Consider the following 72,089-nt stretch of genomic DNA (forward strand, 5'->3'; position numbering starts at 1 on the left):
TTAGGACAGTTTAATTGGTCAGGAGAGAGTCATTCAGCTATATGGCAATTAATTAACTAGTCAATCTCTGTCTGAATCCCACAGGTGTCCCTATCAACAGATTTCTAACATGTGCATACCAAACATCTTCAACACTTATGAAATAAGTAGTTATAATGAAAACGTATGGTTTTAGGGATTCAAATAAATGTCAATTTTCCATAAATCACATTACATTACCCACCAATTAGTCAAGCACAAACATGTTTACCTGATTAAATGACTCCCTTCACATGTCAGGTTTCTGCCAAGAGTCAAGACAAAAACAAGCTCAGGTAAGAATTAAACAGCACTGCCACATAACATTTTTTATTTTTTAAATTTTTTTAAAGGAAAAGTATAATTGTGACTACGCCAACAAAAATGCAAATAAATAAATAATTATAAATATAATAAACTGCAATGCAACGTGTTTTGTATTGATAAAAAAATTGATATATAAAATATTTTCCATGCATTTAAAATAAAATCCGCAGTAAAAATGCATTAAATAAATAAATAATTCTATTATGCGCGGTGTTTTTGTGGATTAGACAGGGCTCTCATGTGACTGATTATGGGAGGGTTTAAAGATGACTGGAAGCCATCTTACACACTCGCTTTACACCCCTAAAATATATGTCAGAGCTCTACACCTATAATTCACAAACACGCAGAAAGATATACTCAGCCACGTTTGGTAAGTTTACAGAAAGTCCAATTTATGTGGTGTATATAGTTAGATTTTAAGTCCGGTTTGGGGGTTTCTTTTTTAGCTGCGTGTTTACATATTTGTCTGTGGTGTCATGAATATTCTCTTGTCTCAGTCAGGGCATTCAGCTTATTGCTTTAGTAAGCAGTAAATGTTTTCTAACCGATGTTTTATGGCTTACAAAAATGGGTGTTTAGTGATTTAGACCGTTAATTGTGAATCAGTTAGTGGTTAATTCGCGTGCGGCCTGTGTGTGGACGCAAAAGCTAATGAACTCTAGCACAGTGCTAATATTTTTTCTTTCACACAGTTCAAATATTTAATTTAACTTCTATCCGAAACAGCATGTCAAAATTGTGTTATTAATAGCTGTGTTCCCTAACTGTTTAAACGTTATCCGACTGTTAACTGAAATGAAGCCGCAAGGGGTAAGTTAGCCGCTTAGCTAAACATTAGCATTAACTGCGTGACAGCGATTTACACGTTGTGTTGAAGCAAGACGGTTGAAATTTAAGAGTGTTATCTAAATAACGACAGAGTAACATTGGTTACATTGAGATACATTGGTTTACCGTGTTCCGTTAGTGAGTTTCGTGACTAGGAGGGACTTTCAGTCAACTTCAGCTAACTAGCATTTACATTGTTTCAAATTTTAACCAGATTACACACATATGTTGTCAAATTGCTACTGCATCTGTTTAACAAACCCACAACATCAGCGAAATCGCCATATTAATGTCTATGTAATCTGTAAATGATTTAAGTAGTGGCTGTTTTAATATGAGGCCTATAATGTTGACTTTGTGCCAGGTTCACATCATGCCATCAGTACTGAGGTCAGATTTGACATCTAAGGTTTACGTTCCTTGTTCATATGTTCAAACCATGCATGTTTTTCTCCTTATCAAGTCTATTCCAGTTTGATTACAAATGATCTTTGAGTTGACAGACTTTTCCTGTGCCTCTTCTGCCAGAGCTTTTTTCTCTGTATATAATTCCTTCTACAGAGAGTTAACTCTTTTGCTGCTGTAACATTACAATTTAGTGTAAATGTGCTGTATTAATACCACATATGCTAAATTACTACTCAAATTAGTCTTTATCAATGTTTGGCAGATTGATCTGCACATGTTTTGCCATTTTGAGATGGCACCAGAAGTGAAACTTCACTTGTTAGTTTCAAAATTTAGTAACTGTTAATTGTTTTACCAAAGAATTGTGAACATTTGTGAATTAAATATCTTAATGGCTGAATTTAGGGCTGCAACTTTATTTTGCAACATTATTTTGCTAATCGATTAATCTCTCGATTATTTTTTGATTAATCGGATGAAAAAAAGCAATTTTTTATACATTTAAAGATTTATATTCAAAATAAATTCATTATTTTAAACTATTATTCCACATCCTATCCAATGCTGTCCTCCAAACAATGTGTAAAATAAAACTTGTGAAAACAAATATAGTGAATGTATCCATGTAGGCTATGCTGTACATTATACGCAAAACAAGTGTTAATACTTTAAACCTAAAAACAACTGATTGCTTACTATTTTAAAGCAGAAATTAAAACAACTGAATTAAAATGATAATAGACAAACAAAAGCACAATGTTGATTTGTACGAGGTCTGAAAACACACAATTACATTACATTAATGGGCTATTCCAACAATAGTGCCTTTACTGTTACAGCTCATGTATATTGCTCGTGTTACATGTATCATTTTTAAACTTACACTTAATTTCTAACTTAAGCTTGTTCATTGAAGACTGAAGTTTAAGACCCTTGTTGTCAGGATATGCAAAATGGAAATACTCGTGGGACTTTCAAACATTTACAGACAAGGATATAACCATAAAATGTAAGTTATGCGCTGTCATGTGCCAGAAACATTAAATGTCACACGCGTCTGTCAAAGCACGGCAGGGCAAGACGCAGTAAATGCTTATGCCTGTGTTTGAAGCACTTATAAATATAAAGCATTCTCATGTTTCAGACAACTTGGATCATATACCTTTCCCGCAGCAGCACACTCTGTGTCCTCTGCTGTTTTCATTATGCTTTTTGTGCAAAGAAACTTATTCATTACTGTAAAGTGACGTGACTGGCTGATGCAGCACGCAGATGAGACTAATTGATAATTGTCAAAATGGTCCTATACCCTGATTTCACGCAGCCGTTATTTTGAAATCGAAAGCGAGGCTCCGGTGGGAAGAAAACCGGAAGTGTTGCCTTTAATCACAGGAGAGTCGTGAATGCGATGGCGTATTGTTGTGTTTAATGATGTTGTGTCAATTCTAAAACTGTACATACATTTCTTTCATACTTTAGACTATGAAACTTTAGTCTAAACTATTTAGACTAAATGAAATTACAGTGAAATTCATTTATAAATAAAATATTTTTTTTATATAATTCATAAAGTAAAAAAAGCAGGAATGAACTATATACATATCCTATATTGGATATTAACATCCAATAGTGTAAATCGCGGCTGCAGCTTCAGGTTGGTAGCCCAAAGGCATTGTTGTTTATCTTTACTTCCGGGTTTTTTCCCACCGGAGCCTCACTTTTGATTTCAAAATGGCGGCTGCGTGAAATCAGCGTATTACACCGATCCGTGAAAACGACTAAATGTATAGTGCTGTATTATACATGCCAGTAGGTGGCGATGTCACTTTGTAAAGAAGCACTACGCGCCTGTGCACATGTGCATTCTTCTACAGAGTGGTGAATACAAACATTCATGATGGTGAAAGTAGGACTGGGCGATAAAGCGGTATCGTTATTTATTGATGGTACACCATTGTCGTTAACAGCTTATCAGTTTGGACCAATGTCAGTGCATCGTGAGCCGATCTTGATCACGTGACACTGTTATTACACAGCGCTAAGAGATCCAGTAAAGGAAGCGTTTGAATTCGCCACAGAAAATAACATATCGCGATGTTATTACTTAAATCAAATATAGATATTTTTTTTCTAAATGTGGGAAAAGAATGATCTGTTAAGGTAATGTTTTTGAAAAGTTATGCAAATGAGAATCTATTTTAACCTCTGTAAAGGTTGGAAAACCCCTGTCCTACATAATTTGTGTAGGCGCTGACTAAAATCTTGATTGGTGGTTTTGTTTGACACTTCATATTATGTGCTTTGAGATGTTCTTTCTCTCTCACACAGGTGGAAAATATTTAAAATAGTTGAAATTGGAGAGAAAGGAATGGACAGAATCATCGAAAAGACTAACACTGGCTTCCTGGCCCCTGCTCTGTGAAACTTTCCTTTTGCAGAGGAAAGATTCACTCATTGATGGAAGGATAATTGAAGCTAATCCTCCCCGCTTATAATATCTGTGACCTGTTGCTTGAGTGACATTCATATTGAGATGTTCCACAAGAGACTTGCATATTGAGGAACAAGGAACTGGTGAAAAATATTGCTTTAACTTTTTTTTTTTTGTGTGTGTGCTTTGGACACTGCGAAAGCTGTGGGAAGGACAACTTGTGAATTGTTTTGCAAGCCCATCCAGATAAACTTATCTCCACTGTTTTTGTCACGTTTGGAGGATAGAATATTTAAGACATGAGTACAGCCAGAATGGAGAATCCAGTGATTCTGGGACTGTCGAATCAGAATGGCCAAATGCGAGGCTCTGTTAAGCCAGCAGGGGGCCCTGGAGGAGGTGGAGGGGGGTCCCAAACAATGCAGCCTACCCAGGTCAAAGCCTCCAGCACAGTCAACAATGGCAACTCCCAGCCTGCACCCACAGCCAACACTATCATCAAGTAAGTCCTTGAGGGAGTGCAGATTATGCCGTGAGTGCTGCTTTATTATGGTGGTGATTGGGATTTTTTTTTTTTTTTTTCTTATCAGGCCTGGGGATGACTGGAAGAAGAATCTAAAACTTCCTCCAAAGGATATGCGCATGAGAACTTCAGTAAGTCCATCTTCTAACAGGTTTACTTGTCTGCCTGTTAGAGCTGCACGATTAATTGTTAAAAGATCGTAGCCTCGATTCAAACACTCACGCAATCTTATTACTAAATGTACAGTAGTGATCAAAATAGAGTAAGTGACCTTTTGAAACTTGACGCTTTAAATAAAGATTATATCAATTACGTCGTTACACCAGTAGGTGGCAACAAGTGACCGTTAAATCTATGTCATCGATTCTATTGAATGAATGATTCATTCAAAAACACCGATTAATCCAGTAATGAAACAAGTTAAGTCTTTATTAGCGAGTCATCGAATATTCTTTCAAACAAAATTTTTTTTTAAATAGATTTTTTTTGTAGGACTGTCACGATTCCTTGATTTAATTTTTTTTATATATATTTCAAGTAACTGGAAAAATACCGGAATTGGAGCATTCCATGGACGAAAATCACTGAACTGCATTATTAGACCGTTTTCCCGGGCTGCACAACATTTTAAAACCAATTCAAAACCAGCGGTGCCCAATCCTGCTCCTGCCGTTCGAATGTCCTGCACAGTTCATCTCCGACCCTTATCAAACACACCTGCCTTTCATTTTCAAGATATCAACGATATGATACGATACTGATAATATCACAATACAGCAATTCTGCGATAGACAGATATTGTGATGCATCATTAGGATTGTCTACCAATATATTGATTATCGCAGAATTCCTGTATCGTGATACTATCGGTATCGTGAGCCATGTACCGTATCATATCGTGAGGTACCCAGTGATTCCCAACCATATATGCTATGGCAGGGGTGCCCAATCCTGCTCCTGCCGATCGACTCTCCTGCACAGTTCATCTCCAACCCTAATCAAACACACCTGAAGCTAGGGGTGTAAATATTAATCGATTCGTATCGATGCATCGATTATACAGCCGACGATTCGATGCGTCTGCAAGAGTATCGATTCATGTGTTTATTTTGCCGCCTGTCTATTTTCAGCGATCTGCTCCGAAAAATGCGTACAACCTACTAAGCTGCGGGTGGCGCTAACCTCATTATTGTCTTCTACTTCACACCACTTCACACGCGTTCCTTACGTTTCACAGTCTATGTTCACACACATTGTTGAGTCTGACTTTCAAGAGCGATGGATCCCTCAGAGCGAGCTGGCAATGACAGTGAAATGTTACACACTCCAGTCGGCGTCAAGTCATGGGTGTGGATGTATTTTGGCTTCAGGAAAACAGATGGAGCAGTGGTAAGAGATGTTGCCGTTTGTCTGATTGCGCCCGTTTCACACATACTCCGTTTGAAGTGCGTATGCGGTGCGTATTTTTTTCAGTACCCATGTTAACAGGTCAGAGCTTTCACACTGCACGCGGTTGCGGTCCGTTTATCCGTTCCAGTTGCGGTGCGTATACAGCAGTGCAGAGATCGTTTCCACACCGAGTCTATTTCTGCTGTGCTGCACGCGCTGAATTAAAGTGACAGCGCATGTTTCATGGTCAAAATGAACACAGATTGACATGAAAATGTAGTAATTTCACCATAAATGCATTTAATTAAATAAATTGTAGTAATCTCACCTTAAATGTATTTAATTTAATTCTACTATTTTTCACAGTCATCTTTTTTACTTTAAGACCGGGTAAAGCAAGGAAAACTACAATTTACCTCAAGGCGACATAATGAACAACATTCATTCGTGGAGGTGGAAAAACTATTTCTTTGTGACATGCAATTGTATTCTGTATACTCAATAAAAGGCAAATTATATATTATTTTTGTTGATTTATTTGAAACTTAATAGATATCATGTAAAAATCTAGTATCGAATCGAATCGTGGGGAATTCTGAAGTATCGAAAATAATCGAATCGTTGGCTTAAGTAATCGGTATTGAATCGTCATGTAGGCTCCGATTTACACCCCTACCTGAAGCAACCAATTAAGGTCTTCAGAATCACTTGAAAATTAAAGGCAGGTTCGTAAGTAGCGCCAAGACATTGCTGGTCTCGAAGTAAGAACCGCTTGCATCAGGGGCTGGGGGCAGGGTTACCGTGACCAACAAGACGAACAGAAACTTGTGTCCGGCATTTTTTTTAAAATGGCAGCTAATGAAGCTAATAGCAGCTCGATTGTAATCTCAGTCTATGCAAATTACAATGAGCTGCACAATTGCGTTGGATTCGCCGTGTTTGGATGCTGATGTAGGTTCACAAAGCCATGAGCATCAATAGTAACGCAACAACCTCCATTGTTGATGGAAGGCTTGTTCGAGATGCATCGGAGCTGCGGGAGTGTTTGGAGAACATACGACGACTCGTGCTTTTGGTTCGCTCTATATATATATATATATATATATATATGCATCTATATTACATGCATGTAGGTTAATTGTGTCTCAGAGTGGCTCTGTTCACAGGAAATGCTGCTCCACACAAACTGTCTCAAACTCCAAACTTGGGTTGCTTATAAGGTTCATCTGGTAATGCAATGTGCACCATTTCATCAGATTTGTAATGTAAAGCACTTATAAACTTACGCCAACACAGGAGAATACGTCTATCTTTCTAAATATGCAAACTGTTCATCACGATTTCAAAATAAGTTTAAACCCTCGCACTTTGTTTGCATGTTTTGATGTCCACATATTCTTGTTCAAGAAATTATAGTGGCTGTAGCATTTCTATCGTAAAAGTTACCAAAGATTAAGTGAACATTTGAATCATGTCTTTTGATTCACACAAGGATTTGATCTGCTGTAACGTGTAATATTTACATTTAATCATTTAGCAGACGCTTTTATCCAAAGCAACTTCCAAATGAGGAGAGCAATAGAAGCAGTTAAACTAAATATAGGACAACAATATACAAGTGCTGTGACCCTTCCCTGTTTGGTCTAACGCAGTATGTGTCATAAAAAAAAAAAAATAGAGTTGGAGAGAAGAGAAAAGAAAGTGTTAAGGCCAAAAAAAAAAAAAGTTTGGTTCCGGTTGGTTGTCAGTTGAGGTCATGGGTCGGTAGTGTATATATATATATAACCCAATGTTATGTATATATATATATATATATAATATACTTTTTTTTTTTTTTTTTCTTTCAGTGAAAAACTACGCTGCGTAGGTAGGAAATTATTATTTTTATTTATTTTACTTTACAGTAGCTATGGATACTCTATTTTTTCATAACATAGCCTACCTGTACTACATGTACTCAACCACCTTGTGTGTCCCAGCATGTTAAACACACACATTGTTCAGCTCGTCTTTTTTGGTCTGTACAACTTTCGGCGGGGGCAAATGAGTAACGCCTGCACATACACCGTTTGCAGTGTATTTTTATCCTTATACATGTTAACAGGTTCGAGCTTTCACGCCCGTTTCACACATACTCCATGTGTGCAGTGCGTGTGCGGTAGGGATGGGTATCGTTAAGGTTTTAACGGTATTACTACTCTTACCGATACTCCTTATAGATCCGGTACTTTAACGGTATTCTTATCGGTTCTTTTCGTTATTTAAAAAAGACATCTAATAAAGTCAGATGTAAAATAACACTGCATAGTTTATCATAGATAGATTAAAGCTTATAAAAGCCCAAATTATTCATTCAAGAGCTGCGCTGATTTTCTCTTTGCCTTTTGTTTGATTCACATTAATGGAGCAATCGTCAGCAGGTTTATTAGACTGCTGCCTCTTTAAGACCAAATGCAGATCTAATCATTATTACGCATCATATTTTCTCAAAACTATTTACACCCATTTAAGACATAAACTGTAGTTAAGTGAATAAACTGTTTACGTGAATCTCCAAGAAGGCCATTTTGACATATTTGTGTGTAAATTTGATCGGTTAGATGCGCACACGAAGACCAATATATACGTTGCTGCTTGTCTCGTTGCGGTGTGTTTCGGAGCGCGCGCCGCCTTTGGAACAGCGTCTATTGCGTCAATTTTGGTACTTTTAATAGCCTTTTATCAAACGTGTCCCGCAGTTTAGCATCAGTATAGACTATATTTTACAACAATCACGATCGTGCAGATTCTGACGTTACGTTTGGGTTTTAGGGAGAAATGACAGCGTACCGCTGTGAAGGCAAGGAAGTTGCGCTGGAGAGAATGTGGCTTTAGTTTTTAATGGTTATACCTCAAATATCATCTTTTTTTATAATCATTGGAAGCCTAAATCTAAAATAAAATTAGTTTAATATCAAACATCTAAAGTGTAACCGTTTGAATGTTTAGTTCTGTCCTCATCATCACTCATTAAGCAGGGCTGTTGTGTTGCGCGCGCTGTGGCTCCGTGTGAAAGATCGCTCTCTCTCTCACACACTCTCTCTCTTTAGCAAAAATGCATCACAGACAATAATGGTTCAATATTATTATATATAGAAGTGGCTGGCGAGATTAAATTAGCAAGATAATAATTTCTTAATAGGAATAATAAATGGCACGTGTACTTTCTTAATTTCTCCAGTACCGACAGCAGAACCGATAACGTCCGAGCTTATCGATCCAGCGGTCTTTCACAATTCAGCACCGGGGCCCGTTTAATACCGGGTTTCGGTACCCATCCCTAGTGTGCGGTGCATGTTGCAGTGCGGATGCGGTGCAGGAGCAGCACGCGCTAAAGTGCTTTTACATATGATGCGTTCGCACTGCGTAACTGATCCACGGCTGTACCACAAATACATACTCACTATTTGTATTTCAAATCCATAAGTTATCAGCAAATTTTATTTAAAAAAAAGTTTTGTCTGCAATGCGATTCTCTTTGTACACATATAGGCCTACACTCTTTAATAGACGTATTCACGTTCAAACATAATCTAAACAAACTATTATTCAATGCATTACTTCTATATAACTATATATTAAGTTGCTCAAGCAAGTGGTAAAAATCGCATGCATAAATAAATCTTGCATGTCACAAAGAACTTGTTTTTCCACCTCCACGAATGAGACGAGTGTTGTTCATTATGTCGCCTTGTTGAAGTAAATTGTAGTTTTCCTTGATTTACCCCGTCCTTAAAGTAAAAAGAAGACTGTGAAAAATAGTAGTAGCCTATTTAGTTAAATGCATTTATGGTGAGATTACTACTTTTTATTTTATTAAATGCATGCGCTGTCACTTTAATTCAGCGCGTGCAGCACATCAAAAATAGACCCGGCGCGGAAACGATCGCACTCGCACCGCAGCTGGAACGGATTGCCGGACCGCATCTGCGTGGAGTGTGAAAGCTCGAACCTGTTAACATGGATAAGGAAAAAAAATACGCACTGCAAACGGAGTATGTGTGAAACGGTCACACTCCACGCAGATGCGGAAAGTGTCACCTTTGTAAGTGACGACAACGATGTGTGAACGACCGTGTAGCTGCCTTGTTTGTTAGCATTGCTGGAGGACAACAGGCATCTGGCATCGCAAGAGTGCTATACAAAAACGGTGCTGTACAAAAACGTAATTATAGTTTGCCTCAAAGTTTTTTTTTAATTTGTGTATTTATTTAATTTGTATTATTTCTTCCCCAAGCTCATAAAATAAATTTGGGTCGCACATAAATTGACTGGGTCGGTCGGAAACCGGAACCAAACAAAATTTGTTTTTAGGCCTAAGCTAGGTTTATACTCGACGTGCAAAAATGACGTCATTGCGGTGTGGGCGGTCGTGCGTGTTGAGTGCACAAGACCCCATTTCGCTTGGCGGTGTGCACGGCTTTTTTTGTAACAATGCGTACGGCTCCGCATCCGAAGATGAACGACTTCGAGCTGAATCTGGCCGATCTCAAACTTCTCACCACACCGGCACCCAGTTTGCACATCTAAATTAATTGCTTACATTTAAAAAAAATTTGCATACAATTGCTTAAGTATTTTTAATGAACATAAAGGTCCATGTTTAATAAAAATTTTCACGAAACTTAATTAAATGTTTAGTGAAACTAGAAAATATGTAAGAGATCGTTAATTTAGTTATATTGTATACACATCCTAATATCCATTTTTATTTGTATTTTTTATTAATTTTTTTATTTAGCTGACACTTTTATCCAAAGCGACTTACAATTGCTATATATGTCAGAGGTCGCACGCCTCTGGAGCAACTAGGGGTTAAGTGTCTTGCTCAGGGACACATTGGTGTCTCACAGTGGATTCGAACCCAGGTCTCTCACACCAAAGGCATGTGTCTTATCCATTGCGCCACTACCACCCCTTTTTATTGTCACGAGTAATAATCTCAGGGTTTACTGGGTTTTACACGATTCTTTTTGTAGTGTGGTATTGGTGGTGGTGTACTAAAATAAACATTGTCACGTGTGTAGCTTTCTTCTCACCGTTGATTCCTGATGGTTGAGGACAACTACTCGAGTCGCCCCCTATCGTTTCACAGAATAGTACAACGGCGAGCGCGTCAAGTATAAACGCCTCGTCCGTTTGGGGAGGTGCGTGCGCAGTCAGTGGAGACTCGCGCTGCGGAACCAGGCGAAAGTATAAACAAGGCCGTTGGCGCCACTGCAGGCATTCTTTATTTTTTGTAATAAGCTATGACGTGGTTCGGCGGCAACCAATCAGAATGTAGACGTCCTCCGCCTGCGAGGATACCAGAGAACGCAATTTGATCTACGTCAGAGCATCAGAGCGTCCCCGGTTTTTTCTCCGGCGTCGTTGGCAGGGTGGTGAGAGCGAATTTTGCCGCTCTCGCCGGCGGCAGTGTGAACGTACAGTTACTGTTTTGTGTAGTTGTCTCATTAGGATTGTGGGAGAATCGTGGTCTTTTATAAAAAAAAAAATTGATTCTCATTTTTTTCGGAATCATGCAGCTCTAATGTCTGTTAAGTAAAGGTATCCTCTGAACCAGAGTCTTTCTCTGATGTGCTTGTTGTGGTCTATAAAACTCTGTAAAGTGCAATCATTATCAAAATTTACAGGATGTGACGGCGACCAAGGGAAACGAGTTTGAGGATTACTGCCTGAAACGGGAGTTGCTTATGGGCATCTTTGAAATGGGCTGGGAGAAACCGTCACCTATACAGGTAAGAGGCAAAAAAAGACACATGATGGCAAATTTCAGATTTGTATCACTCCTAGCTAAAGAGATCTGATATATCTGGAGAAGGCTTTTTGAAAGCTAATTGGCTGAGACACAAATATCATGTGTATGGCCCTATGAAATTAGTTTTATTTATTCCCAAATTAAGAATAAGACATACACACTACCGGTCAAAAGTTCTAGATCGGTCAGATTTTTGTTTTTAAAAGAAGTCTCTTCTGCTCACCAAGGCTGCATTTATTTGGTTAAAAATACCACAAAAAAACAGTAATATTGTGAAATATTATTCCAATTTAAAACAGCTGTTTTCTATGTGAATATATATATAGTAAAGTTTAATTTATTCCTGTGATCAAAGCTGAATTTTCAGCATCATTACTCTAGTCTTCAGTGTCAAATGATCCTTCAGAAATCATTCTAAAGATGATTTGATGCTCAAGAAACATTTATGATTATCAATGTTGAAAACAGTTTTTTACATTTTTATTTCAGGATTCTTTGAAAAATAGAAAGTTCAAAAGAACAGCATTTATCTGAAATGGAACGCTTTTGTAACATTAAACACTACCCTTCAAAAGTTTGGGGTCGGTAAGAATTATTTTATTTTGGGGGGAAATAAATAAAAGAAATTTAATATCATTATTATTATTACTATTATTACTATTATTACTTGAAGTGCATTCTTCTGTGCAATAGGAATATTTTTGTCACAGTTTCCTCAAGTTAAACCAAATTTTTATTTTGATGGGTTGTCACATAGACCGTTGAGTTTGTGTATATTTGATATGATGATGGTTTTATCAAAAGAAATGGTGAAATGCTCAAATGACTCAGTGCACTTCTGGAGATGAAGTTCATGTCCTCATAGACAGTAAGACCACAGATGCTGACAACCACAGATGCTGACAACACCAGAGTGTCATGCACGCTTGAGAATTAGACGAAACCGCAGCTCTCATTCCACACAGACATGCAGAATTCATATTTAAATTGTAGTCTTATTAGTTGTGCCAATCAAAGTGTATGACTTATTTAGAAGTTTGTATTTGAATTCAAAAAAAAAAAAAAAAAACTCTTGAAACTTAAGTAAATGATAATGTCTCTTACAGAATTTAGACTGTTTATGCTTTTTAACCTTTTTGTCTGTTAGTGACCATACAGTTTCCATCTAGTGTAAGGCAAGAGAAGTCTGCATTTAATCTGACCAATCTGCTCATTAGGCATGTGACTGTATACAATTTTCATGTTGCGATAATTGCTGAAGTTTTATCACGGTAAACGGTATTATTACGATATTGAAATAAGTTACAAAAGTGTTATCATACTATAACAGGTTTAATAACTTTGTCTTATAACAAAAAGAACTCTGAACATAGAAATACAATAAAACAATACACAAATGTATAAAGTAAACATGTTTAAAAATTATAAAGAAAAATAGGTAACCCTCTACAATAAGGTCTTGTTAATGCATTAACTAACTAACATTTAACAAATGTAACTATTTCTCATTGTTAATTATTCTTCGTTAATGTTAGTTAAAAAAACACAATTGATAATTGTTAGTTCATGTTAGCTCCGATCCATTAAACCAGTTACAACTTTTGATTTTAATAATTTATTATATCGTATTATGTATAACGGCTCATGTCTACTGCTCATTACCGTGTTCTCGCTAATTCCCGCAGGAGGAGAGCATTCCCATTGCGTTGTCTGGGAGGGACATTCTAGCCAGAGCCAAGAACGGCACAGGAAAAAGTGGCGCCTACCTCATTCCCTTACTTGAACGCATTGACCTGAAGAAAGACAGCATACAAGGTCAGTGACTATCTTGGATTTGACATGTTTACAAGTTGTTAGGGATCATTGTTTCACCTTTATAGGTTTTATACACAATCTCTCTATTGCTTTTAAGTGACTTCATGCTTTAAATGCTTTTTGCAGCATTGGTCATTGTGCCCACTAGAGAACTGGCTCTACAAGTCAGCCAGATCTGCATCCAGGTCAGCAAACACATGGGCGGGGTCAAGGTTATGGCAACTACAGGTGGAACCAACCTCCGTGATGACATCATGAGACTCGACGAAACAGGCAAGTGTTCATAAATGAGCAGGGACAGTTTTAAAATTGAACTGCTGTAAATATACCTTTCATAAACCCTGGGTCTTATTGGATTAAACTCTTGCCTTTGTAGTGCATGTTGTCATCGCCACTCCAGGAAGAATTTTAGACCTCATCAAAAAGGGAGTGGCCAAAGTCAATCAAGTACAGATGGTTGTGTTGGATGAGGTATGTGAATAAGAGCTTAATCTTGTAGTTATGCTAATGACTTGCTTAAATGCCATATGGTAATACACATCTCTTTGATGTTTAACCCATGTTACCGAGTAGGCAGATAAGCTCCTGTCGCAGGACTTTGTACAGATGATGGAGGAGATGCTGAGTTCTTTGCCCAAACAAAGGCAAATTTTGCTGTACTCTGCCACTTTCCCACTGAGTGTGCAAAAGTTCATGGTAAGGTCACTGATTCAGATATAAAAACAAAAAACTTGAATGCTTGGGGAAAAAAGCATTGCTTTTAAGTATGTATTGTTTTGTTTTATTTTGAATAGAGTAATTGTGAACCTATAACTTTCTCGGTGCCAACTTTGTAACAGTTATGACTTTAATGTTCGTCTTTTTGGCTGCGTTTACACTGGCACATAAAATTGATTGCAACACGTTTGGCCACAAAGATAGCTTTTGTTATACGAGGAAGACGTGCCTGTTTGCACTTGCACTAAATCTCACAGCTTATTTTACTGGGGTGGAAACTGTGAAGAAATTGCACGTGCACAGAAACATTCAGGAGCATAGAATCTGGTTTTCAACCTCTGCCCTGTGAATTTTAAAAATAAAGCAAGCTTTGCTACTGAAAGCTACATTATAGGCTATTTCTCAACAATGAGATGATAGCTTCACTGTTTTTGTAAATAAACTAACAAGCTTCACTAGATGCATGCAGTTAATTCACACTTGCAATCTCTCTCTCACCCTCTTTAATTCCTTCAAATTCCTTTAAATAAATTCAATCTTACCACGCTACTAAAATAACAAACGATAATTACCATTATTTTCCGCTTCCTATATCAGTTCAGTCAGATTTTGTGCTGGAAACATCCATGACAGCTTTTAACTTATCCATGCAGCAAAATTGGCCAACAGACGTGAATTATACAATCATTTTAGTACGGCCATTCAGAACCTAAGGCTCAACCATGTCGCATAGTAAAACAACAACGGGACAAAAAAATCGGATATGATAAAAAGATCAGATCTGTGCATTAAGACTTGCAGTGTAAACAGCCTTTGACAAGGAGCCAATTGTACCAGCTGTACATAAGTTACAACTTGGCCTAGTTTTGACGTAAATGGGCACTAAGTTATAACTTGCGCACTACTAAATATTTTTGCGTTGCACCATTAAACTTGGTTGAAGCCTAACTGTGGATAATTACTTTGTTAGTGGCCCTTAAATTTGATCCTGTCCTAAATGGCGTGTCCGTGTTGTGCATGTCAAATAAAAATGACATTTCTTATAGTATTGTATTTGTGTCAGTATTTATTGATCGTTATTAATTTCAAATACAGTTTCTGAATGTTATTTACAGAAGTACCTATTATGTTACTCATGATTTAGTATTGAATTTAATTGAGACGTGTTTTTGCCATTAGATATGTGGCAAAATAAGTTAGAATGAAGGATAAACTGAAATTCAAACCACATAAACTGAAGCAGCATTTCAACCGCTTCTGCTCACGTATTTGAAGGCTGCTGTTGGATCATTGAAGGTAAACGGCCGCGCATTACTTTAGAGGGTTTACAACCTAGTAGCTACGTTCTGCTTTAAGAACAAATGGTGCAACCGAATGAAGTACAGTTAGTTACAAACTAGGTAGTAGTTACGAAGCCTCAAGTGTGGATTTTACATTCCAATCCAAGTAAGAACTCATGAATGGCTGGTCCAACGCTACCCAGTTAATTGACTCAAAGTTTGTTCATAAATTGGCCAGTGGTCGCTAGGGGTGCTCAATTATGCCAATATTAATCATAATTATGGTTATTTAGTCATTCACAATTATTAAACAATGACTTGACTGTGGAAACATTGTGCATTTAAACTTATTAAAAAAAAACTTGTCATATTAAGAGTGGATTTTCTTGAACGTTCAATTATATTTAAAATGTAAATAATACAAATCATATCAAAATAAATAAATTGAATCAATAAATAACTGTTGCAGCAGTGCACTACAAATGTAGGGACAGTCAGAAGCACACCGTTCTAAATTAAGGGTGCGTGTTGGGTTTGTAAAACAAAAAAAAACATCGTATTGTGGTTTTATTTTCTTATTCGTAGGAAGCCAAAAATGTAAATGAGAATAAGATTTCATTAATCGTCAGGTCACTGTTTTGTGTGCATCCGGAGTGAGCAAATAGAATGGCTTGCGTTTTTTTTTAAATTCATTGTTGCCTAGTTGCAGAAACACTGATTTGTACTTTATTGTATGTTTGCTACATTTTTAAGCCTAGTACAATAAAGTTTTCCAAGGTTGTCATCAGTTTTCAGAAAGTATTAATTTACACTGCTTTTGTGAACAGAACGCCCATCTGCAGAAGCCCTATGAGATAAACCTGATGGAGGAGCTGACCCTGAAAGGGGTTACTCAGTATTACGCCTATGTGACTGAAAGGCAGAAAGTCCATTGCCTTAATACTCTGTTCTCCAGGGTAAAAGCCTTTTGAGTCTTGTGCATGCCACACTTTATCTGACTACAGATAAACTGACTGTTGCAGAACATGCAGACATCCCTTTTTTTAATGTTTGTTTGTTTGTTTTTCAGCTCCAGATCAATCAGTCTATAATCTTCTGCAATTCATCCCAGCGAGTGGAGCTCCTGGCCAAGAAGATTTCGCAGCTTGGATACTCCTGTTTCTACATTCATGCCAAGATGAGACAGGTGGGAGTAAAGGGGGCCTGTGGTGGTGTTGCACTGCTATTGGCATATTTTTGAAATGGAGCAAGTGTTTATGTAATGAATTTACAGGATTAAAAATGTCCTTTATTTTGGGCTTATAAATCTAGCCAAAATGTTGACGTTCCCAATTTGCTAATGCATGTTTTAATTTGTGTTTAGGAACACCGAAACCGTGTGTTCCATGATTTCAGAAATGGCTTATGTCGAAATCTCGTCTGCACTGGTAAGAACAGTTTACCTCTTTTATAATAGACATATTTAATCAAAGTTGGTGTTTTTGACCCCTACTTTTTTGTTTAGATCTCTTCACAAGAGGAATTGATATACAAGCTGTGAATGTGGTGATCAACTTTGATTTCCCCAAACTCGGGGAGACGTACCTCCATCGCATTGGCAGATCTGGTGAGTAAGGTTTTGTTTTGGTCTCCGCTCTGAGATCAAGTAATGTTGCATTTGGCACTTGCCAAACAGTGACTTTGAAAGGGTAGCTGCATTAATGACACTCTCCTTCTCTCCCCACAGGCCGATTTGGACACTTGGGTCTGGCCATTAACTTGATCACTTATGATGACCGCTTTAACCTGAAAGGTATTGAAGAACAGCTGGGTACTGAAATCAAGCCCATTCCCAGCAGTATTGACAAGAGTCTATATGTGGCCGAGTACCATAGTGAGAGTGGGGAGGAGGTTAAACTGTGAGCAGGAGAGGTGAGTTCAAAGGTCACTAACTCAACAGCTTTCAGTTTCTCTGAATGTTTGATTTAACAATCTTTTTCTTTTTCTACCCCTTGCAGATCACCAATCCTTTGTCCCCTATCCCCACCTTTTTTTTTTCTTTCCCTACTGTGTACAGGGAATAGGGGATAATCTTGTTTAAACTTCCGTCTGTCTTCCTCTTCCCCATTTTTTTTTTTTTCTGTCTTGTTTGGTGCCACCACAAGGAATGTGATGTTGCAAAGGCACAATAATCGGGAAGGACTCATGGCCTAATAAAGGACTGCTGCACTGAAATTTTCATCCTGAAGACTTCAAATCACTCGAGGAGGGAAAGAGGGGACATGAGGATTTATCTCCTAAGAAAAGAAATGACTACTTATTGCCTGCAAGCACATTCTCACCCCACTCCCTCTGTCCCTCTGCACATCTTCATGTTTCTAGTCATTTGAAACAAGTGCCTTAACAAGCAGTCTAACTTGTTCAAAAAGTAATAACCTGATATGATTTTTTATTTTTTTTTCCTTTCATAACTCTTCATTTTAAGACATGATCTTGATTTTTCTGTGGCTTTTGGTATTGCTTGTCTTGCCCCTTCCTGTTTGACATCAGAAGAATAATTTTGCATTTGCCACCTATAGATTTTTGGGGCAATGAAGAACAGGATTTCACAGTGGGAGAGAGGATGGGGGTGGCATGTGTGGTTTGTGCAGTCTCTGGCATACTTGACTATGGTGTGAAGAGAAGCCCCCTGGAGAACTGAGATGATATCAGTGAGCATGATGACAATGATAGGAGCTAATGTTCTTGTGTCAAGCTTTCAAAAGTCCCACAAGGCTCTCAATGGATTCCCCCCCTTCATCCACTCATGGAACATGCCATGCCTCTAGAGACCCGTAACTCTTTCCCCCTCTGTCTTCAGTGGGCCAACACTAAGAGACTTGACCGGACTCAGACCAGCCTTTCTCCTTGGCCATGAGGACTCCTGCTTTGAGACGAATGTGGATATTTTTCTTTCTTTTTTCCCCCCCTCTTGTTTCTTTTTCTTCCCCCTCCCCTTTTTCTCCTGATTTCAGTACAGTTTTGCATTCTTATTGGGTAGGCACTCTGTCCTAAATGTGCCATTTATACAGATTTGGCACATTGTAAACATTTTGTAAATACTTCATTTATTTTTTTAAATGGATTGTTTTAAAACGAGCTAAAAAGGCTGGATGACCATTTGAAAACAGTGTTTGAAAGATCTTTTAAAATCAGGACTTTGTCAGCACTGGACAGCGGTATTTTGTTTTGCTTATTCCATAGTTTTCGCCCATGGGAAATGTTTAAACCTTTCCAGGTAATGCACCACCTTTGTTTTGTTATAACAAAAAAAAAAATTGGGCTCCCACATTTTCTTTTTAAATCCCAAAACACTGTTCAAATGTTTTGTGTAAGCTTCTAAGCGTTTCAGCAGGTGGTGCAGTTGTTCAGATTTGCACTTCTTCACTCTAAATTGGCTCTCATCCATTAGCCAGTGTTGACAAGTTCCTGACATGGGTTGCTCAAATAAATGGCCTCATTTTAGGGTTGAGAAAACATGAGGCTTATTTGCTTTCCAGCCTTTTGCTTGTAACACTGACTTACGAGGCACTCTGCAGGGTCCCCTAACTCGGGTGACTCTAATCAGAGGTAATTTAATATTTTCATCATGTAATAGTGCTTCTCGCTGCAGTGCAGCTCAAATTGGCAACGTGCAAAAATGTTGAATTTATAAGCGAGATGTGTAGCTGTTACATGGGTTTGTTTTCACTGGCACTAGGTCATGATGACTTTAAACAGACCGTTTGGGGTGGGAGGATTGAAGGGAACTTTGTTCCCATTGGTAAAAGGAAAAATGGACAAAAAAACAACTGGATGCCAAGACTTCTAAACGATGGACTGACACAATGTAGCGGCAGAGACATGCAGTGCATCGCGAGTCAACAGGCTTTTTCTTTTTTTTGTAACAAGACCGTCTTCTTAAGATGCTGCACAGATTTAACAGAAGATTCTAAACCTTTGCAGTGTGGGCTGCACTTAAGTTTGAACTTTAGTTCAAGGGTTGGGCAATAATACGGACTGCACACGTGCTGGGAGCACTTCCTCGGTTAGGGCAGATGCGTTTAGACTGAAGGTGAGTTATTTTTTGTTTTGAGGAAGTATTGTGGCAGGGACAAGGGTATTTAAGATGGGGGTATGGGTATTTCATGGGTGCTGAAACCAAATGTTTTTTTTTTTGTTTGTTTTTTTTTGCAGCAGAATATTTATCCCCCTCCCCCAAACACTAATAGCCTTTATAGTTTTTTGAGTGAATTCTATTTTTTTTCCCTGGGGATTGACAGGGGCTTGCTTGAGACACTTTAGCCCTTCTGCTGCTTTTTGAATAAGTTATGCGATTTGACTTGTGACGTTTTGAGGGTTGTAACTTTATGGGGTGGGTTGGAGGTTGGGAGGGATACAATTTGGCACTTTTTTTGTCGTGATTATTGGCACAGAATTTACTTTGGATTTAACGTTGGAGTGTAACATCACCAATGTCCCCATTAGAAAGTCAACTGCTTTCAAAAAAAAAGAAAGTCAAAAACAGGTGAGATGTTTTATTTTATTAAACGGATTGGCTTTGTCTACTGCGGAGTGTTGCTATTAGTTTTTCCTGAGACAATTAAGCGAGTTTGTTCTAACTGTGGTTAGTAACCAAATTATTAGCAAAAAGATTATTTGCCCCATATTCCAGCACTTGCAACATTTTCCCAGTGACATTGCTCGAATCCAAGCTTGTGTTCTCTTCTCTATAGCACATACCCCCGGTGTGCACATAGATGGTCCACCAGGCTAATCAGCTTTGGTTTCTTTTGGGGGCTTTTTAAACCGATCAGCTCTAGAGAGGAGTATACAAGTTACTGGGTTCTTTGGCAGCAGCCCGGTGTTTTTCAGTAACCACTTGCCGTGAAAATCACTGTTCGTTCCTGAGATGCTGTAAAGCAGCATGGGATTGAATGTGCTGTGGTCTTTGCCATGGTGGTTGGGGTTTTGATTTCATTTTAGGTTTTGTTTTCCTTTTATTTCGAAGAATAGGGTGGAGAACATCTCACCTGTTTAATAGTTTATCTGAAGCATACAAAAATTGCCATCTCGAAATCCACTCTTTCTTCAATATTTATTTTTTGTTTGTTTGTTTGTTTTATTTATTTTTTTGGGGTGGGCTGAGTGGGAAGGTTTTTTTTTTTTTTTTTTTTTTGCTGCCCTGATGCATCTCTTGCTATGCCAATACTTTATTTGGGCTGTGTTTCCCAAAAACATCATAAGCCTAAGTAGATTGTAGAACCATTGACTCTAATGGTCTCTACGATCCACTTAGGCTTACAATGTTTTTGAGAATCGCAGCCCTGTTCAGTGTTGAGGGTGCTTAGATGCATCGGTCTGGGTTAGTGGGTGGGAGGGAAATGGAGAGAATTGGTTTCAAAACATCAAATGAACAATTTGGGAGTTTAGGGTAAGGAAAATTTGATCTCTTAACTTTGCCCTTAAATTTGATGATTTTTTTTTGTTGGATTTTGTTGTTGTTGGATATTACAGATCAAAACGACAAACCAAATTTAAGAAATCCAAAGTATTTTTATTTTTTTCAATTTGGGTAATTTCAATTGGCATTTTTCTCAGTGATGCTACGTTTTTAAAGATTTGAGATGTATGAAAGTGCAATGGTTAACATCTGTGATGGTTTTTGTTTGAAAATAAAGCTCACTGAAGTTCCATGTGTGTTTAAGGTGTCTTTTTTTTTTACAGAGTTTCTCATAGCATATATTAATTGTTTTGGTGTGTGAATTTAATGTGAAGAATTCCTCTTGTAATACTTATTACAGTATGTGCTTTAGTCTCTATAAATGTCAGTTTCCAATACTGCTTTGTCTCACTAGATGTCAGTATTTAGTTTTGATATAATTTCTTCCCTCTTATGTAACATTTTACTGCTTCCCCTAGTAACAATCTGCACACTAATATCTGATATATGATACAGACTAGGCGTATTATGCTCTGTAAATGATTAATCACAATAGTATGATTGTAAACTGACCTATAATGCCCTAATCATTGATAAACCGAGCCCAGAGCATTAAAACTCAGGCTTCATCTTACTGACTGTTCATTACTACTGACTCTAATTTAGCTTTCTAAGATGCACTGCTTAATTGTGGCGATCTTTTCATCCATACTTTTCTCTTCCGGCGACATGCTTCTGGCACCTTGTGACAGGTTAGTTCCCATAACCATCTTCTTGATCAAGGTTTCATTGCTGGAATCTGAACAGCTTTTGTGAATTATCCAATGAGATGACTTGCATTAAATATTAAGCCGAATATATTAGTGATTGATGTGTGCACGTAAACGCTTACGTTTGTCTTTTTGTTCCATGGGTTATGTGAAATGATTTGTGGTTTTCCTTATGAAGACTTCCAGCCACCAAATGGTATTCTCATTATGGCTGAACTTCGAGTCCATGACAAAGCATGTGGAGTGTTGAATGCCGAGAAGCTGAGCTTTGAACCTTTATTAAAGAAGAGCAGTAAATAATGTTATTGATCTTGGTTTTTATGAGCTTAACCTGTGAGTGCCAGACAAACTACTCTTTACTCTTGTGCATCAGTTGCCTGACATGTTTGTTGCCACCAGTCAGATCTTTTGCACAGGAGAAGTCCTGCGACAGGTCCAGATGGCTAAACTGTTTGATGATGACAAGTACTTTGTAGATATGAAGTTGACTACAACTCCTGGTGAGTCAAACACGTTGGATTTGTTCTGATGCTCATCAGAAAAGCTCTAGGCCTGATTTCTTGTGCCCTCTGCTATTCCCCTGCTTACCCACAGAGGTCGTTGTGGAGGCTTTTGCAAATCTGACCTCAGGGTTCCCAAACCAGACCGTCCCATCCACAGAGCTACAGAAGTTCCTGCAAACATACTTTGAAGAGCCGGGTAAGGAGTTTGAGCAGTGGACTCCTCCAGACTGGCATTCAAAGTAAGAACATTTTTTGTGTGGACAATGAGTGGTCTTGATGCAACAGAATAGTATTTCACCTGAAAATCATAATTCTGTCATTAACTCACCCTCATGTCATTCCAGTCTATGATTTTCTTGGAACACAAAAGGAGGAATTTTGCACGGTTTGAAAGCTCAAGTCAACATTCACTTAAAGTATATGGAAAGAGCTACCAGGACATTCTGCAAAATTGCTCTTTTGTGTTCCACTGGAGAAAGGCATGTGAGGAAAAAGGCATCCATTTAAATTTGAATGTTGTTCCACAGACCAAAATTCTTATCCAGGGTGTCTGACTCAAAATATCGCAGTTGGGCTGAAGAACTGCACGGTTTGTGGAAGTCCCTTGGTCGAAAGGTAAATGTTGGTTTTCAACTGTACAGCTGAAAAAATAAAATAAAAATAATGGTGTAAAACCAATTTACACAGAAATTGCTAGTAAATTTTACAAATTAATTACAAAGAAATGTCAGATAACACTGAATTAAGCATGAAATTTGAGTAGAAAGGCCAATAATATTGATCATCTTTATTGATAAACGTCCCCAAAAATTTTTTTTTTACAGTGTATGTACTTTTATACAGTGACTTTGTACTGCTAATATTTGTCTTATTACTGTATACGTGGCTGTGCAGATCTGTGATGATGTCAGAGACCATCCAGAGCTGTACTCGCAGATTTACACCCCACACCCAGTCGTCGTGCCCGGTGGCCGCTTTAGGGAACTCTATTACTGGTTAGTCTCTCTCTTTACCAAATACATACACACATGTATTTGCAGAATAATTAGTGGTACTTGCTAATGCCAGTATCACTGTTATTGCTCATACATTGCTCTTCAGGGACTCATATTGGGTATTAAACGGCCTCCTTATGTCTGAGATGACCGAGACCGCTCGAGGAATGATTCTGAACTTCGCGTTCCTTGTGGAAAGGTGCACTCTCACACACATAGATGTACTGCAGCTCTAAATTGCATTTTAACAGTTTTTAAGTCTATTAAATGCTGTGAAAAACACTTCACACACCAGTTTTATTGTTTCAAAACAGTACCACTAAATATTTCACTTCAAATTTTCACTCATTATTCATCCTCACATCGTAATCATTATGCTGTTTTTTTCCACCCCCTAAATGTTTTTGGTTGAACTAAATATTGCCTCAGTTTGTGAAATTTAATTGAGCAATTAAATTAAAATTGTAGTAATATAATGAATTTGATTAAATATTACCCCTTCACTCCCATTTAGATACGGCATTGTCCCAAACGGTGGTCGAGTTTATTACGAGCGGCGCAGTCAGCCTCCCTTCCTTCCCATAATGGTGGAGAGCTTCTATGAGGTCACCAAAGACAAAGACTTCCTCGGGTAATCTTTCCTACTAAATTGCCTTCCTGCAGGGTTGTTGAATATTGAGGTGTTGCGCTCAAGCGCTCTGAACAACACCTCTGCACTGCATGAGCTCTGTGTGTGTGTGTGTGCAGAGCCGATCCTGACCTCCCTGGGGCCCTAAGCAAAATTCTGTTTAGGGGCCCTCATACCTGACCCGTGAGCCATGAACCATTTGCCATTGCCACACAGTCACACCTGACACCCCAGTGTTCCCACTACAATCCCTCCTTTAACTATAGTGAAAATGTAATTCCTGATATCAGAAGACATTGTTACAAGTAAAAAGTTCATTCTTAATATCAAGAATTCACATTTTAAATAGTACAAATTTAATTATTGATATCAAAAATGCATAATTATCCTGTGAATGAATAAAAGCTAAAATGGCGCCATAGCATGTCACTGTGTTTTAAATGATAAAAGTAATTCTTGATACTCTTGATTCTTGATGGTTATTATTTACTGAGGGATGTGCATCCATATTGACCAGAATCTCCAGCCAATCAACATTTTAAATTCAATGGAGCCTATCAATAGTCAATGTCAATACATTGCTTTCCATATTGCATTTGGGCAGAGTTGTAACTAAACCTTGACTGAGCGACTAGATAATCATCGTCTTGTTTTAAAACTATAATGAGGAGTGCCATCACGCCCATATTGTACTGGTCCCAACTCACAACAGATGTTTCTGCTGGAAAGTGTGCGTTTCATTTCATGCACGTGCATATGATATGATCGCATGTTAACGCGCGGTTATCTTTTCCGAGCTGCAGTTTATAAACAAACACCGTTGTCCTTTGTCGTTTATTAAACATAATAATTCAACTCACATCAACTTAACTTTAGCCTACTGTTCTTTGCTGACATCGAAATTTGAGAGGAGAGCACACAAGTCTACCTGATAACTGTTCCTGCAATGAACTCTTATGGTGTTTTTTTCTCTCTCTTTTCGTGACCAGAAGGATAGTTCCGCTTCATTTTCTCATCGATATAGTAAACATTGATTGACGCGCTTTGACACGAGGGGGAGGCGGGGCCTTGAGTAATTTGCGGGGCCCTACGCACTTTGCGTAGTGTGCGTATAGGGCTGATCGGCTCTGTGTGTGTGTGTTTGTTTAGGCAGGTTTTGCCAGCACTGGAAAGAGAGTACAGCTTTTGGATGCAGAATCGCTCTCATGTTGTGGCTATAAATGGACTGACCCACATCCTGAATCAATATAATGTACCGGTGGACAGACCCAGGTGAGACCATGCATTAAAACTCAAGGTCACCCCTAAAGCTAAATGAAAAATAAGAACATATTTTGCATAAAGAAATAATGGACCAATTTGGTTATTTAGCCATTATTATATAAAATTATCATTACAGCAATGCATTTTTTTGTATTTATGATTATATGGGTGATTTGTAATCTGTCAGTCCCACTACTTTGTTGTGATAGATAGATAGATAGATAGATAGATAGATAGATAGATAGATAGATAGATAGATCAAGTTTTTACTTTTATGTTTTCTGTTTTAATTTTTTAAAGGTTTAGTAATTTCATTGTATGTTTTTCTAAACCTTTTTATTAGTTTTTATTTATTTTTGTTTTAAAAAAAATAAAAAGCATACATATGCTTAAAAACAGTTAAAAAAAATAAAAACACAATGAAAAGCTTTAACTTTTATTTTATTCTATTTTTTAGTGGTATTGAGATACCATTATAGTTTAATAATACTTTAATTGTAATTTTTTCTGTTTTAATTTTATTTTTAAAGTAAAAAAAAAAGTTTTTTATTAGTTTTTTTTTTTTTAAATGTCTATATATTTTTTATTTTATTTTTAGGTTTATTTTAGAGCATCATGTTAAACTAAAAGAACGAAAAATTTGAAGTTATGAAAATGATTTTATGGTTTTAGTTAACCATAACCCTGCATAAAACATTAACACAATATTTTGTACGGTTGTTTACTAAATCAGCTAAATCATAACAACATACCCCACTTCTCATTGCAGTAATGAAAAAAATCTAATAATCTTTATTACAATATTGAGAATCACAGTAATAAAGTAAAACATCTGGATGCATTACAGTGCTTACATATAAATCTGTGACTATTTGCAGGCCTGAGTCCTACAGTGATGATGTTGAACTGGCTGAGGGGCTGTCCACAGGTAGGAATCCAGGGGCTTGATTCAGGAATCATCATTCAAGTTCATTCTCCACCATTTTCACCCACTAATAATTAGATGCCTACATGCACCACAAGATAAACATTAAAAGGGGTCATATTAAAGGAATGGTTCACCCCCAAATGAAAATGTCATTTACTCATCTTCATGTTGTCCTCATGAGTTTCTTTCTTCTGTTGAACACAAAAGTAGATATTTTAAAGAATGTTGGGAACCAGGTAGTCAATGGCTGCCATCAACTGTCTGGTTACCAACATTCTTTAAAATATCTACTTTTGTGTTCAACAGAAGATAGAAACTTGGTTACACTGTAACTACGTCACCTAAAAATAAATATTACTTAAAGGACAAGTTCGGTATTTTACACTTAAAGCCCTGTTTTCAGATCGTTTCTGATGAAATACAATGGTTAAGATTGAAATTTGGACACATGCTGCTGGCCCGAGAATTTTCAGTTTCTGTGGTAGCACCCCCCCACCTCCACAATGGTTGCATAGGTGCACTGGAACAATCCTTCCTAAAACGCATTAAACTTTCGTTTACAAAGACGTGAAACTCACCGAGTGGTCAGGGGTGTTCACTGATATGCTCACACAAAAATCGCTGCAAAAGATGCTTTCCAACAGGTTTTATCGTAGTTTTTCATCCAATACAAGTCAATGGAGTTGGACAAAAACTAGGATAAAACCTGTTGGAAAGCATCTTTTGCAGTGATTTTTGTGTTAGTACTGGTAGTAAAATGTAGAAACGTGTAACTACGTCACCTTAAAATAGTGTTACCGGAGACTCGTACAGATTTGAAACAAAATGAGGGAGAGTAGATGAGACACAATTATAATTTTTTTGGTGTGTGTGTACTATCCACTATCAAAGGGCCCCTATTATGCTTTTTCAGATATGATCTTTCATGTAGTGTGTAATATAGCTGTTTGTGAATGTAAAGGTCTGCAATTTCGAGTTGTCTCGCAAAAAAAAAAAAATCAATTTAGAATAATTGCCTGAAATGTCGTCAGCACTGTAGCCTGCTCAAAAAGTTGATAAATGTCACTAAATGACGTCGTGCTCCAGTTGTCGGCATCTGTTTTCTCTCCTAATCCAAGCTCACATACTGTAATTTAATATAATATTGCTGAATATCCAATAAAGCTGTTCTCATTTACATATTTTGGCATACAACGGAATGTTATTGATTTAGTGACTGACTACATGTTAACCAGCAGTCCAAAAAGTTGCTAGATTTGTCGCTAGGCACTTTCTTTTCCAAGTCGCAGAAGGGGTCTGAAAAATCGCTAAATCTAGCAATGAAGTGCTAAGTTGGCAACACTGGTAATTCCAGTCATCCTACACAAACCTATGTAGGTTTGTAACAAATCTGCATAATGCCAGCCTATGGTCTTCATTGGCTGACCGCAAACAGCATCTTCCTTGACCCGCTCTCAAACACTCTAGTTGTAGTTGAGGCCTGGAAGAGTCTGTTCTTGTTGCTGACTTGTCGAGAAGACGCTGTTTTCTGTGCTGCAAAAGTAAATCCATTTTGCATGCACTTCCAAAGGATAAGGACTCTGGCTAGAATTGATAAGCTCCTGAGGAAGATCAGGAGCTGAAATTCATATATAGTAATGGGAGTTTAATTTGCGCCATGCGGTATAAGCGGTAGTCCAGTCACAACACACTGGCCCACCTGACCAATCAGAGCAGAGTAGGCTCACAGAAAGGAGGGGTTTGTAGAGACTGAATCTTTGATTGAACCATTTCAGAATCTGTGAGAAAATAGGTGATGCTGCCATGTATATTATGAGAAAATGAAAGGAACCTTTAAAATAGCATAATAGGGGCACTTTAAAAGGGATCTCCCTTCTTGTGTGTGTTTGTGCATGAATATGAATATGCTTGTGTATTACAGAGGCTCAGAAGAGACTTTGGATGGAACTGACATCTGGAGCAGAGTCAGGCTGGGATTTCTCCTCTCGCTGGTATATAGACAGCACAGGCAGAAACAATGGCACCCTGAGAGACACACAGACCAGCTCAATCCTTCCTGCTGACCTCAATGCCATTATGTGCCGCAATGAGCGTCTGCTGGCCTCCTTCCACAGGATTCTGGGTAAAAGAGTAAAAACACACTTATTTCTATGTATACACACTCCTGATTTGAATAAATATACATATTCATAAATATTCTTTAGTAAAATGTAAGCGTCCAGCCGAACCAGTGGCCTAAAAATTAGCACACAGTCTCTATGGTTTTCAAATGGATGATGCTAGTTGGATGAAACTAATTTCCTTATTTCATTTCTTCTCTCTATCATTTAATGACCTATCTTTACTGTATCATAAATAACAAATGAATATAATAATAATACATTTCCAAAATTTTAAGCTGAAATTCGATAATCTTTGTCAGAAAATCATATCCAAAATGACACATTTTTTTTCCCCTTTGTGAAGCTCTATATCAGTCTGAATTTTGAATAAACAATTTAATTACCTGAAGCATTCACTCTTTTAAACCCATAATGAACTCTTCTTATTACATCTTCCTTTTATTCCTGCAAATTGTCATCTTGGTATTCTTTTTATTTTAATTTATAAAACTTTTAATAAATCAATTATAATTAGTAATAACACAAATTCATAGAATGGTAATGAATAATTGATCATTGTAATTAATAATTAACAACTTAAATGGAAAGCGTTTTATCTTTTTAATAAGGTCATATTATTAATTAAGAACATGGAGGAAATTATACTTTGATTGATGGTTCAAATATTCATTTATCACCTGTAGTTAACGAATCCATCTAATAACTTCATATAATTTAATTTAGTAACTTCATTGGGCAACTGCTTTAAGGATGGACGATGGTCTTCTCTAAGCACTGAAATTAGATATGTATTTATTTAATAATACATATATATATTTTTTTATCTACATTAAAGAGCTCACACATTAAGTGTATAAATGAGGTCCACTGTATATGCAAATAACAATGTGTATATGCATTTGTGTTAACAGGTGTGGTAAAACTACTGTTTAAAAGTTTTAGGTTAAGATTGTTTAATGTTTTTAAAATAAGTTGTTCATGCCCTGATCATATTTGATAAAAAATACAGTGATACAAAAATATTGTGAAATATTACAATTTGCTATAACCGTTTTCAATTATAATGTATCAAAATACAAAGCTGAATTTTCAGCATTATTACTCCAGGCTTCTGGGTCACATGATTCTTCAGGGTCACATGATCCTTCAGAAATTATTCTGGTATGCTAGTTTACTGCAAGATTTTTTTATTATTGATAATGAAACAGTTGTGCTGCATGCATATATTTCTTGAAACCTTTGACATTGAAATTTCAAAAGAACTACATTTATTTGAAATGGAAATATTTTGTAACAATTTATACTGTCATAGTATAAATGTCTTTCATGAAAAGAAAATGTACTGACCCCAAACGTTGAACGGTAGTGTATATTTTATAAAATTGTTTAGTTTAGGTAACACGGTAAGGCAGCAGTGTATGAACACTGTGCTTTGTGTGTTTCATTAAAAGCCCTCTGGGATTTTTTTCTGACGTCTTGTTTCCTGCAGGTAATGAAGAGAAGGCAGCGGAATATGATAAGGCACGTTCTGCTAGAATCAAAGCGGTTGAAAGTCTACTGTGGGATGCAGAGAGAGGAGCCTGGTTTGATTTCAGCCTGCTGAACGAGACCCGGCACCTGTCCTTCTACCCATCCAACCTGGCACCTCTCTGGGCACAATGTTACTCGAAGCCGGAGATGGCCGAACAGGCCGTGCAGTATCTGAGAGTGAGCCTATCACATTACAAACCTTTCTGTCAGTTATTGACCCTTCAGAGTGGGTGATACATAGACACATAGACTGTATCCAACACATGCAATGTTTCCTTCCTGCAGACAAGCTCCAGATTTCTCACTGTCTGACCTAATGCTGCTTTCATTAGCACCTTCCATGCACACTCACAGTCACTTAAAATGGTACTGTCTTTATATATTATGTATTCCCTCTTGAGAAACACCTCTGTTCGCTTCCCAGTTTGTTCCCTATTGATTTATAAAATATCTCAAATAAGAAAAAAGTATTTTTAAATTTCACAGGAAGAAGTGAGACCTCAAACAGTGAGGTTGCAATTCCCATCTTGTTACTGAAGCAAACTCCATGCTCAACAGCAGATGGCACTCTTTGCACAATATTTCACAAACCTTCTCTTAAACCGTTCTCTCTCTTTTTCTCTTTCTTTGTTTAGGCTAGTGGAGGACTGGACTATCCTAACGGGGTTCCCGCCTCTCTTAGTGATAGTGGGCAGCAGTGGGACATGCCCAACGCCTGGCCTCCGCTTCAACACATGATTATAGAAGGTATAGACCTTATGCGCCAGAGAAACAAGGGCACAGCCATCTTTAGAATATTGTCTTAGAAATAATATACAGAGCAACCACAAAAACGGAAGTTCAATGGCATTGCTGTCCAGGAGTATTTAGCTTTTGAAGTGGATTTACTTAATGTAAAGTTTACGAAAGTTATCATGAGGATTGTAATGTTTAAAGCAGATTTCTTTACAAATGTCAGTAGACCGGGAAGATTTAAAACGAGCCGTTCATTCATAAATACGCAAGATCGCTGTGAAAATACAGACCGGAAGACAAGACAACGAGCGCAGCGCTGAAAAGGGGCGGAGCTACATAAGGTTTATATGGTCGCTTAATCTTGTTTTTTGTGACTTTAAAGTCAACATGAAATCAAAGTCAGTCAAGTCATATGTATTTGAATAGTGTTTTTCTTAATACACATTGTTTCAGAGCAGCTTTACAGAAAATCACAATGTTAATGTATATAATATCTACAGTCACATGTTAAAACTGGGCGATAATATAGTTTTCATTTTGAAACAATTGCAACAATTAAAGCAATCAAGAGGTTAATATATAATGTATAGAAAATATCTGCCTAAACAAGTATACTGTATGAATGCGTATAAAGTTGTACATATTTATACATCCAATTTTACATAAAGAGCTCGGCTATATAATGGTTACGTTTTGACAAAAAAAGTTAGTGCTTCAACTTAAACTTGTTTGTTTATTGCCAAGGCAACATTTTCATTCAGTGTAAGTTTTTCTAAATATATTTTATTTCAGCTTTATTTCAATTAACAAATGTTTTTGGTAGCACTTTATTGTATAGCCCTGTTCCCCATGTATATACTATGTTCTTTTTATAGTTATTACAATAACTGGGTAATAACCAGGAACTAACCCTGAACCTTCCCCTAATCCTATCCTTAACCCACCTTATATTACCCAGTACTTTCTTGGGGTTATTATTGTTTACTAAAACTATTACAAATATGGTTGCACTTTATTTTAGACTATGGACACTTACATGTACTTACCTAATTTACACTCACATAAAGCAATTTATACTATTTGGCACTGTATGTAACTTAAATGGACCCTATTTACTTTCTAAATACATGTTCTTGGTTTTATTGCACATGATTCACCCTTCTAAGAAAGTGCAGGATATTCGTTAATGTTGACCGGTAGCCAATACTTCTATAGGTCATTGTTTATTATATTTTACTTTGGACATAAAGTGGTAAATCAACACTGTATGCCATTACAATTGCAGTTTTCCTCTTATTTTTATGGGGGTTTTTTTGGGGTGCACTTTATTTCGAAGGTCCACTTTATTCCCGGGACATATTGTATGATTTTGAGCTGTCCCAGATGAAAGATGACCAATTGTGGCGATTTCTGTGGTCGTGGCTCCTAAACTGTGGTCCTACGTCATACAGCCAATAAAAATGCAATATGAAATGGCGTATTGATCAACGTGACATGGATAAAGACACAATAAGGAAGTTATTGCCAGGAACAGGATTGGGCACCAGAACAGTTTTTACAGTTTTTATGTAGTTTGTTCATAGTTTTTGAGGACGACGCCATGTAATGCAAATTTTTGGCATCTACCGAATTTGGCTTGCTTCTATCAAGTGGCAGATGAAGATCTGCGTTTTTCTCACTGAAAATCCTGGGAACCAAATGGTTGGGAGAGAACATCCTTGAAAAATGTGTGATCCTGTAGAAAATAACAGTTTGGTTCTCTTCCAACTCCTGACAGCAGTGTACTGTTTATCCAAATGCACGGCGCAGGCTGTAATGCATCAGCATCAAACACACATTTTGCACATCAGCCACTTCAGCTATAACTTGAAGCAGTGTGTTTGAAGAATCTTCAGTCTGTTCAATATGTGAACTAAATCACATTTTTCCCTTCAAAATTCAATTTGCCTGCTGTCATATCTTGTCTGTGAGTTTTGGAAGTGACTATTAAGATGTGATTAATGATTCTCAGTAGTTGGTGAATTTGCCATTTAAATGACCCACCCACTTGTCACCCCATCCATCATGTCTTTGCAGGTCTCTCTGGGCTCGATTCAGCCCACGCTAAAGAGCTCGCCTTCAGTTTGGCCCAACGGTGGATCCAGACCAACTGGCGGGCGTACATCAAATATGAGGCCATGTTTGAGAAGGTTAAGTCCACTAAAATTCACTCTGGGCTGTCTCCAAAATCACCCCCTATATTCTTATATAGTGCAGTATTTGAGGGAACAAACAACCATTTGTAGTGGTGTTTAAAACCAGCTATTGAGAGCATTCATTCGATCCCAGAATGCACCACAGTAATGATTGTCCATCTGATGAACGCTCAACTGCTAGCTCCTAGAGAATACACATGCACTGATGAATTGTTAATTCCTGCATCTCACCAGAAAATACAGTCCGCAGGGCATTCAGTGCCCAAATTTGCTTCATTTTCATTCACTCATTCAGTGGACTATATTAGTGGAGTAATGTAGGTAATAATGAAATTACATATTTTGGAATAGGTGCCGATTTCAGATAGTCGTGACAGGTCACTTCACATTATCTTTTTCAAGATGGCGCCTGTGTGTTTGGCTTGCCATCTGTTGCTCTCGTGGTTTCTTCTCTGCTTGTTTGCTGTGTCTGTAACCTGCTGTACGCGTCTAGTCTATGCCAATCAAGCTCTCCTAGACATCCTCTCCTCTGTTGTGGATCATTCACGAACTCTCACACCACTATCGTGGACTGCCCCTTCTACAAATCGCACGAGCCACTCCGAACGGTCATCTTGCATGATATCCGCCGGTGGCCGCTCAACACCTCACGGAGAAAACGAGGAACCTGCGGAGGATACGTGGCGAAACTCAAGGCTTATTTACGAGCTGGCATTTCGTTTCGGTACAGCTCTGCTGCCTGGCGCCCACTAGATGCGGTTTACCGGCGGCTCCGTCCTGTTTTTCCCCTACACCATAAGTCCTGTCGCTCGGGCTGACTTCACAGTGTTGGCCTCTGCTCCCGGCGGCAAGGAGTTAATCACGGAAATCTGCGCTCATTGAGAAAAGCGTCTTCATCTCGCGTTACTATTCCTCCACCTAAGATGGCATTAATAAATGCCCGCTCTGTGGTGAATAAGACCTTTTTATTAAATGACTTCTACTCTTCACATAACTTGGATTTTATGTTCATCACAGAATCCTGGATAAAGGTTGGTGATTTAACTCCCCTCTCAGAACTGGTTCCAGCGAACTGTACGTTTTTTAACTCTCCTTGTCCGAATGGACACGGGGGTGGGATTATAACAATTTTAAATAACTCTCTCCTCACGCTGCTGGCTTGTCCCTGTAACGGTTTCCCCCAGTTTTGAAGCTCAGCTTCTCCACCTAGACTGGAATGGTCCTGTCTGTCTAGGGGTGATATACCACCCTCCACATTCTACTAAGGATTTTATACAGCAATTTACTGACCTTATCGGCAATATTGCCACAAACTATGATCGCTTCCTACTGGTGGGCGATTTTAATATTCATGTTTGCTGTTTTAATTCCTTGTCTGACAGAAAGTTTAGAGTAAAGATTGGGTAATTTCTCCATTTACCATTTACCATCTTGACCTGTGGTCTTCCACAGGGCTCTATTTTGGCTCCTTCTCTATTTTCTCTATACATGCTACCTCTGGGCACTATTTTAATGCTATTTGAGTCATGGCGTATCCTTTCATTTTTACGCAGACGACACTCAAATTTATATTCCAATCAAGAGAAACAACCCTACAACGATGAATTCTCTTCTGCGATTCTTAGAGGAGGTTAAAGCATGGCTAGCCCAAAATGTCCTCTTCCTAAATGAAGACAAGACTGAGGTCATTATTTTCAGCCCAAATGAAAACTCTGTGTGTAAGTCCAGAGTTAGTCTATCTGCTCTTAAATCCCCAGGGGTGTGGAACTTCCGTTAAGATCTCATCCGTTATCAGTTCCAGTTTTTACCAACTTTGTCTGTTGGCTAAAATCAAAGGCTTTCTCACCCCGAAAACTCTGGAAATGGCTGTTCATGCATTTATAACATCTCTGCTAGATTACTGCAATTCCTTATATTGCGGTATATCAAGTCTTCAGTTTGTCCAAAATGCAGCGGCCAGACTTCTACATAAGGGTCGCAAATATGACCACATCTCTCATATTCTCAAATCTCTACACTGGCTGCCAGTTCGACAGAGATCTCTTAAATCTCTTCATAACTTAGTTCCTGCCTATCTCTCATCCTTACACTCCTTCCAGAAGCCTAAGATCCAACGACCAGGCTCTGCTGGTAGTCCCTCGCGTTAGACTCGGGAGAGGAGAGCGTGCATTTGCGGTGGCAGGGCCACGACTCTGGAACACCCTGCCTCTTGAGATTAGAAGGGCCCCTACTCTGTCTGTTTTCAAGTCTGTTAAAAACCTACCTGTTTTCTTTTGTATATTGATCTCTTCTTATGGTTGCTTCTGTTGGTTGGTTCTAATGGAGTTTGATACTGTTTTTAATGTATTTGAGTCTGACACTGCTTTGTCACTCCGGTTTTAAGGTAAAGCTTTGCTGCTCTTATTTGTGTGTTGTGTTGTTATGCAGCAAGATCACGCAAAAGTTGTCAGTTGCCAAAGCCATTATAGAAATTCGCTATTCACCATCAGCCCCGATTCATTTATTTCACAAGTGAAAGTGTGGAATAACAAGTGAGCAATATTCAGCTGATCAGCATGACGCTCAATGTAAAATTCCATTCTGAACAGCCATTATTTCCTGCTAATGATGCACACAAATGACACATCTTTAAATGGATCTAAAAATGTTAAATATTAATGGAAATGCTGCTTTCTTAAATGTTGATTGTAAATTAATACGTTATGACTTGGTGTTCACTTAACTTCCTCGCTCTCACTCTCTCTCTTTTTCTCTGCAATTCTCTTCACCCCATGTTCTTGTTACAGTACAATGTCAACGGTGATGGAAAGCCCGGAGGAGGTGGCGAGTATGAAGTTCAGGTATTAATGGCCTGTTCATATTTACATATTCAAATTCATAAATCTGCTACCGAGCTGGGCACAGCGCTTCGGAGACATTTTAATCTCTGGAGGAATTAGGGGTAAATTAGAGTTCTTCAGACGAGCAGAACCATTCTTGAAATGTAGAATCTCATTTTTTTTTTTCAAGACCCTGAGGACCAATAGAGTGTCTAGAGAAAAAATGGCAAATTAATAGAAGCTCAGATCATCAAATTCCAAGTTCATAGAATACATTTCATAAGATGTATCATGGAAAGTCTTTATATCAGACTTTATACTTTATATCAGTATTTCAATTGCTGAAACCCTAACCTTATTAAAATTTGACGAATATCTGGTCCCACACGATTTGTGCAAAGAAATGTGACTGATAATCCAAACTCTCACTCTTGTTCCTTTGGCATAGTTGGGATTTGGATGGACCAATGGGATTGCTCTGCAGCTGCTGGACCAGTATGGTGATAGGCTGAGCTCTGGAGGCTGTGTCTTGAATGCCAGCATTCTGATTGGACTCATCTATCCCATCTTAAAATCTCTGTTCTGATTCTGATCAATGATATCTGGAGGCTGGAGCAGAGGAAACATGAGAAAATCCCATATCTCTATTCAACAGTTGAAGCTGAAATGATTCAATCGATGTCATTCTGTCTGACTTGCTTGCTTTTTTGGGCTCCTGCTGTGTCTTTTGTCTTTAATTTACAGAATCAATTCATCATACTGTACCTGTTGTTGTTAGAAAGAGAAAACTACATGGGTCAATCTCACATATTTCTTTCTTTCAGCGAAATAAGGCATTATATTGTACTTAAACGTGCACTGAGTCATTTTTCTCTTTCACAAAGAAAATAATAGTATGGTAACATTTTATAATAATGTTCCATTTGTTAACATTAGACTAATAAATGTTTTGGAATTAACTTTCACTGACATTATTAAAAGCAAAAGTTGTATGTTAATATTATTTAATGTACCTGAGCTGACATTAACTAACAATGACCAGTTGTATTTTTATTAACTAACATTTTCAAAAAATAAATAAAAACTATATCAAATAGATTTTTGTTAGTTAATTTTATTTAATGCATTAATGGTAACTGAGATCTTACTATAGTGTTACTAACAGTTTTCTAATTTGTTTTTAATTGTTCACTCACATGAAGAATTCATGTTTTCATGAGATTTACCCTGAAGTAAATGCAATGAACCAGTCTGGAAGGATTTGATATGAACATGCAGATGATAATCTAGATCTGGAAAATAGTAGATACAATGTTATATTTCAGGTTCATTGTCTTAGGCAGTAATTAATGTCTATGCAGTGGCAGGATCAGAAGATTATCGTCATGACTAAAACTAAGCTGACAGTACAAATGGTAATTTGCTCTAATCCAATTAAAAGGCTTATTGCGGAACTTTGCACATGCTGTGTACGAGTAATATGATCATTAAAAGTGCTACTGTCTGAAGGTGGGTGTACTAGTTTGATCTACATTATGAGGACACAAAGTCCTCCTTATATTGTAGTGTGTATTCAGGTTTCAGGCCATGTCCCCTACATTATGAGGATGTCCTTGTAATTCAAAATGCTAAATAAAAATGCTACACGATTTTTTTTTAAATTAAGAATGTAAAAAAGCAGAAAGTTAACTGTGATGGGTAAGTTTAGAGGTAGGGTTAGGGGCTAGAAAATATAATTAGCGCAGTATAAAAACCATTACACTCATGGAATGTCCTCATAATAATGATAGGTTTACCAACTTGTGTGTTTGTGTTCACATTTGCTTTCACTTTTATTCTCTGAGCTTTATAGTTACCACCTTCTTCTAAGTAGTTTGTGAAGGTCACACAGAACAAATCTGAAGAATGGCCGATAAGCATTTCCCAGAAGGCCAGAAGAAAGAGCGAGCTAAGATGAAGTGATTGTGATTCTGCAGGTATAGCTCATCGTCATACCAGCGGGAACACAATGATGGCTGAAGTGTTTTCATTTATCTCATTACATATTTATTCTTGCTGAATTGAAATTGCACAAAAAGTTCGATAACCATTTTCAAATGAGCTGCCTGCTAGGTTGGCGGTCTGCGTAATTGTATGCCAGTCACAATTTAAAAAGACAATACCACAATCTCAATATGTCTAAATGTACTGAATAAAAAAGATAGATGGATAGATAGATTGAGTGAGTTCAGTAAAGAGGGAGATTAAGGAAGTGGTTGTGAAACGTATGATGGAAAATCTGATCTTGCCAGAGGAGGGCGAGCTAGAAGGTGTTTCAAACCCAAAACCCAGTTCGGTGGGTGAGGGAGCGGCGCAGACAAAAACCAGAGGAACCATTCAGCATAGATTCCGATGAGCTGCCATCTCCACGAGACCCATTGTTGAAGGAACTTGAGTTGGAACTAAGCCGGCAGCAGTACCAAAGTCAGCGGATGCACATAAAAACAGTCAAGCTTGAAACTCAGCGTGCAATCCGTCTGAAAAGGCTGGAGCTCCAACTTAAAACTAAAGTTCCTAACAAGCCTTCAACTACTTGTCCATCTGGCGCGAGTACACCGTCTTCTCCGATCAGCATGTTCACTCCTACTTTAATGACGTCTTTACTACCTTTCTGGGGCTGGAAAGTGGTAGTTGCGTAGGCTGTCAATGGAGGGACAGAAAGCTTGATTTCATTGAAAATATCTTCATTTGTGTTCTAAAGATGAACGGACAGTGTTGGGGAGTAGTTATCTACAGGTAGAGACGCTACTAACTTTAACAACTAAATTTTTCAGTAGCTTGACAGTAGAACAGTTGCTTATAAAACAGTGTAGATTTTTCAGTAGCTATAACTATTTTCCAACAAGTAGCATGCATGCTAGACTAGTAGTTGGCGATGTCACTTTGTAAAGAAAGACTAAGCGCTTGCGCACATACACATTATTTTACCACAGCACACTCAAGCCCAACGCATATGACTGTGTAGACACAAATTACATAGGCCTAATTTGTCTTCTGGGTAAATTTCATCTTCACAAAACCAGAAACATTCACTGTAATCCCAATTTTAGAATATTCTCCTCTCATATAAAGCCCATTTTTACTTCCTTTAAGAAGGTTTTTTTTTTTTCCTTAACTTTCCATCATGAAAAATGACCTTAATTTTTCATGATGACAAAATATCTTGTGTTGATTTGTGTAATTATAACCACTTGTGATGATGTCTATATGCCATCTATATTGCACTTTTTTTAAAAGTGTGCGTTTTCAGGCCAGCAATTAGCCTGGGAAAACCCAGACAACTTCCGGCAAATTCAGATTTGCTCGAGAAGTAGCCTGGCAAAGAACTCATTCAAGCCCATTTCTTATCCGTCGAAATCGCGGCACCAATCAGAAACGCTGAGGCGGGCTTTACACAATGACGATCGCTCTGATTGGTTTTAGGTCTATCCAATTGCGCCCCAAAAGGCATTTGAGCGACGTCCGTTCAACTTTTAAATGCATTATTATATTCAAATTGCAAACACATGAGGACAGTCTCCATGAAAGACCCACTGACAGATGAACGTGCTACATTTCTCTCTGAAACGGTAGGAAATTAAATTAGATTTAATAGAGGATTTTAACTGTGACACGATGATTGACAGGGCAGTTTAAGTGACAGGATGCACGCGACAGATCCGTCCGATAAAGATGACGAAGTTGTATGTCCCAAAGCTTGCCTACTTTTTTGCTAACTTACACATTCAAAAGTAAATACCTTTTCTTCACAAAAAGAGTACATACTTTTATGGCATAGTGTAACTTAGGCGAATTAGGACGCAGCATATGGCTTTACACGATGAAGATCGCTCTGATTGGTTTTAGGTCTATCCAACTGCGCCCAAAGGCATTTGAGTGACGTCCATTGGTGACGCCCCTTTGGAAATGATTTGTCTATGGAGCTTTGCCAGACCATAACTCAGTTACTACTGAGAATGGTCTGGTTTTAACCAGGCTAGCCAGCAATGCCACTGTTGTGTAAATGAACAGCCAACACGCATAAAAAGTAGGTTTTGTGTAAACGGCCCCTATATCTTAACTAGCTTCCCCAACACTGTGAATGAAAGTCTTACAGGTTTGGAATGATATGAGGGTGAGTAATTAATGACAGAATTATCATTTTGGGGTGAACTAACCCTTTAAGGTGTGATCACTACTGTCAATAGTGCAGTAATTTATGAAGCACAGCTCACACAAGTCACTTTCAAACCAAGCTGCTTTCTGTTGGTCAACGCAGAGAAATCTGTGTCCTCACACAAAATTGCATGGATTCCTATATAAATGACTGGATTTCACCCGTAAATATTTGAAGAACAATGGTAAATGCTGCTTTAAAAAAATGATTTGATCAACAATTCACGGCAACATATGTTTTAACATTACTTTAGTTTATCAATTTTTTTTTTAGCAATTTCAAAGTTCTTTTATAAGGTCAAATCAATTTAACTTCAATTTTTTTATATATATATAATATAATTTGACATGACTTGTACAGACAATTTGATTCTACTTAACTTGAGTTCAGTTGCTGCCTTACATTTTTAAGTTGAAATACTGTAGGTGAAAATTTACAGTGTGTGACTGTGACCACAACTTTACACACTTCACATAAAGGGCACTTAAATGGGCAAAACAATAACCATGGACTTACATTGTAGACAGTAAGGCTCCTTTGATTTGGACCAGACAGCAACCACATAGCAACCACATAGAAACACACCTACAATCACACAGAACACCTTAGCAAACACATAGCAACACGTTGCCACACGTGCTACTATAGCATCATGGCAGCCGATTTACCTTGACAAGCACCACCAAGTTTTAAAATAAAGTTATATTCGCAATTCCTTTTGATACCACTATCGAAACAGAAATGATTCGCTTTGACTACACACCTAATACTAATACTAACCATTTGAAAATGAATTTTATGTTGTTGCAGAGGTCAGAAGGCCAAGGAGTGCAGTGGTCCATCTGAGATTATAATGGTGTATCCATATCCATGTTATTAAATAATTTATAATGAGGGTCTTGAACCCTGACAGTCGGAGTTATATTTCCATTCACCAGTTGTCTGTGGTGGCTTGTGTTTAGAGCAAGCTCATTGTGATAAGTCACGCATTATGAGCGTCTTCAGCACAAGGAAATCCTAATCAGAGTGCTGAGAGGAGGTGGATCCGTCTGTGAGGGAGGAAAGGGAACTGAGGAGGGGGGCAATTTTTCTTTGTGGGAACATCATTAGAGTAACCGATCCCTGATACATGGGGTGAATGAGAATAGATCTGCCTGTGAGGCACCATAACGCTTTAATGTGGAGAGTTCAAGCCATGTCTGATCATATCTGTGTGTATTTGACTGCCAAATGGATCCTTCAATCAAAGATGGCCGCATGCTGTTCTCACACCCTCACACTCTAAATCCCTTGAAGTCAGATATTTTAGGGTGTTCAGTGTAGAAAATGATGGATTACAGATGCATAATGGCCGAACTAACATTTCTCCACCATGTCTAGTATGTGTTACAACATAAGATACACATAACAGTTGTTCCCTATCAGTCAGTCACGTCAGAACTGAACTGACGAATTGGGATCTCATCTGAGAGCCCAATCACCTTAGAGTGGTAACAGAACAAGCCAATGGTGAGTGAGATTTGCATCGCAAGCAGCTCCCTGCTTCCAGTTATACAGTGAGGAAAATAAGTATTTGAACACCCTGCTATTTTGCAAGTTCTCCCACTTGGAAATCATGGAGGGGTCTGAAATTGTCATCGTAGGTGCATGTCCACTGTGAGAGACATAATAAAAAATAAAAAAAAATCCAGAAATCACAATATATGATTTTTTAACTATTTATTTGTATGATACAGCTGCAAATTTAAGTATTTGAACACCTGTCTATCAGCTAGAATTCTGACCCTCAAAGACCTGTTAGTCTGCCTTTAAAATGTCCACCTCCACTCCATTTATTATCCTAAATTAAATGCACCTGTTTGAGGTCATTAGCTGCATAAAGACACCGGTCCACCCCATACAATCAATAAGAATCCAACTACTAACATGGCCAAGACCAAAGAGCTGTCCAAAGACACTAGAGACAAAATTGTACACCTCCACAAGGCTGGAAAGGGCTACAGGGAAATTGCCAAGCAGCTTGGTGAAAAAAGGTCCACTGTTGGAGCAATCATTAGAAAATGGAAGAAGCTAAACATGACTGTCAATCTCCCTCGGACTGGGGCTCCATGCAAGATCTCACCTCGTGGGGTCTCAATGATCCTAAGAAAGGTGAGAAATCAGCCCAGAACTACACGGGAGGAGCTGGTCAATGACCTGAAAAGAGCTGGGACCACCGTTTCCAAGGTTACTGTTGGTAATACACTAAGACGTCATGGTTTGAAATCATGCATGGCACAGAAGGTTCCCCTGCTTAAACCAGCACATGTCAAGGCCCGTCTTAAGTTTTCCAGTGACCATTTGGATGATCCAGAGGAGTCATGGGAGAAAGTCATGTGGTCAGATGAGACCAAAATAGAACTTTTTGGTCATAATTCCACTAACCGTGTTTGGAGGAAGAAGAATGATGAGTACCATCCCAAGAACACCATCCCTACTGTGAAGCATGGGGGTGGTAGCATCATGCTTTGGGGGTGTTTTTCTGCACATGGGACAGGGCGACTGCACTGTATTAAGGAGAGGATGACCGGGGCCATGTATTGCGAGATTTTGGGGAACAACCTCCTTCCCTCAGTTAGAGCATTGAAGATGAGTCGAGGCTGGGTCTTCCAACATGACAATGACCCGAAGCACACAGCCAGGATAACCAAGGAGTGGCTCTGTAAGAAGCATATCAAGGTTCTGGCGTGGCCTAGCCAGTCTCCAGACCTAAACCCAATAGAGAATCTTTGGAGGGAGCTCAAACTCCGTGTTTCTCAGCGACAGCCCAGAAACCTGACTGATCTAGAGAAGATCTGTGTGGAGGAGTGGGCCAAAATCCCTCCTGCAGTGTGTGCAAACCTGGTGAAAAACTACAGGAAACGTTTGACCTCTGTAATTGCAAACAAAGGCTACTGTACCAAATATTAACATTGATTTTCTCAGGTGTTCAAATACTTATTTGCAGCTGTATCATACAAATAAATAGTTAAAAAATCATACATTGTGATTTCTGGATTTTTTTTTTAGATTATGTCTCTCACAGTGGACATGCACCTACGATGACAATTTCAGACCCCTCCATGATTTCTAAGTGGGAGAACTTGCAAAATAGCAGGGTGTTCAAATACTTATTTTCCTCACTGTATAAGGCATCGTGCAAATACTCACATTAAGCTTTCACTAAGTGGACATTTGTCTTCACTCTGCTCTCAATCATCATTTAGTTTCTACAGAACAAGAGGGAAGCTGTTCGTGTGTTGGTGTGAAGGCGTGTTCCAGCGGAGGTCATGGTTGATGTGTGTGTGCATGGTTAAGTGCAGCGGCTGTTCCCCTGGGCGCTTCAACATCAAAAGAGCAATTTTCAGAGGGTGGGCTAGCGTCCTCTGAGGATGAAGATTTGGCTGCGCTGCCTCCTTCAGGGTGAGTAGTGTTGTTTGAGTCTGACCCGGAGCCTTCGCGGTTGGGCGATTGGTATCTCGGGGCGTGGCGTGCTGAACAGTGTCATTCCAGTACCATTGTGCCAGCAAAATGCTGCTACCTGGCGGAGTCGTCCACATCTCCCATCAAAGGCCTGTAAGTTCTCGGCTGCACTCACAGCGCCGCTGGACAAGCCGTCTCCATGGCCCTCCTGCGAGTATACCAGGCCAAGGCACTAAAAATGCTGCATGAGGGTATTTCTGACCCTGGGTTGATGCAGGAGCTGTGTACAGCGATGGACCTTGCCGTCCGGGTGACGAAAGTCATTGCGCAATCCCTGGGGCAGACGATGTCCACGCTAGTGGTCCAGGAACGCCATCTGTGGCTGAACCTGGCCGAGATGAAGGAGGTCGACAAAGTTCACTTTCTCAACTCCCCCATCTCCTAGACTGGCCTCTTCTGCGACACTGTTAAGAACTTTGCCCGGCAGTGGGATGCTGCTGCCAACACCCATCCGTCTGCCCCCCCAACCTGCTTGTTGCCGAGAGCGTCCCCCTGCGGCCTCCACATCTGCTCCGTCACGGCCACAGCAGCAGCCTTCACCTAAGCTGCAACGTCGAGCTCCCCACAGAAAGGTAATGCCGCCAGTCTCGGCGCCCGCTAACCTTCCAATCCTTCCTTGAGATGGGCAACCCAGAGATGGAGGGAGCTGCTCTTCGGGAGACGGTGAATGCACCACTCCTTCTCCTGGTGGAGGGCCGGGAGGAGAATCTTTTGTTTTTTCAAAAATAATTTATTTCTGTTCCGTTGCTGGTCCCACAGCCAGCGGTGCCCAAAATCTCAGCAAAAGAGCAGTTTCCTCAAACAAAATGTTACAAGAGGTTTAGGTTGACAGTGAGTGACGCAATACCTTGCCCTTCTCATCCCCCAATTCTTTCGCCAACTGGCTGGAGTATGTGGTTTGAGGATTAGAAAAGCATTCCAGCGCAAGAGAGACCTAAATGGGAAAGCCTGAGGTTGCATTTTTTTTCTCCATATGTGAGTAACATTGGTTTTGCTATGTATCACAGAACCAAATGATGCTTTTGTTATCATGTTAGCTCTTGTAACAGGACAGTTTTGAGTATCATTGTTTGTCTGGAGCTGGTGTGCTGCTGGTGACTAACAGTGAACTCTTGTTTGTACATACTTTTGTGTACTAGATGGCCATGGATGTGCTTTAACACTTAAAAATTAGGTTAGGTTATTAATGTTCATATTTTAGTTAAAATAATAAAATTATACTAACCTGGCAGTGAAATTGGGAGCTCATAAACCAAAGGATGGCAATTTTCCTAGAGGTCCTACTGTATGCTGAGTGTGAGCCGCTCTGCAACAGAGTCTAGAGTTTTAACATTTCACAGTTCTTGATTGAAAAGGTCTCCTTCTTTTGACCCTCTGTCTGTTTTCATAATCTCATCTTTGTTCCCAGACGTCCACCTGGACCCTATTACATACAGCTGTGGCTCAGGGTTCTGATTCAGGAAGTAATCCTCCCTCACCCAACCACCTCTATTTCTCAGCAGACCACAAAAAGAGAGAGAAGGTGAGAAAGAGACAGCTTATCAGGACAAACCAATCGCTATGTACCTCCACAGGCTAATCTGATCAATAGCTCTCTCTTACGCATGAATACACAAGAGCTGCCGTACAGATCCAGCTTACTATAGTCCTGTGTAAACACACCTGTGCGCAACCATTCATTTAATCACTGGCTTTGCCTTAAAAGTTCACCCAAAAATGAAAATTCTGTCAGTAATTACTCACCCTCATGTTGTTCCAACCCCGTAAGACTTTCGTTCATCTTCGGAACACAAATTAAGATATTTCTGATGAAATCTGAGCGCTGGCTCTCTCCTTCATAGACTGCAAGGTAATTGATATCTGCCAGCCCAGAAAAGTTAGTAAAGACATTGTTAAAATAGTCCAAGTGACTACAGTGGCTCAACATTAAGTTTATCAAGCGACGAGAATACTTTTTGTGCGCAAAAACAAACAAAAATAACGACTTTATTCAACCATCTCTTCTCTTCCATGTCATTCTCCTAAGCAGTTGATGTAGTGTAAAAGCACAGCGCTTCTGGGTTGTACGTCAGAACGTAGGCTCACTATTGGCCGACGCTGGTCATGTGTGTGATGTGTTTGATGCTTGCCAATAGTGAGCCTACGTTCTGACGTACAACCCAGACGCGCTGTGCTGTTACACACAGAAGAAAATGAATAGTTGAATAACGTCGTTATTTATGAAATTGGCCACTGATTGGTAAAAGCCCATTTTGGTTTTGCATGTGCACTTCTCAGCAGTCTAATGCTTCCTCATTAGAGAGAAAACATAGGTGCATCCTATACAGAAGCCTTGTTTGTTGAAGCACCTGACATACACATGACTTCTCTAGCACAGTTTCGAACAATGGTGCATCTACCTTATTTCTCTGTTCCTCTGTTTTGCGTGCTTATTTGCTTTTGATTTGTATTGTTACTCACTGTAATTAGATTAAAAAGTTATTAAAGTATTTGAATAAAGCATCTATTTTTCTACATTCTTAAAAAATACACCTTGCTTTAGTAAAGTTTATTAGGAATTTCCTGAATAAAGTTCTAACGTCATTTAACAGATTTCTTGAAGTGCAGGAGACATGAACTTGAGCAAGAATGTTACACTGCAAACATAGCCCATGTCTTGCATCCATAAGTGCTTGCTTGCAGAGCACATTGCTCCTTTAGTAGGAGTGAAGGCAGATGAAGATGGACAATAAAAATAAAAAACATTAAAAAAAGAGAGAAGCACCCTCCTGATAATGCTGACATTGATTATACACTGAGTTGTTGTCGACAGCATAATCACCTGACCTGGGACTTGATTATATCCTGTGCATTATCACTGCTTAATCAGGTAATCATTCATATTCCTGAATATGTATTAAATTTGAGAAATGTAACTGATTTCCATTCAGTTTAGCTTGTTTCCACTGAAACACAATAACAAAAAACATCTTGTGTTTCTTAAGAAAGTGACTGATATGGCTATTTTGTGATATTTAAAGAGATTAAGGTCAACATAAGGTTAATCTGCAGCTCTAAAGGGATAGTTCAGCCCGAAATGAAAATTATGTCATAATTTATTCACCCTCAAGTTGTTCCAAACCTGTATGAATTTCTTTCTTCTGCTGCACAGAAAAGAATATAGAGTGAAGAATGTTGGTAACCAGACAGTTGATGGTAGCCATTGACTTCCATGGTATTTATTTCCTACTGTGGAAATCAATGGCCACCGTCAACTTTCTGGTTACCAAAATTCTTTCAAATATCTTATTTTGTGTTCAACAGAAGAAATTAAACTCATACAGGTTTGGAACAACTTGAGGGTGAGTAAATGATGACAGAATTTTCATTTCGGGCTGAACTATCCTGTTAAAGAATTTTTCATTGAAAAAAACTAGTTCTTTTATTCTACAAGATAAACTTGTTACTTGAATGCTATGTAGTTTCACAGAAAATGAACTGAGATATATTTAATGGCTATAGCTCATAGGTGTTTGTTCCTCTTCATGAAGAGTTTAGCTCCAACACCTGCCTGGAAGTTTTCATTGATCCCAATGACCTTGATTAGCTTGATTACCTGCCTCAGGTGTGTTTAATTAGGGCTGGAGATAAAATCGGACACCCCTGCCATAGTGCTTTCTTTTGGTATTGAAACATACATAGATTTTAGAAAAATAAATCCAATATACAGAATTTAACGATACTATAATCGTAGTTAGAATATTTTGTGTTCAGCAACTTTTTAAAAAAAGTTAATCATTGTGTTTATTATATTAACATTCTTGAATGTGACTGCATGACAACCAAATTGACTTGTTATTGAGTAACATCCTGCTTTCTTTTTACATTTTTTAGAGAACCCAAAGGAAAAGAGGCAGTAGTCTGATGTAAGACAGATTTTTAAAAACCTGAACCGTTGGACCACCTGTAGTTATGACATCAGGCTTCAGAAGCCAATTTTATTTTTAGAGGTTGAAATGCTTTTGTCCTATTCCCTATTCAGTGTTAATTCAACAGCAGTGATGTAGATTCAACATCATAGTGTAACGTTGATTCAACAATATTACCAATGATTATTTTTGTTAATTTCAGTGTTGATTCAACATCAGTGATGCAGATTCAACATCATAGTGTAACGTTGATTCAACAATATTACTATTGATTATTTTTGTTAATTTCAATATTGATTCAGCATCGGTGATGCATAATCAATCATAGTGTAATGTTGATTCAATAGCATTACCATCGATTTTTTTTGTTCAACATAGTTTCAACATTAACTGAGGGTGCAAAAGTGATGTTGATAAAATATCCCTTTGTAATGTTGAATCAGTAATATTATTGTTGATTTTTGGTTGAAATCTCAACATTGCTTCACCATTAACTGAGGGTGCAAGAGTGATACTAAAGCAACATCACTTTGTTACATTAATTCAATGCAATTAGTGTTGACGCATCAACAATGAGTCAACATTGTTTCATTGATTACATGCTATCTGAGTAATTACTGACAGAATTTTCATTTTTGGGTGAACTAACCCTTTAAGTGCTTTGACCTCAGATGTGTTTGAATAAACCTCACAGGCGCAGAGAGTTCAGGCAGAGCTGCATCGATTGGCTGTGGCCTCTGGACCATTTGGTATTCATTACAATAGAAGAGATAATGGCTGAAAAAATAGATTCTAAAAACCCATTTTAATTTAAATACACACACTAAATAAAGCCATATCGATCTGGAAAATAATTTGATTCTTTCAGATCGGTTTTCATCTGCATCTGTTCACCCGAGGATCAGTGTTCTAAGTTTGTTGTCGCATTCATCATGTGTTAGTTCAGTTTTAAAATATCAATATGTTTGTGTTGTGGGCATTGACATGCATGGTGTCTGTTTTCAACCTGCTTTTCTCTTTTTGAGGCTTTTAAGTTGACTCTGAATTAGAAGCATTGATATTCCAAAGGCAACTTTGCCTCAGCTATTGCTTTATGTTAGATGAGCAGAACACCATGGGTTGTCCGCTACTATGAATTGAATTGAGTTTGATTCTTGAACTTCAATTTAATGTTAATTTAAGGTAGAAAACAAACATTTTTGTTTTTCAAAATTAAGGACTTTTTTGCAAGAAACTCTTTTCAAACTCTTCATATGTGTCACAATCATGCCCTGTTTAGTTTAGTTTTCTGTCACTGTTCTGCCTGAGTTCTAGTTTATTGTTTGTAATTATTCTCACACATTCCTTGTTCTGTTGAATGTATTCTCTGTGTATTTAAGCCCTTAGGGTACGTTTACACGACAACAATGTACTAAAAATGGAAATGCTTTGCTTTTGACAACAACGTTGTCAAAATGATCCCCGTTCACATGGATCTGTGAAAACGACAAAAAATGCTGTTGAATGAATGAGGCATTTATATAGCGCTTTCATATGTACTACTGTACACCAAAGGCGCTTTACAATCATGACAGGGGATCTCTCCTCAACCACCACCAGTGTGCAGCACCGAGGAGAGAGAGTGAGAGTGAGTGATAGAGCCAATTCAGTGGATGGGGATTATTAGGAGGCCATGATTGGCAAGGGCCAATGGGTGGAATGTGGCCAGGGCACCGGGGTTACACCCCTACTCTTTTAGGATAAGTGCCATGGGTTTTTTAATGACCACAGAGAGTCAGCTGTTATGTAGGACAGGCCAGTTGGTGATGTCACTTTGTAGATTAACACTACGTGACTACAGACACTTAACACGCATGCGCATGACATCATCACTTTCTCAAATTCACGTTTTTGTTGTTTACATGGGGATGTTGTGGTGTAAATGGACCCTTAGTTTTCTCAATTTAGTGGATATGTTACTACTGTAGTTCTTAGTATTCATTTAAGTGTCTTCTTTCTTCTGTAGCACTGTAGCAAATTAGCTCAAGTCAAGGGAATAATGAATAGTTATTTATAACTCGTTATAATTAATTCTAAATATTTGGTTCAGTTAATAGAATTAACTTGATGCAGCAGAATTAATATTGCAATCAATTAGCCTGTTCGTCCAGCAGCTTAGTAATAATCGTCTATCAACTCTCAGAAAGGTTATTTTCACGGCCAAAGAAAAATAACTCTTTCTTAATGGGTGCAGTACGTCACACCTGTATTGTGTTTGGTTTTCAAGGACATTAGTTTGCTTATGGTTTCCTGTTTCCTTTGTTCTCATTTTCCCGCCACTAGTATGTCACTATAGTATTTGATTTAACGATCAAACCTGTTTGTATTCTGTTCATTATCACTATGTATTTAAGTCCCTCATTTTGGTTCATTCAGTGGTCTGGTATTGTTTGAGCTATGCACTGTGTTTCGTAGACTCCCACTTTTGTTTGTACCTTAGTGGATGTAGTTTAATAAATTTAACTTTGATTTTGATTCTGAATCATTTTCTTCTTCATTGGGACCTAAAATGTTATACAGTACTACTGTGATTGCATCATTAAAGGGACTTTGTTTTGCAAGCAATGACCCCAGAATCAACACCTAGTAATAATTATTGTGTAACTGTGCGTTCACACCGCCGGCGGCGAGAGCGTCAAAGTGGCCGGAAGCCATTCATTTTCAATGAGAGCCGGCGGCGAGCTCCGGCGAGGGCGGCGCGGCGCGTCTTGGACGGCGAGAGCGGCGAGAGCGGCGAGAGGAGTTGAAATCAAGTCAACTTTATGGTAATAAGCTATGACGCGGTTCGGCGGTAACCAGTGGCAACCAATCGGAATGTAGAAGTCCTCCGCCTGAGAGGAAAAAAATCACGCATTCTAATCTACGTCAGAGCGTCCCCGAATCTTTCTACGGCGTCGGTGGCAGGGCGGCAAGAGTGAATTTTGCCGCTCTCGCCGGCGGCGGTGTGAACATACAGTAAATGTGCACAAAAGTTGTATTTAACTAAACACAGTAAAAAAAAAAAAAAATGCTGCTTGTACAATTTATTTAATGAAAATTAGCGAAAGCAATGCAATGCTGAACATTGTGTTAAAGGCCACCTATTATGACCCTTTTCACAAGATGTAAAATAAGTCTCTGATGTCCCCAGAGTATGTATGTGAAGTTTTAGCTCAATATACCCCACAGATATTTTTTTTTACAGCATGTTTAAATTGTCATTTTTTGGGGCTCAGAAAAACGCGCCGTTTTAGTGTGTATCCCTTTAAATGCAAATGAACTGCTGCTGCCGGTGTGGTGAACAAATGAGTCCTACCATAGACATTATAAATACATAGACGCCCTATTGGCCACTTTGGAACGTTGCTGTGATACGTCAATGCGTCTGCCATTTTGCGGAGGGCAAGACTGCGCTGAAATCAAATGCAAGTAAACAGGTGAGCTGTGGTTTTTCTGGATACCCCCCCCCCCCCCCCCCAAAAAAAAAAAAAAATGTATCAACCAATTTCAGTGGTTTGTATGTGGTGTACAAAAAGGTTCCATCTCTAGTTATTTAAAATCTTTTTAATAAGGAATGGCCAAAGCTCAGGCTTGTCATGTATTTGGCTTTTTATTCTTGGATAAGAATTGTGAACACCCCCATACTGACATATAATTTATTTTTCACATTAAATTAAATAAAGTTTTCTTATTGTGGAAAAAGCATGTTCTGTCATTGACCGGATTTTAGCAATAACAAAGATAACTGATGGATCCTTTATGGTAATAGGCTACAAATGATATGGTACAACTACAGTGCAATGCAAATAGTAAATATAAGATAAAGTGAGAAGTAGGCTAATAGTAAATAGTTTAGTCAATAAATAAACAAACAGTAGCCTATACAGCAAATACAATAGTTATGAAAAGTATAATTATATAATATCATAAGTAGCATACTATAATATTATAATAATAATAATAATAATATATTGATAATAGCATATAGTTTATGTATAATACTATAATAATAGCAATAGAATATGAAATATCAATTACAGAATATAGACAATAAAAAATAATAAGTTAAATAGTTACTATGAATAGTACAATAATTTAACAGCATAACTATAATAGATTGATAATCGCAAGTGGTATATTATTATAAAAACAATAATAAATAATGTAAATTTATATCTTTTAAAATATTCTTACATAGGCTATATCAAATAAAATGACGCAACCCTGCCCCTTTTTGTTAAATTTCAGTTTTTAAAAGGTATAAGAAGCTATACAAGTCAAGAACTAAAGTAAACGATTCAGTCAAACATACAACAGGCTACAACGTTAAAGTTAAATAGCCTAAATATATAAAGTTATGAAACTTCACTTTGCCCTCAGCCAAAACGATTTGCCAAGGAACAAATGATAAATTAATGAGACCAAAGATCGCCCGTTAGATATACACAAGACGAATTATTCTCATGTTTAACCACTAGACTAAAGACATCAGATCCAGCGGCGAACGTCAGAAGCACTAGCCGAGGTAAGGCTGTTCTCGGCGGGGTACATGAGCGCTAAGCGCCCGGTGATCGCTGGATCTCACAACTCCGAAACCGTCAGATAACATTTTTAAATAGGCGCTATCTTTATAAATAAACCACAGATTTGAGCTTTAAACAACTACATTGTCGACTGAAAAAATCTTAAAACTACATTTCGTGACACAATAACAGTAGTATTTTTAAATTTCGCGGCCTTTCTCCTCTGAAAATAAAAATAGTAAATAAAATACAACCAGAAACACATTTTCAGTTTTGCTTGTGAAAGGTAATTCCCTGAGACCTGTTTTCAATTGTGTGGCAATTTGTAAAGCCCCAAGCAGCACACGAAATAGGCATTTTTCTCAATTCTCGTTATGAGAGATATGGGAAAGTTTCCCTCCGCAGTATGGCGGCGCCGTTGACGTACGATCCAGCGGCCAATAGGGCGTCTATCTATTTATTATGTCTATGAGTCCTACCATAGATATCATATATAAAGGCTAGATGTCTCGTGCGCACTGCTGGCCAATGGAGGTTGACGTCCGCACGTGGCGGCCATCTTGCCACAGTGTGCTCGCTCACCAGGGGGGTAATCGAGCTCTCGATTTCCGTACCACCCCCGGCGGCCGCCATTGGCTAACAAGCCTTCACCTGCTGTTAGCATCCCATTGACTCCCATTCATTTTGGCGTCACTTTGACAGCGAATAACTTTACATCTGAGGCGTTTAAAGACTCCATTTGTCCATTATTTATTTCTAAAGAAACACGACAATGTATAAAATGCTCCATTACCTTGTATCTTATGTTATGGCCACGTAGAAGCAGTTTTTGTAAAAACATGCTAACGATTGCGTCATAACCACGCGACTCTCTGGAAATTACCGTAGAGACAGGAGGAAAAGCTCGCAGTCAATCGGGGGGACGTGGAGGTATAAAGTCTGATAAAGTCAAGGGAGAAGCCCATAGAGAGTCATAAAGTTGCTCCTGCTCCTAGCTCATGGACAGCTCCTACTCACGCTCTACGTCTCTGCAAGTTTCGGAAGGGAATGATTCAGATTTCTCTTGGCACAGCTCCTAGAAGACTTACAACTGTCAGACAGGCTGCTCACGTCACATCCACGTCATCAAGCTCAGTTTGAGTCTGGGCAGTTCGCTCGGCAATCAGGAAATGAGTGCTTCTAATTTGCTTCACTTTTCTCCGTTGAAACCTATGGGGTCGCTGTGTCCAGTTTATATACTGTCTATGTCGCTCACTCGTTTAATGGTGCATGTACTTTTAAATAACCATAACTTGCTCAATTTTCTACCGATTTTCAAACGGTTTGGTTTGTTATAAACGTCAGAGATGTAGTTATGACACTGCCACATACACTGCATACATAATGAATAATGAATAATTATAACATACATGTTCAAGCATTCGGAATTATAGCCACGTTAATAAGAAACCAAACCGTTTGTAAATCCATCAAGATTTCAGCGAGATAAGAGGATTTGTGTGCATGCTGATCACTCACCTTAATTCACAGCTTCACTGTGACAAGATGGCCGAACGGTGATGCCGGAAGTGACTGTGCCATAAGACATCTAGCGTTTATATATGATATCTTTGAGTCCTACTGAAGAGATGAGTCCGAGCTTAGGACCCAAGCAATCCGATTGGTTCAAAGCACGTTTTATGGGTAATCGCTTTAGTGCCTGGTTACAAATCATACAAAATCACTTTATTATAGAAGACGTTTGTACTACGTTATAACGAGTCATTAATGTATTTTAACTTATACTTTTCATATACTAGTATTTAACCGAAGCTATAGATTGTGAAATTAAACATTTCTCGTTGTTAGTATGTTTTTAATTAGCTTAGATAGTAGCATAGCATACAGCTAACGTTATCCGATGAACATGCTAGCTGAGCTTTACCTGAGTTTATACTGCCCTGATACTGCCTTACCGTATTCACAGCATTTTCAAAAAATTATGTTTATTTGTGTATATATTACTATTTTTCTTATTAACAGTTCAGACAGCTCACGTTAGCTACAAGTTATAGCAAGAACAGATTTGGATCAGGCATACTACTGGCATACTAATGGGGTACTAAGCTCGGACTCATCTCTTCAATAGGACTCATTTGTTCACCACACCGGCCCTCAAAAGGCGGAGCCTCACGAGCTCGCGCTCAGAGCCAGGACAATCTCATCTGATAATATCAAAACAGAAACTCTCAGTAGCGGTGTTCATTTCGACTCGGAGTCGGACAATAATGTCCACAGAGCCAGAGAATATATGCTGTATGGAGATTGAACAGGTATAGTTTAGCTTAATTATGGTTACTTATTTGTCATCTGCTTTTATCCACTATTAATACAAGCCTGCTGTAGCAGACCTCGTCCGAATGATGACCAAAATATACTGATGAGTTCAATGAAGTTTATTGTACATCACACAAAAGATGAGCGTTAGTTTTACTCCAGAGAATCACAGTAAGAGCTGAATAAACACAGTATAAGATGTGAGCATTAAAGTCTTATCCAAAACTCTCTCTCTCCCTTTCATTTTCATGGAACATATACACAGCGAAGTACACAAAACACTTGTTACAACTAACAGTAAACAAATATATACACACCTTTTCAGTGGGTGCTTAATAAACTGGTACACTGTATATCCGTAAAACGACTCGATGAGCTGTCATAAAGAGCGCGCTCTAACTGTAATTTCTGCCGTGATCAGTAACGTTAGGCCTATTGCTCCGGAGACTGTAAGCTGGATCACGAACAGTTGGTACAGATCCATTCTCGAGTAACAACGAGAGTAAATAAAGACTGCTATGTTCATTCTTACATCCAACAACAAAACACCTCAATCGCTTAGGTCAGGAGACATTCTTGTCAACTACAGTTGCTCCAGCGTCGAAACAATGGCAGACTGTGTCCAGCTCGCTCAGGGCGGATCTATGCTCAAACTGCAGTGTCAATCAACAGTCGTGGGATGGGCCTGTGCAAAGTGACGTCACATTGCCCCAAATCTGAGAACAGCTCGTTCTGAGACAGTGCTTATGATTTATGGGGATTATAAAAAAAAAGCACTGGGTGGATTTTTTATCATTATAGGGTGGTTGTGTACAGACACTGCCAACACACATTTATGTTCAAACACCATGTAAAAGTGAATTTTGCATAATAGGTGCCCTTTAACTTAATTTCATTGCGTTGACTTAACTACGTAAAAGTGAAGCTTACTTTTGTGTTCGGACTACATTAATTATTTTTGTTGAATTAACTAAAACTGGGCTGTGTTTTTTAAATCATTTTTTTATTACTAGCATGCTTTGAGTAGGACTGAATTTAGAAAGTAAATGTTGAAATCAAGTGATGCATTAATATTTATTTTTAGTAAATGGAAAGACCTGTTAGTGTGTAACATTCACTTATGATAGACAGTTTCTATTGTTTAAGTTTTTGTGGATACAACTAAAGAGTAACTTCATTGCATTAGTGTGCAAACATGTAGGCTAGTATAAGAGTATAACTGAGCTATTACTTAAAATGGACTAAATTTAAATAAAAATGTATGTCTAAAATTAAGATGTAACTTTATGCAACCATAAGGAGTAATGATATTTGTAATGCACCTATTGCATTTTTAATCTAATTAGCCTATTTAATATTAAATTACATAAAATAATACAGCCACTTTATGAACTGTGGTGGAACACTGAAAAGGGTAAACATTTACTGTCAAAAAGATATTTAAGAAATTTCACATAAATTAATAAGCATAAATAGACATTAATGATAATGATGATTAACATTAATGATGTAACTCTAAACTTGTTTTTGGACTAATGAAATTTCTCCTGAGCGTATTGATTTTCTTCGAATGGCCTATTTAATTTAAATTCACACTCCTGAACTGAAATGAAGTAAATGATGCATTGTGCACAATTCTTCCAAACAACTTTGGGCTTAAAATGGGTGGCCAGCCCTACTTTTGAAACGCCATATTCTTTCTGATACCATCCTGTGCTTTCAATTTTGACACAGGCATTTCCATTTTCCATCGTCTGTATGCAATGCTTTTTTCACATAAGTAATTTGTCATTGTTTATCACCTAAGTTGTTCATGATGCAAGGATGATGATTTTCTCCATCATCAGTATAAACATCACTTTCAAGGCAAAATGGTGACCTGGTTACATTTGCTGCTCGCTGTTTTGTGCAGGTAGAAAACAACCTTGAAAGTTAACACATTTCAGAATGAGGCATTTCCCGTGGACTGTGCAATAAAAATTAGGGGTGTAACGATATTCGAACCGAACCGAAAAACCGCGATACACCACCCACGATACGAATCGCGATACTCTCATGGCGTACCGAACACGCCCGCCCCGCCCCCTGCTGCCCCGCCCCCTGCTGTCCCGGCTCATTGGACCTCATGTCTTATGTGTACACAACGAATACAGCGTTGCCTAACCACCATTAACCACATTTAATCGCAATAAGCTCAGTGTTTTGTTACATTCGATAATAAGCAAGGTGTAATCTTTCAAATTCTGTCTATTTGATGACGAAATTCAAACATTAAATGTCGTTTTGGCGCTCTTTGATGTGGCGTGACAGATCACCGTAGGCTACTAGGCTCCTCATTTCAAGCGGCAGCGCGGAGCGCGAGTAAACGCGATTCTCTTCCTCAGTTACAGAATAAACATGAATGGACACCTGAAGGTATGTTGAAAGATACAGTATACTTACTGAAAGGCATCATAACTCGTGTAATCGCTCAGTCAGTGTTTCAACAGCGGAAATATGTCAATAAAACGCTTCTTTTTTCACATAGCTTTATTTACCTCAGGCAAGTCATTCAGTGTCCACAGCTTGTTGGTTTGCTAAGGAAATGAACTCTTTCACTAAATAAATGCACTATATTAGCCTATATATTATATTTTACTTAACCTGTTAATGACATCTTGATTATTTTATGTATGTTTAAAATATCTGTCATGAAAATGACAGCAACTGTGTAAATTATTATATTTCAATAATAAATTAGAGTAAAAACATATGTTAATGTAAAAACTGCCTTATGTGCAGTTTACATGTTTTCATACAATTTGTTACTTGAGTGTTGATTATTATTATATCTAAAAATAAATAGCAACTGAATTTAGGCTAAAAGTCTTGGCTCTGTTGTTAAGCTTTAATGTTATAGTAATGTGCAAGTAAGGGCTCCTATATAGTTTACAGCATTAGCAGATAATTAGTTTTATCCTTGCGAAACGTTTACTTGTAATTGAATTAATTTAAAGACAAGGACACAATTTGTTAATTAAATTATCTGTTTAAAAACAAAAACAATTTTAGCTTTCTAAACCCCCCACTCCACCTAAATGAACCGAACCGAACCGAACCGAGACGTCAAAACCGTGGGACGTACCGAACCGTCAGTTTTGTGTATCGTTACATATGGAGGTAGATTTGTGTCTTTATTATTCAATCAAAAAAAAGGTTGCTTCAATCAAAAAATATATTTTCAATCAAAAAAAAACCGTTTCAATCAAAGAAAAAAAGTGTTTGAATGCAAAAATATATTTGAGACTCAAAAAAATGCATTTGAACACTATTTTTTTTTGCTTGAAAATGTTTTTTTTGATAGAAGTGAAGGTTTTTTTGTTTGAAGCAACTTTTTTGATTGAAGTATTGTTGTTTTGTGTTTGGGCCATATTATGGGTAGGACATTTGTGTCTTTATAATTCAATCAAAAAAGAAGTTGCTTCAAACAAACAAAACATATTTTCAATAAAAAAATCACTTCAATCAAAAAATAAACCTTTTCAATCATAGAAAAAATGTTTTTGAATGCAAAAAAATATTTGAGATTCAAAAAATTGCACTTGAACACTTTTTTTTTGATTGAAAATGTTTTCTTTGATTGAAGTAATCTTTTTTGTGTTTGGACCATGTTATGGGTAGGACATTTGTGTCTTAATTATTCAATCCCAAAAAAGTTGCTTCAATCAAAAAAAAAAACATTTTCAATCAAAAAAAAAATAATTTCAATCAAAGAAAAAACTGTTTAAATGCAAAAAAAAAAAAAATCATTTGAAGTGTTTTTTTTTTATTGAACTTTCTTTTTTTTTGAATGAAGTGAAAAAAGTTTTGAAGTCGTTTTTTTTTTAAATCATTTTGACACAAACGTACCGCAGTGGGGGCGGGTGCTTCCCCATTGGTCAGACATGCTTGAGTGACAAGTGTCTACACCAACGACGTCTTTCTGACAAGCAAGTCATGGTCGCCACTCGCCAGCGAGCCAGGAAGCAGTGGTGGAGTTGTTGGTAAGTAGATAAAACCGTATTAAAATGATTGGTGTCACGTTATTAGCCTACTCTGTTTGATATTTCGATTAAACATACAGCTTGCTAACTTAGCTCACGTTGACTAATTTGTGTGATGGTGTTAGATATCTGACGCCTCATATTGTCAGGCAGGCTAGCAGGGTGCGCTAACGGCTAATTGAATTGTTTATTTCACTTAAGTAACGTTACAGAGGCTTGCTATGTGCTAGTGCTATATTGTGTTATAATACGTAACGTCATTAGTGGTCAAACAACAGTCCACAGGCCAACTGTTGCCCACAGCGCTGCCTGTTTAGCAGCAACAGGTCATGCAGAGCCTGAGTCTATCTTCTCACACAGCCCACAGGATTACAGCTATTTGACCGTCCCGCTCTCTCTCTCGCTCACGGGTAGTGGTCTCCCCACCATCACAGTCAAATGCTCGCAGACACAGAGGCAGATGCTGTTATTTTGAGAGCGGGGCTTACATATGCCGTCCCGTACGGAAAATAATGTTGCATACCACCGGTAACATGAATATATATTCCGTTGCTCGGTGCGCAAACTAGCTGTGTCAGGCATTATTTATAAGTAGCCTAATGTCCTGCACAACTCCACATGGAAAACTGGCAGTTCAATGAAGTGATGCTTATTGTCTGACATAGTGTACAAGTAGTTACTAGCTTAAAGTATTGTGCCAATAATGATCCTTCTGGTAAATTTGGCATTCAGTTGAGACACAAAAGCTCTTAGTTTAATGAAAATCCTTGGAAAAGAAGACAAGATGGTTTGTTTAATTAGTATTCATTTATTTATATTTCTAATATCATATAGTATTGTCCTGTCAACCCATTACAAGTCTTGCCTTATTCAGTGTTGATTTATTGACATGTTTATGTAAGATGTTTTATTAGAAGGTGTGTGAGTGAAAGTTGTCTGAAGTTGTATTTTTCTATTTTATTGCAATGCTGATTGATAATGTAGGACTCTGGTCCTGGCTTGGCCTAAGTTTTGGTGTCTCTAGGTGCTGTGCTCTGTAGGCATGACACATTAATTTCTTTATGTGATACTTTATTTTTTGCATCAAATTATTTGAAGTATTGATAAGCAGTATTGATATCGATACAGGTATTGCTGCACTCTCAATTATAACTGCTCAATAGTGTCGTATGGTTACTTTTATTATACAAGCCATCAATTTTGATGGCTTGTTAGTGTAACCGTTAAGCATAATGGCATTAATGCTATATATAGCGTACATTTAGCCAGATATTTTTTATTTTGTTTTGTTTTTTTTTTAAAGTAGCTAACTAGCTAAAGCCTTAAGTAGCTGAAATTAAGTTGTCTCGTGTCTCTGTCTGCAGCAACACACACACACACACACACACACACACACACACACACACACACACACACACACACACACACACACACACAGACAACGATAGCTACCTACATTAACTGCAACATCTTTCCAGGCAGCAGATGGACTAATTGTTTTTCCTGTTGATCAAATTATGTTTTTTTAGGCCAAGAACTCCACTAAAACTTTTTGGAACAGGATTGCTTAATAAAGGTAAGAATGGATGGGTAGATTTTATTTATGGTTTTGCTCTTTTTATGTGTCCGGTGTATTGTAGGTCATAACCATTTTCACAACAGCCATCTTTTCTCCCTCCCATTTAGAAAGACCAATACTACACATCACCTCTTGTGCATGTCTTCATGGCAAGGCGATTATCACATACTCAGGTTACACTCCACTTGCTGTTAACTGGATTCACACTTTTTAATCTTTTTAAAAATATATATATATATATATTAGTCTTTTTAGACTCTACCTGCTTCATCTAAAGTGATTGATGGTGTTATTGTTGATAACAGTGGTTAACTTAGGATCTAATCTCTCATCCCAGTATGACGAGCAGGCAGCCACTGCCGCTGCGCAGACTTTTCTGTCAGTGCTTAATCGCACCATAGAAGAACCCAGGCAGAGGAGTCAGGACATGCCTACTCCTTCAACTGTACAAAACGAGATGTCCAGGTAGTGTAGCCAGCCAGCAGTAGTGCATTTATTTTTCAAGTCAGCCATGCGGTATCAGAGCTGAGGGTGTAGCAACAATAGTCTTGACTCAAATGCACGACTCAAACACAGCGTTAGGCAGGGTAACAGTCTTTACTGGAAAAACAGGTTCGGTACACAAGTAATCCATCAGCGGGGGCAAACAAACCAGACAGGGATCAGGCAAAGGCGAGGTCAACCAGAACACAGGCAGGGGTCAATACCAAGGAACTAGAAAATACTACAGAGCAATAAAGGCTATGAAGTAACGCACGGGGACAAAAAGACGAACTGGCAACGGACAGGGGAAACACAGGGACTATATATACACACACACAGAACAGGTGAAAGTATTGAGGGTGGGGACAGACAATCAAGGAGGAGGACGAAACCACACGAGGAGGGAAGGGGAATCTGAAACGAGAGGAGAAGTCAATACAACAAGATGACACAGGAAACAGAACTATAACATGGACCGAGTCATGACATGCAGGTTGTAGGGGATTTGTGAAATGTTATTCCACATACACAGCCATCCCATGCAAATTTAATTTTTTACTGACCCCTTTTTCTTTTGAAAAATCCAGGGAATGATCTGCAAAAAAGTAAAAAAATGTGAGACCCTTGTTTGTAAAATAGATTTGTAATATTTTACAAAAAGGGGTCAGTAAAAAATTAAATTTGCATGGGATGGCTGTGTATGTGGAATAACATTTCACAAATCCCCTACAACCTGCATGTCATGACTCGGTCCATGTTATAGTTCTGTTTCCTGTGTCATCTTGTTGTATTGACTTCTCCTCTCGTTTCAGATTCCCCTTCCCTCCTCGTGTGGTTTCGTCCTCCTCCTTGATTGTCTGTCCCCACCCTCAATACTTTCACCTGTTCTGTGTGTGTGTATATATAGTCCCTGTGTTTCCCCTGTCCGTTGCCAGTTCGTCTTTTTGTCCCCGTGCGTTACTTCATAGCCTTTATTGCTCTGTAGTATTTTCTAGTTCCTTGGTATTGACCCCTGCCTGTGTTCTGGTTGACCTCGCCTTTGCCTGATCCCTGTCTGGTTTGTTTGCCCCCGCTGATGGATTACTTGTGTACCGAACCTGTTTTTCCAGTAAAGACTGTTACCCTGCCTAACGCTGTGTTTGAGTCGTGCATTTGAGTCAAGACTATTGTTGCTACACCCTCAGCTCTGATACCGCATGGCTGACTTGAAAAATAAATGCACTACTGCTGGCTGGCTACACTACCTGGACATCTCGTTTTGTACAGTTGAAGGAGTAGGCATGTCCTGACTCCTCTGCCTGGGTTCTTCTATGGTGCGATTAAGCACTGACAGAAAAGTCTGCGCAGCGGCAGTGGCTGCCTGCTCGTCATACTGGGATGAGAGATTAGATCCTAAGTTAACCACTGTTATCAACAATAACACCATCAATCACTTTAGATGAAGCAGGTAGAGTCTAAAAAGACTAATATATATATATATATATTTTTAAAAAGATTAAAAAGTGTGAATCCAGTTAACAGCAAGTGGAGTGTAACCTGAGTATGTGATAATCGCCTTGCCATGAAGACATGCACAAGAGGTGATGTGTAGTATTGGTCTTTCTAAATGGGAGGGAGAAAAGATGGCTGTTGTGAAAATGGTTATGACCTACAATACACCGGACACATAAAAAGAGCAAAACCATAAATAAAATCTACCCATCCATTCTTACCTTTATTAAGCAATCCTGTTCCAAAAAGTTTTAGTGGAGTTCTTGGCCTAAAAAAACATAATTTGATCAACAGGAAAAACAATTAGTCCATCTGCTGCCTGGAAAGATGTTGCAGTTAATGTAGGTAGCTATCGTTGTCTGTGTGTGTGTGTGTGTGTGTGTGTGTGTGTGTGTGTGTGTGTGTGTGTGTGTGTGTGTGTGTGTGTGTGTGTGTGTGTGTGTGTGTGTGTGTGTGTGTGTGTGTTGCTGCAGACAGAGACACGAGACAACTTAATTTCAGCTACTTAAGGCTTTAGCTAGTTAGCTACTTTAAAAAAAAAACAAAACAAAATAAAAAATATCTGGCTAAATGTACGCTATATATAGCATTAATGCCATTATGCTTAACGGTTACACTAACAAGCCATCAAAATTGATGGCTTGTATAATAAAAGTAACCATACGACACTATTGAGCAGTTATAATTGAGAGTGCAGCAATACCTGTATCGATATCAATACTGCTTATCAATACTTCAAATAATTTGATGCAAAAAATAAAGTATCACATAAAGAAATTAATGTGTCATGCCTACAGAGCACAGCACCTAGAGACACCAAAACTTAGGCCAAGCCAGGACCAGAGTCCTACATTATCAATCAGCATTGCAATAAAATAGAAAAATACAACTTCAGACAACTTTCACTCACACACCTTCTAATAAAACATCTTACATAAACATGTCAATAAATCAACACTGAATAAGGCAAGACTTGTAATGGGTTGACAGGACAATACTATATGATATTAGAAATATAAATAAATGAATACTAATTAAACAAACCATCTTGTCTTCTTTTCCAAGGATTTTCATTAAACTAAGAGCTTTTGTGTCTCAACTGAATGCCAAATTTACCAGAAGGATCATTATTGGCACAATACTTTAAGCTAGTAACTACTTGTACACTATGTCAGACAATAAGCATCACTTCATTGAACTGCCAGTTTTCCATGTGGAGTTGTGCAGGACATTAGGCTACTTATAAATAATGCCTGACACAGCTAGTTTGCGCACCGAGCAACGGAATATATATTCATGTTACCGGTGGTATGCAACATTATTTTCCGTACGGGACGGCATATGTAAGCCCCGCTCTCAAAATAACAGCATCTGCCTCTGTGTCTGCGAGCATTTGACTGTGATGGTGGGGAGACCACTACCCGTGAGCGAGAGAGAGAGCGGGACGGTCAAATAGCTGTAATCCTGTGGGCTGTGTGAGAAGATAGACTCAGGCTCTGCATGACCTGTTGCTGCTAAACAGGCAGCGCTGTGGGCAACAGTTGGCCTGTGGACTGTTGTTTGACCACTAATGACGTTACGTATTATAACACAATATAGCACTAGCACATAGCAAGCCTCTGTAACGTTACTTAAGTGAAATAAACAATTCAATTAGCCGTTAGCGCACCCTGCTAGCCTGCCTGACAATATGAGGCGTCAGATATCTAACACCATCACACAAATTAGTCAACGTGAGCTAAGTTAGCAAGCTGTATGTTTAATCGAAATATCAAACAGAGTAGGCTAATAACGTGACACCAATCATTTTAATACGGTTTTATCTACTTACCAACAACTCCACCACTGCTTCCTGGCTCGCTGGCGAGTGGCGACCATGACTTGCTTGTCAGAAAGACGTCGTTGGTGTAGACACTTGTCACTCAAGCATGTCTGACCAATGGGGAAGCACCCGCCCCCACTGCGGTACGTTTGTGTCAAAATGATTTAAAAAAAAAACGACTTCAAAACTTTTTTCACTTCATTCAAAAAAAAAGAAAGTTCAATAAAAAAAAAACACTTCAAATGATTTTTTTTTTTTTTGCATTTAAACAGTTTTTTCTTTGATTGAAATTATTTTTTTTTTGATTGAAAATGTTTTTTTTTTTGATTGAAGCAACTTTTTTGGGATTGAATAATTAAGACACAAATGTCCTACCCATAACATGGTCCAAACACAAAAAAGATTACTTCAATCAAAGAAAACATTTTCAATCAAAAAAAAAGTGTTCAAGTGCAATTTTTTGAATCTCAAATATTTTTTTGCATTCAAAAACATTTTTTCTATGATTGAAAAGGTTTATTTTTTGATTGAAGTGATTTTTTTATTGAAAATATGTTTTGTTTGTTTGAAGCAACTTCTTTTTTGATTGAATTATAAAGACACAAATGTCCTACCCATAATATGGCCCAAACACAAAACAACAATACTTCAATCAAAAAAGTTGCTTCAAACAAAAAAACCTTCACTTCTATCAAAAAAAACATTTTCAAGCAAAAAAAAATAGTGTTCAAATGCATTTTTTTGAGTCTCAAATATATTTTTGCATTCAAACACTTTTTTTCTTTGATTGAAACGGTTTTTTTTGATTGAAAATATATTTTTTGATTGAAGCAACCTTTTTTTTGATTGAATAATAAAGACACAAATCTACCTCCATAGTTACACCCCTAATAAAAATATACACAAATACTTTATATAAAGGATACAACAATATTGAAATAACCAAGCAATGTGCGTAAAGTGCAGTGCAGTGTACTAACTTATCACCATCAGCCTCCTTAATTAAAGTGCAATGTTTTTGATGTCAGAGTTGAGTCGTCTGATGGCCTGAGGAAAGACGCTCCTCCTGAGCCTCTCCTGAAACTACAGAGGCGTCTGCCTGATTGCAGCGGGTTATATAGTGAGTTTCCAGGCTGGGTGGAGTCCTTGAGAATCTTGACAGCCCTGACTTTGCATCGCCTGATGTGAATGACGTGCAGGGAAGGGAGAGAGGTTCTAGTTATACGCTCCACTCTCTGTAGGGCTTTACAATCCTGAGCTGAGCAGTTCCCGTACCATGATGAGATGAATTGAGTTAAATGAATATACTAATTTATTAATGAATTAATTTATATAGCCTCAGTATAGAAAGATTTTAAGATTGCAGGGGGAACCCTGCATTTCCTCAGTAGTCTCACTTGGTATACAGCCTTTGCCTGGCTTTCTTTACTTGGGCCTGAATGTGATGAGTTCAGGTCAAATCCTCAGAGATGTGCACTCCAAAGTATTTGAAGCTGCTCACTCTCTCTACTGGTGTCTATACATAATTCCCTTTATTGCTGTTAGTGTGGGTAAGAGTGGCATGCAGGATATGGGAGACAGCATTCTCAGCAGACCTATTGGGGCGATAGGCAAACTGGAGTGGGTCAATGTTGTTGGGGATGGAGGAGCACAGTGATATTCTTGATAAGCCTCTCCAAAACCTTCGTAATTTGCGACACAAGTGCCACTGGTCTCGTGTTTCTGAGCTTTACGAGGCATGCATAAAAGGTGTTAAATTCATTTGACCAGAGAAGAGTCTGCACTTACCGCAGCTGTGTGTCTTCCTCCAAAAGCACTAATAGTCCTCAATTCCTGCCACATGCGTCGGGAGTCATTCAGTTGGAAATAAGACTCCACTCGCTCTCTGTACCGTTGTTTAGTGGCTCTCATTGCACGTCGGAGAGCATAAAATGCCGCTTTTTAGTCGCTCATGTCTCCTGACCAGAGTCCTGCATTGTACGCAGCTTCTGATTGGGTGGACCAATGTTTCACTACCTGCCTCTCTGGATACCCGCACAAGCCTTTGTTTATATTCCGGTATGAGAAAGATAATGGTGTGATCTGATTTCACAAAAGCTGGTAGCAAGTTGACTTTGTAGCCATTCCTGAATCGAGAATAACAGTGGTCCAGTGTGTTTTCCCCTCTAGTTGGACAGGAGATATGTTGATAAAGTTTGGTATTACCTAGTCTGAGATTTGCCTTATTAAAGTCCCCAGTCACAGTGGTAGCAGCGTACGGATAACTGTTTAGACACACACTGAGCACATCATGGAGCTTAGACAGGGCCGTATCTATGTCCACCTGTGGTGGAATATAAAAGGCCGTAGTGATGACCGACGTAAACTCCCGAGGCAGATCGAACACATCAGCACATGATCGTTAGATGCTCCAAGTGAGGCGAGCAGGAATGTGACAGGGTGATGTTCCTGGGGTTACACTATTTGCTGTTAACCTTGAAACAAACTGTCCTGTCCATCCGAGAGAACAGTACAGTTATCAGACGGTGTTACAGCTATGTCCGGTACTGAGGGGTTCAACCATGTTTTGGACAGATAGAGGATCTTGCATTCCCTAATGTCCCTCTGGAATCTTATCCTGGCTCTGAGATCATTCATCTTGTTCTCACGCGACTGGACGTTGGCGAGCAGGATACTGGGCAAAGGTGGACTATGTGCTCTAGTCTTCAGTCTATTACGAACCCCAGCACGGTTCCCTTTGTGTTTTTTGTTCCGTCACATCTCTCCTGCCTATTATTCCCATCCGTCGCACAAAGTATCTTTGGTGGCCACGTTGGGTCGATGGATAAAACGCCACAGAATAGGTGAGTATAGTGGTTTCTGATGGTTAAAAGTGTTAAGGTAAGGTAATCACTGCAGATGTTGTATGTGCAAAGACAAGAGTAATTCTAAATAAAATACTAGATAAAAACACAGTCTAAGCAAAGTGACCAGGACGGCATCTTAACATGGCGGAGCCATCAAATTAAAGGTCTGCATTAAACAATTCAAGCTCTCTAAGGTCCTAACAAACCGGTATTCCTAACTTTTACCTTTCTTTGGGTTCAGCATTGACGATGATTAGTACATCTTTATTTGTTGTTGTTGCACTCTTGTATTGTTGTGTCATGAAAGGATTTATGTAGTTTCTTGTTGTTTTTATGAGGTGCACTTCTACAGCCGATAAAACGAGATTATTGATGAGTTGGATTGAGCCAAGTGACCTTGTGCAATTCCTATTCAGTGGAAAGCGACTGTGATTTATAGCTGTCTTTGCCCATTTATATATTTGGCCATTCAACGTCTGTATATGTTATGTCAGGGAATAAGACACATCACATCTAAAACAAGGATTCTTTTATTCCTGACTGAGCCTCAAAGGAGACACAGCATTAATGTGTTCTTTGTTTTGGGAAACAATTCCAATGAATAAAATAAACTTGCATATAACAAGAGTGATTTCATGATTCCAATGAGTGCAGAAAACAAAGTAGAAAAATATGTATTCAACAGTATTCTAAAGTGTTACTGTATATTCTTGTAAAGTATATTATTCTTGTAATAAGTGCTCTTTTTAAAAGTATGCTAAAATGTAGTAATTTTTCTCAAGGGCCCAAACATTATGCTTTCACTTATTCAACAGTAACTAAAAAAAAAAAAATAACTGAAAATTGTTTTTTTAAAGGAACACGCCAACTTTCTGGGACTTTAGCTTATTCACCATATCCTCCAGAGTTATATAAGTCCATACATACCCTTTTCATCTCCGTGCGTGCTGTAACTCTGTCTGACGCACCAGTCTTTGTGCTAAGCTAGGCTAGCGGTGGGGGCTAGACAGAGTTACAGCACGCACGGAGATGAAAAGGGTATGTTTGGACTTATCTAACTCTGGGGGATACGGTGAATAAGCTAAAGTCCCAAAATTTCTGCGTATTCCTTTAAGGTTTATTCGTCTAGTAAACCTACTGTACTGTTCTCTAATAGGGGTAGAAAAAGACACACTGTTTACTTAATACAAATGAAATATTTTCCAGATAATATTTTCACCTCTACTTTTTTAATAACACGTCAGTTATTTATTGATATCTATAATATCTTACTATTTTTCTCAGACAGTATAAATAGGGTTTTATAGATGAAAATAATTTGCTGCCTACCCACTGAATAACTTTGCGATTTAGATTGTTAATTGTGTTCACTTATTATACTTGAAAGCGTTCCAAATTCAAACTGCAGAGGCCACTTTGGCATCACAAAATGTCTTATTTTATTTGCCATCACTGCTGCAGACTGCCTTGTCATTGTGTGGAAAATGCCATGTTAGAACAGACGCTTTTGTATTGTAGCAAACTGGATTACGAATGCATTGCGGTCTCTAATAGCAGTGTTTCCATTGCTGACAACAGTACACCCATCTCACTGCAGGAGACAATCATACAATGTCGAATCATACAATAGTGGAAGGTGTGTCAGTCAAGCAGGAATGCAAGGGGAAAGGGTCTGGGGGGAACAACAGGGAGGAGACAGAAAGTACTGCACTTATCACAGCTGCACAGATGGTGCGGCAGATGAGATGGGAGTGGAAGACGGACAGATAAGGAGGGATAGCAAGATGCAAAGAGGGATGAGAAATGGCAAGTATGTGTGTGTGAGACAGCTTACTTAAAGAATAGTGTTATAAAGATCTACCTTGGGAACTGCTTTAATCAACATTGGCTCATTGGAAAAAAAATGGCATCTACCTAAATCTTTACAAAAATCCCAAAATGTACCTATAGATTCTGCAGTTTAACACCAACAATTTTTATTACATTTTACACAAATTATGATTACAGTGGCAGATTCTCGATTAATAAAGACTTATCTTTGTGCGGTTAAGATAAAAAAAAAAAAAGATGTGCATAAACTACAATGGAAACACATTTGCTAAATAAATCCCTCGATGCGCAACAAAAACCTCACGTGACTTTGCCTCAACAGAGGATGTGATTGGATAACTGGACTAACCAGCTGACCAATTTCATTGCACAGCATCTCAAATGTTGGTTTGATCATTCTGAAATGCTGATTTGTTTCTTCTTCTTTTGAACACATGGGATGAAAATGCTGCTTTATTAGCTAATGTTTTATGTGATATTCCAATTTTGCACATAAGTTAAATTCCCAACTTTGAATGGACACATAGCTAGTGACTGTTTGATGCATTTTGCAACCAAAATTGTAAAGCCCTTGTGAAGATTTTAAGCCCAAACAGCAATGCAATTGGGAATTGCATTGCAGAGGTTCTTATCAATGATTTGGTTAAAAAAAATCATGATTTAAAAGTACCAGGTTGACATGATGAGCTTTTGTGAGAATGAATTAACAAATGGATTTGCCAAGCCAGGGTGATGCTAACTTCTGAGTTGGCCTAGTAAAATACATCATCACTGCTTTGCTATATTGCAATAACAGATTTCTGAGACACTCCATTCATCCTCCATCCATCAGACAAACAGGTAGTCCCATCCAAAACTCGCCCTATTGGTTGAGCCAGAACTTCACATGCTCCAACAAACAGAGCAATGTTTTGACAGCACAAGGTTCACACTCTTTGAGAAGTCAACCCTGCAGGCTTACTCATAATTTTCTCTTCACATTAAACCTGGATAGGAAGGAAAATTTGACACCCCAAAACGTACACTGCCGAAGAGTATTATTCAGTAAAACTCAAGCCAAGATCTCAGCACATTAATGCAGGCAAGGACAGGTGGGAAGAAAAGTAATAATACAAATATGAGTTTAAGCAGATCCGTTCAGAATAATTCAAAGTAATAAATGGAACTAAGAATAGACTAAAATGTGATCTAGATCAGCAAGGACTCTCTTGTATGAGAAACAGTATAAACAATCCTTTCTCAGCAACTGTCTGTTTGAACGGAGCTGAGACTCTTGTGCTCTGCTTTTGCACTGGATGAGTGGTGCTCAGCCTAGAGTCTCTTCTAGATGTCCACCAGATGCTTTCAGTGCTGTAGGCTTATGTCTAGCTGAGATCTGTCTGGGTGTATGCTGACTCAAACATAGACTACATTGAGCAAGATCTTTTGAGTGAAGCTGAGTGCAGTGGTTCGCTTATGATGACTAGATGTGTTCACTTTATTAAGAAAAGTGTTTTTTGTCAGTTCCAAATCCACTACCGTGATGTTTAGGTGATTGCTAAGCTGTTTTAAATGGTTATTACTATTAGTGCATTGTATGTGGTTGCTTATTAGCTGTCAAAACTTGAGCCTCTAGGATATTTTTTGTGTCTAAATATGGCTCGGATAGTCGGATTTCAGTGTAAGTCTGTGGAAAATGTTGCCCGTTTTATTGCACATTAGGCTGACAACATAGACAAGTATTTGCACACCTCTCCTTTAAAATACAGATGATCATTCATGCATATACAGTAGCAAGTTTAAAACAAAAATCTTTAACCTTAAACATTTTATTCATTTATGGCTTGTTTTCAATCAAAAATGGTTTCATAAATATATCGGCCAGATTCTAGTGTCACATGACAAATTATGACACATTTGGACCTCCTGAAAACATCTTTTGTATAAAGTAGTGCAGGTTTAGAAATGTTCATTTTTAGGTGAACTATTTCTTTAAGTATAGTCAAGTGATGCTTGTCTTAGCAAGTGCTGCTAATTAAGCCCTAAATGATTACTGGAAGATTGCGTGAGAAATGGGATATTTAAACGACAAAAAACATTCTTAGCCCTCTCTCCCGCAGTCTCCCTTTCACTTTATCGGTCTCATTGCAAATGCAGAGTACCTCAGCAGTGAGCTAAAAGTGGTGAGTCAAGCAACTCCAACTGTCAGAGACCTGCTGCATCCTCATGGGTTTGATTAACATGATGGCAAAGTTGTTTCGTTTCATCAACACTACACAGCATATGAAATCTCGAGAGTCTTCTCAGCATCGTCCAAATGATGAGCACCCGAGAAGCAGAAAGCAACAGATAGACAGGGAGCTCACCCACCTTGTTCTTTGATTATGTTTTAATCAGTGCAGTCCAAGTGATAATCTCCTTGTCTTTCTACAAGTAGCCCTCCTCCTTTCCAAGTATCCTGAGCTTCATTAATTGGAGGTCTAGCCTTGATGAATAAACAGTAAAAAGGAAACCGCATGTATTTGTCCCTCTGAGTGAAATCATTCCTTTGGCCGAAATACTCCAAAGCCTAGTTTCCTAAAAAGTGTTGCCTCCAGCTTTACATCTCTAAGTAACTGAATTTAATATAGAGTCAGAGAGTTTGAGATTGCTACGTTCAGAATGTTTACACTCAGTCCGTCTTGCTTTAATTGGCTGTATCTGATGTAATTTTCTGTTTCCTGGAGTCATTCAGGAGTTAACCAAGACTTTACTAATGAAATTGTTTTTGCCATTAAAAGCAATATTGATTTCAGGAGATATCGCTGAAATCCAACTTGTCTCAACGCCAACGGATAAGAATGCAGTTCACCAGCATAAGGAGCTGCTTGATTCTGCCTTGTCATAGCTGAAGCTAGTGGATTTCTGATTTAATGGTGTAGACAGAATCTGCCTGAGGACTATAGCAACTGCTTTTTCCTTTGCTACTTATGAGTTCTTTTCTTAGGGTGTCTCTTCGGATGGTGTTCCACCAGTGTAATGGATTGGGATAGAAATGGTAATGTTGTCCCTGGCATCGACTTTGACTTTAAAGTGGGAGGAAATCCTTCCCTCAGCTAGGTTATAGAGAAAAAGCTTTGGGCAGGATGGATTTTCTGGCATTCTGGCAGGGGTCCTTGCCTCAGGGGTTGTTTGACTCTGAGACTGCTAATGCTTGGAACCACTGAATCATACTTCGCATGAACCATGGGAAACTCAAGACAACCATGGCTGGTATGAAGAGCTGATGGAAGTTCCCTCAGGGTACACAAAGGTTGACTAATACCAGAGTAGCGCCGTGCGAAGATTGCTGGCAGTGCTACAGTGATGTTCCAGCAAGCACAAAATGTTTTACATTTCACAATATTGCATCCTGGTGGCATTTAGATTACACCGTATTAGAGCAAAAAAGCAAATTGGGGTTATTTTGAGTTGGTGAATTCAAAATGAAAATGAAAAAGTCAGATAGGAGGACAGATTTTCTGAGGCAAGACATTTTTCATTTACAAATCATATCAGTAACTTCAAAAAGGGTAAACATAACAAATGTGAGCAAAATAACACATGCAAGTAATGTAGCCAGTGAGATTTGAATTCAGAAAGGCAAATTACTGTTTCACGAGTTCACACTTACAAATAATCAGAGAAAGTAAAGAGTATGCGTATTTGGCGTGCTGTCCGAGGGGAGGGCTCCGAGCTCGGAATTTGAACCGAACCCAGAGTACTCACCCCCGTATCCCTGGCTAGGAAAGTAACCAGGCGAGAGTGAGGAGACGGGGTGGAAGAGGGATGCAGAAAACTTTCAAGGAACATAGGTGAGTCGGCTATGCACATATATATAGGCCTCCTCTCGTGCAGATTGGATAGTCAATTTGAACATGCTCCTCCCAAACTTTGTTAATAAAACATCATTAAATGTAAAAAGACATCACTGGGGTAACACTTATTTTTTTGCAAAAGTTTCATAGTTTTTCTCACAAATGCCACACATTTCATATGAAACATCGCACTCATTCGTCAGTGGAAAACATGTCGTTGGAGAACGGTGAGAAGAGGACTGATGGGTACACTTGTAAAGCTCATACCTCACTTT

The 72,089-nt window shown here is 38.4% G+C and overlaps 2 protein-coding genes and 2 long non-coding RNA genes across 7 annotated transcripts; 3 read left to right on the forward strand and 1 right to left on the reverse strand.

Moving 5' to 3' along the window:
- The first annotated feature begins 590 nt into the window (after positions 1 to 590).
- On the forward strand, positions 591 to 21,227 carry ddx6 (DEAD (Asp-Glu-Ala-Asp) box helicase 6). Its single transcript, XM_082183018.1, has 14 exons — positions 591 to 718; positions 3,913 to 4,517; positions 4,606 to 4,669; positions 11,600 to 11,704; positions 13,410 to 13,539; positions 13,666 to 13,812; positions 13,916 to 14,010; positions 14,113 to 14,235; positions 16,364 to 16,492; positions 16,606 to 16,722; positions 16,900 to 16,963; positions 17,041 to 17,142; positions 17,263 to 17,447; positions 17,534 to 21,227. The coding sequence occupies exons 2-13, from the start codon at positions 4,315 to 4,317 to the stop codon at positions 17,436 to 17,438; spliced, it is 1,455 nt and encodes a 484-aa protein (XP_082039144.1). The 5' UTR covers positions 591 to 718; positions 3,913 to 4,314; the 3' UTR covers positions 17,439 to 17,447; positions 17,534 to 21,227.
- Positions 21,228 to 21,589: 362 nt separating this feature from the next.
- treh (trehalase (brush-border membrane glycoprotein)) lies at positions 21,590 to 36,973 on the forward strand. Of its 2 annotated transcripts, none has more exons than XM_082182983.1 (15): positions 21,590 to 21,728; positions 22,146 to 22,246; positions 22,341 to 22,488; positions 22,777 to 22,864; positions 23,144 to 23,244; positions 23,351 to 23,443; positions 23,759 to 23,875; positions 25,022 to 25,144; positions 26,014 to 26,063; positions 27,985 to 28,185; positions 29,676 to 29,893; positions 30,352 to 30,463; positions 32,528 to 32,640; positions 35,433 to 35,486; positions 35,914 to 36,973. In XM_082182983.1, the coding sequence occupies exons 1-15, from the start codon at positions 21,652 to 21,654 to the stop codon at positions 36,049 to 36,051; spliced, it is 1,734 nt and encodes a 577-aa protein (XP_082039109.1). In that variant the 5' UTR covers positions 21,590 to 21,651; the 3' UTR covers positions 36,052 to 36,973. The 2 variants fall into 2 exon arrangements, with proteins under 2 accessions (XP_082039109.1, XP_082039110.1); XM_082182984.1 differs by having other exon boundaries at positions 21,647 to 21,728; positions 22,150 to 22,246.
- A 20,184-nt stretch (positions 36,974 to 57,157) lies between these two features.
- On the forward strand, positions 57,158 to 60,152 carry LOC309508510. 2 transcript variants are annotated; one of them, XR_014209469.1, is made up of 4 exons: positions 57,158 to 57,948; positions 59,478 to 59,524; positions 59,635 to 59,700; positions 59,865 to 60,152. It is a non-coding gene; the product is annotated as an uncharacterized lncRNA (long non-coding RNA). The 2 variants fall into 2 exon arrangements; XR_014209470.1 differs by having other exon boundaries at positions 57,161 to 57,948; positions 59,635 to 60,152.
- A 942-nt stretch (positions 60,153 to 61,094) lies between these two features.
- Positions 61,095 to 64,198, reverse strand: LOC309508509. Of its 2 annotated transcripts, XR_014209467.1 has the most exons (4): positions 63,333 to 64,198; positions 61,723 to 61,769; positions 61,547 to 61,612; positions 61,095 to 61,382 (listed from the first exon to the last, which is right to left on the reverse strand). It is a non-coding gene; the product is annotated as an uncharacterized lncRNA (long non-coding RNA). The 2 variants fall into 2 exon arrangements; XR_014209468.1 differs by having other exon boundaries at positions 61,095 to 61,612.
- Between the last annotated feature and the right edge of the window lie 7,891 nt (positions 64,199 to 72,089).

This window comes from Leuciscus leuciscus, assembly GCF_965113295.1.
Source record: "Leuciscus leuciscus genome assembly, chromosome: 10".
Taxonomy (NCBI): Eukaryota; Metazoa; Chordata; class Actinopteri; order Cypriniformes; family Leuciscidae; genus Leuciscus; species Leuciscus leuciscus.

Excerpts from the sequence above, each read along its gene's own strand:
- ddx6 (XM_082183018.1), top strand. The coding sequence starts at position 4,315 with ATGAGTACAGCCAGAATGGAGAATCCAGTGATTCTGGGACTGTCGAAT. Across the intron at positions 14,011-14,112 it reads AGATGGTTGTGTTGGATGAG|GCAGATAAGCTCCTGTCGCA; the intron begins GTATGTGAATAA and ends GTTACCGAGTAG. Across the intron at positions 16,964-17,040 it reads TCGAAATCTCGTCTGCACTG|ATCTCTTCACAAGAGGAATT; the intron begins GTAAGAACAGTT and ends TTTTTTGTTTAG.
- treh (XM_082182983.1), top strand. The coding sequence starts at position 21,652 with ATGCACTGCTTAATTGTGGCGATCTTTTCATCCATACTTTTCTCTTCC. Across the intron at positions 28,186-29,675 it reads CTCCTTCCACAGGATTCTGG|GTAATGAAGAGAAGGCAGCG; the intron begins GTAAAAGAGTAA and ends TGTTTCCTGCAG. Across the intron at positions 29,894-30,351 it reads AGGCCGTGCAGTATCTGAGA|GCTAGTGGAGGACTGGACTA; the intron begins GTGAGCCTATCA and ends TTCTTTGTTTAG.